General features: G+C 42.6%; 2 protein-coding genes across 2 annotated transcripts; both read left to right on the top strand.

The window, feature by feature from the left end:
* The first annotated feature begins 17,662 nt into the window (after positions 1-17,662).
* Positions 17,663-25,093, top strand: LOC130291978 (olfactory receptor 151-like). Its single transcript, XM_056541411.1, has 2 exons — positions 17,663-17,766; positions 24,100-25,093. Exons 1-2 carry the CDS (start codon positions 17,663-17,665, stop codon positions 25,091-25,093), a joined length of 1,098 nt encoding a protein of 365 aa, XP_056397386.1.
* Positions 25,094-44,228: 19,135 nt separating this feature from the next.
* LOC130291977 (olfactory receptor 5L1-like) lies at positions 44,229-45,191 on the top strand. The gene has a single exon (XM_056541410.1). The coding sequence runs from the start codon at positions 44,229-44,231 to the stop codon at positions 45,189-45,191; it is 963 nt and encodes a 320-aa protein (XP_056397385.1).
* Positions 45,192-72,089: the final 26,898 nt, after the last annotated feature.

Raw genomic sequence — 72,089 nt, 5'->3', positions numbered from 1 at the left:
TTCATACATTTTTTAATTCTTAATACTCTTAATTTTCTTATTTTATTGTAAGATATATACTGTTTATCTCCTCCACAAGGGCCCTCTGTGGGGGAAAATACAATTAGCTATATATATATATATATATATATATATATATATATATATATACATATATATATATATATATATATATATATATATATATATCAGAATTTTTATATAAAATATATTATAGTTAATTATAATTGAAGCACGACCTTTTATTACTGCATTTTAAGGGGTAGTCCAGTGGTGAAAAACTTATCCCCTATCCTAAGGATAGGGGATACGTTTGAGATCACGGGGGGTCCGACCGCTGGGGCCCCCTGCGATCTCTCTGTACGGGGCCCCGGCTCTCCGCCGAGATAGCGGGTGTCGACCCCCGCACGAGGCCGCGGCCGACACGCCCCCTCATACATCTCAATGGCAGAGCCGGAGATTGCCGAAGGCAGCGCTTCGGCTCTGCCATAGAGTTGTATTGAGGAGGCGTGTCGGCCGCCGCCTCGTGCGGAGGTCGACACGCCCCCTTCCCGCGGGCTGTCGGGGCTCCGTACAGGAGATCGCAGGGGGCCCCAGTGGTCGGACCCCCCGCGATCTGCAACTTATCCCCTATCCTTAGGATAGGGGATAAGTTGCTCACCACTGAGGCACCACTGGACTGCTCCTTTAATTATAGCATTTATTCTCCTGGAGGTCTGGACAAAAAAAACTCTTCTTTCTAATTTACAAATCTGTTTAACTTTCTGGCACCAGTTGATTTGAATTGTTTCCCACTGGAGTACCCATTTAACTTGTGACAGTTGTGCCTGATTCTTCTTGTTATTTGTATTCCCAGCAATCCTCTATATTTCTCTTCTATTTGAATGTAAATAAGCGTGTTTTTTAAAAACAATTTTGTGTTTTTTTATTTTTTTGACCTATCAGTACTGGTTCCGGTGAAACAGCTGGAGAGGCGGTTTGATTACGGTGGTCACGTTGAGTATTGCAGAATGTCTTAATTAATGTGACCTTTACAACCACGTACTGAGTGTATTTAAACTGCACTGTGCTATCCTGTCACATATACCTTGCCTGACGAAGGGTCCGGTTCGGACCAGAAACTCGTAGCTTATGTATTCACAATAAAGCCTCTGAAAGGAATGCAGATGTGTTCCTGATTTTCTTAATATCCAGAGTTCCAGCGCAAAAATTCAACCACATTTTCTTCCAAAACCTGCTATTACGTTACACTGGGACAGCGTGCCTGCTACCGGAGGACTGAGGCTGCAGACCTGGGAATTGTTACCATACCACGCTTTTTAGGTGTTGTGCCCTGAGCGCAACGCCCTCCGGTGAGTTTAACCTTGAATATGTGTAAACTCAATTTCTAAACGTTCTTCACTAGGGGTGCAATTTCCCTCTTTCTTTTTTCCTCTCTCTTTATGTTTCAGCAGTACCCTAAGGATATTATATGAAGTCCCTGCCGCACTCTCTTGCACCAGCTTTCATTTGAGACCAAACCAGCCCTCTTTTCTTAGAATCGCAGCACAACAGACACCATTTACTAATACAGTGGTCTCTTAGCTGCGGACCATCAGATGGTGCAAAACGGCAACTCCTAGCTGTTGCAAAACGACAACTCCAAAAATGCTTGGACAGACCTTGGCTCGGAGTTGTTGTTTGGCAACAGTTGGAGGTAAACAGTTTGGAGACCATTGTACTAGTCCTGAGTCCAGAGGCGGCTTTCCCATTAGGCGAGTTAGGCAGCTGCCTAAGGTCTCGTGCTATAGAGGGCCTCACAGATGCTTAACTCACCCCCTACCCCCACCTCTGTGAGTGGCGATGCGTACAATGTACACATGGCCATTCTACGGTGCTGCGTCCTGGCTGCATTTGATTATAGGTGTGTCTTACAAATATGCCTATAGTTAAATTTGGCACTCTGCTGATTGACAAAGTGAAGAGCCATCGCAGACACCCACAAAAGGCAGAGCATCCTTCCTCTGCGCTACGGCCCATGAAGAATGCCATCATGCACCTGAGCTCAGACCAGAAGAAGAAGAGGGAAGAAGAGGCCACGCTGCAGACTATGCAGAAGCCAGGTAAGTATCTTTATTTTTCATTTTTTTTGTTTGTTAAACTACAGGGGGCTGCTGCTGCAGCCCCCTGTAGTTTAACAAAAAAAAAACAAAAAAAAACAAAAACAAAGATACTTACCTGGCTTCTGCATAGTCTGCAGTGTTGCCTCTTCTTCCCTCTTCTTCCTGCGGCTTTTACTATATAGAGGGGCAGCTATTTTTACTATATAAAGGGGTCTGTGTATAGTGGTTTTATTCAGTATCAGTATGGGAGTGTTATCCCATCACTCTATAATGACCATGATAGTGTTCATGTTGTGGGACAATTTTGTTGTCCCTTATATAGCGGTGATATTGGTCTCCGTATAGTGTTTTCTATATAATAACCATATGATAGTATGATAGTATTAGTCACTGCAGTAGTTATATGTCGACCTGGTGTGGAGGTATTATTTTATGTTTCCAAACCCTAATCCTTGAAAATCCCCCCCCCCCCCCCCCCCAGTTAAGCGTTGATGCATACACTGTATACACCACCATTCTCTGAAATTCACAGGCCTGGAGGTGGGGGGCCTCATGGGGGATCAGTTTTGCCTAAGGCCTCACAAAGTCTAATGCCGCCTCTGCTTGAGTCTTTGCACCATGTTCTTTGTAAGCTCCTCCTACAAGCTGGCAGCCAGGAAACTACGTTTTCTAATAGTATCACTAGCGATATCTGGTGGTTTCTCCACATAGAGCCGTCCACTGGCACCTGGCAAAAAAAGGGCTAATAATAGGTGGCAACGGTGCTGACACAAGAACAAGGATACAACAAATTATAGAGAAACACTGATTGACCAGAAGAGGATTGTGAAGATTACCCACTGATAAGAGACAGAACTAGAGCTTTTTATTTATTTATTCATTTTTTTTCAATTTTTTTTTCCATTTGAAGCTAAAATAACACCAGACCCCATGATGTGGATAGACAAAGTAAAGTTTGGAGGAAGTGAGTAATATTTGGTTATATGGTCATATGGTCGTGAATTTTTACTAATGTTTCCCTACCAGGGTGCCTCCAACTGTTGCACAACTACAACTCCCAGCATGCTGGAAGTTCTAATTGTGCAACAGCTGGAGGCACACTGGTTGGGAAACGCCGCTTTATAACAATGTTGTGCAAGATGCTTTCAAATATTGTAAACATAGAGAAAGGTTCAAAGTGGTCGTGGATATTGATCAAATATTCTGTCTAGAGATGAGCGAACTTACAGAAAGTTCGATTCGTCACGAACTTCTCGGCTCGGCAGTTGATCACTTTTCCTGCATAAATGAGTTCAGCTTTCAGGTGCTCCCGTGGGCTGGAAAATGTGGATACAGTCCGAGGAGACTCTTTGCTAGGACTGTAACCACCGTTTCCAGCCCACCGGAGCACCTGAAGGCTGAACTCATTCATGCAGGAAAAGTCCTCAACTGCCGAGCCGAGAAGTTTGTGACAAATCGAATTTACTGTAAGTTCGCTCATCTCTAATTCTGTCCTACATTTTTCAATTTGACTGATTGTAAAACTTTAAATAGACGGAAAAAAATTCTGGGATTTTTCAGGACTTGAAAAAAAAAAACAAAAAAAACATGGCCGCTTTATTTCCAAACACAGTGGCATAGCTGTCTCCTTATGTTGTGTAAAGAGCACAGTTGCAATACAGCACGCAGGAACAAGACTGTTTTGGCAAGACATCAGTCATATTTTTCTAATCCTGGACAAGGCTTTAAGCAGAGGCTCACATTTCCCAGTCACCTTTTTTATGCTGCCCAATCCTAGCAATATAGATCAGGTGCAGGAAGTGGGGTCCTTGAACACTATGATTCACCCTGAAAGGCTCAGGCGTTTAAAAAAAAAATATATATATGTGGTGTCCCGGTACTGCATCCTATACGGTACCTATGTATGTGTGGGTCCCCATAGCCAGAGTCCCTAGGACGTAGGGATCCCTGTCCCTTAATTAACCCCTTGTCGCCTCTATTTCTACTAATAGACCAGGGGTCTATATAAGGTTAATGTAAATATAATGATATATCTGTAAATAAATGGTTAATTACCTGTGCCATAGCGTTGCAGGACCTGCGGGTCATGTGACTAGGTGAACTCTATCGTATTAAGCTTAAGGACCTTTGGAGGCCCTGTGACGTAAGCAATCCCATTACTCTCTGTAATGGTGAATGGCAGATGTTCGGACCAATCGAATTTGGCCCACCCCCTGCCCATATAAGGGAGCGGCGGCCATGTTTCTCTGTCTTACCTCGTGGGCTGTCATGAGAGAAGGATCTGCGCAGCAACTAATGCAGTGAGTTAGGCCCGAGCCTTGCGGCAACGGCTGAATAATTCTAAGTCTAGAGTGTATCAATCCCCAGACACTCTGCAGCATCACCGGACCTAATAATACCCCTAAATCCGGACGGATCTGCAAAAATCTACCCTAAATTCAGAGACTGTATGACTAGCTCAAGGTCCGCAACAACTGCCAGTCACTAAGCAAGATAGGGACTGTTTATATGAGACTGTTACTGTGCCTTGGATACTGCAAGCACTTAAGTAAAGTTGTTCAAGTTCAATCTTCTTGTGGACCTTCAGTCATTTCATGCACCTATCGTTACTGGGAAGGGCGGCGATAGGCCGGGGCATTGACTCAGCATACCAGCCCTCAGCCTCGCATCACGAACTATAGGGTTAACATTAACCCCTCCTATACCGATACCATACCACCACTACCATACACCCCCCAAGGGCTACCACAAAGCCCTTTCGGCGTCACGAACAGGATTCGGGTGTGTGCCTACTATTGCCACTAGTGAAAGTGTACTCCCCCCCAGAAAGCGAACTTTATTCATGTGTTGCTGTGTACAAGAACAGTGCTTGTGATGCACCATACAAGGGGGCCAAGAGAAAAGTAAGGGGGAGGTGAAGATTTGTCTACAGTTGAAATGTGTAAACTGCGCAATGAGTTCATGCTGCGATCCTCTGGTCTGGTCAGCACAGGTGGAGCCGAACTGCTGCTGGAAAAGCACGCGAAGAAGGCCCGCGCTGCGCCACGCCCCGCCCCTGGGCGTGGACGCCAGGTGGCTGTGTCCCAGCCGAAAGGGAACTCAGAGATGCAGGAGCCGTTTCTGGAGGGACCGGAAGTCGGGGCTGCACCGATGGCGTCCTTCCTGCCCAGCGCCATTTTGGAGAAGCCTACTATAGAAGATGCCACTCAGAACAACCTCTTCAGTTTGCAGAGAGAGCCGGAGAGTGCAGACATGCCGGAGAGCAGCATTCCACGTTGTCAAGTTGGCAAAATGGCGCCGGAAACACGGAGAGTTGTGGCAGTCGCAGCCCAATTTTTTCAAGAGCTTGCTGACCGTCTGCAGCGGTTGTCATTAGACGAAGAGGGGGCCTGCAATCTTCCCCCACTGCCTGATGATGACGACGATTGGCCAGAGACACCTCCAGTGAACAGTGCATGGACACCTGGAGATGCGTCACCGGTGAGATTGTCCCCTCACCACAGGACCTGGGGCTCGTGGGCCGAGATCCCATCGGAGGAGTCTGCTGTGAGTACCCTGCCAGAGGCGGCCTATTCTTCCTCCTCCAGCCCTGAGGTGATTCCTCGATCAAGTTTGCCAAGTGCACGACCGTACTCACCAAAATTGGGTGTTCGGAGATGAGCCGGAGCTGATCGAGTACATGCACAGAGTACTTCAACCGTTACCTGGGAAGACACTCCCACCAATCACAACTGCAGAAAGGGAAAGGGCCCGTCAAGAAGCCGAGCTGGCTGAATTGATGGAAAAGCTAAAGGCCCGATACAAAGAACTCTACGCTCCAAAGCACGTACATTTGCCTTATGAAGAAAGAGTGCGGTATCAAGAAAATACCAAAGAAATGGAGGCATTGTACATCCGTAAATGGGATCACCCCCGAGAAGGGGAGGAGCCATTGGAAAGGAGAAGAGCAACTGTGGCCAAGTTCGACAAGGTCAGAGGTTATGGGACACTCCTTGACTGCCATACTGGGCAGACCATCCTCGTAAACCGGCAAGCAGTGCAAAGGCCATATCTCCATAAGAAATTCTATACCTTGGAGGTGGGTGAAATTGTGGAGTACACCCCCGTCCAGAGCCTTCGTGGAGAATGGGCTGCAGTGGTCACCAGATCAACAGCCCCAACACAGCTTCCTCTCAAATATTTCCCGTCAACATGAGGCAGAAAAGGTCTGCTCCTAAAGTCTCCACCAGTGTACCCAAGGAGGAGGAGCCTAAAGAGTCAAGTTCATCACCTTCTGTGTACAGTAACGAATCAAGTTCGTCATCTTCTTTATACCGTCGAGAGTAAAGTTCTGCACAGGTTGAAGAAAACAGGCCAAAGTTGCGGCCACCCAAGTCGGTACCTAGACCCTCTTGGAGCAGTGAGAGTTTGCCAGTTCATGAGGTACCAACGAAAGGGTCATGGGTTGCTCCTAATTTGGAGATGGTGCTCAAGCCCTATTCCCCCACTGTGATCCCGGCTAGTAAGCCTATAACCCCTTCTCAAGCTGCTTTCCACCACTCTATCCTCACCAATGTGGTGTGGCAAAGCTATGTCAAGTCTGATCCTGCCCCTGATGTTGGCAGATATAGAGGAACCAAGAGAGGCACTACAAGAGTAAAGAACATCTTCTAAAGAGACTCTAAAGTAATGTCATATTGTTTATCTGTCTAACCATTTTGTCTTACAGCAACCAAGTTCAAGAATTGTGCCTATCAGGACTGTGCTAAGTTTGTTTCAGTTCAAAGTTCAGCAACGTAACCACCAAGCTTGTGCCTGACTAATAGGAGATTCATTAAGGACTGTACCCGGCTGATTTGTGGTAAGGCCGTGTTTACCTTTCCCTTCCTATGAACTCCTAGTGTAGGTGGACTGCTGATCCTTACACGCCTGCTTCATGTATATACCATCAGCTTCATAAGGACTCTTATGATAAATGTTGCACTTATGGGCTGAATGCACCTGAAACATGTTGGAGTGTTGATAAATGTATATGTGTATATAAATAGTAAGTATGGTTTGTACATAGAAAAGATAGTCTAATGTCTATGTACGTAAAAAGTAAGTTAGAGTTGTACATGGAAAATATCGACGTACTGCACGTGTACACTCAACACTAAAAATATGTATAATTCTTGTGCATACAAATGTGTAATAAACTAAAGGTGTTTTGTAGGTAACTCAGCAGGGGACACCTCGGCTCTAGTGTTGAGCAGCATAGGTCATATTCCAATTCACGATATTTCGCGAATATATGGGCGAATATTCATCATATATTCGCTAAATTCACATATTCGTAATATTCGCGTTATATTTTCGCATATGCAAAAATTCGAGTATGCAAACATTTGCATATGTTAAAATTAGCATAAGCGAAAATTCGCATGTCCAAAAACTAGCATATGCGAAAATATGCATAAGCGAAAATTCGCATATGCAAAAATTTGCATATGCAAATTTTCCCATATGCGAAAATTCGTACGCCAGTCTCACACAGTAGTATTAGAGCCTTCTTTAGACCACACAAGCTGGAAGCAGAGAGGGATGATCACTGTGATGTATACTGTGAAAAAAAAAACAATATTCGTAATTACGAATATATAGTGCTATATATATATTCGCATTGCAAATATTCGCGAGCAACACTACTCGGCTCCTCCGAGGGTAGTATTATTGTTGTCGCCCGTCGCTAGCACCTCTCTCAACCAAAAATAGTAGGGAGAATTCCCCTTAAACTAGTACTTGTACACATAGTACCCTAGATTACTGACTTGAATGGTAATACCTCAAAATTTCTCTAGTACATAAAAAAAAATAAAAATTAAAAAAAATATCTCACTTAAATGGGCACTGTCATGAAGTAAAAAAATGGATATGTCGGGTACCACAACATATCTCTAATATACTCTAATTAAAAAAAGTGATTTTAAACAAGTTTAAAATTACTTTTAAATTCGGACACTAGGGGTCGCCCTCCTAGTGGCCCAATGCATTCGGCAGTGACGTCCCTACTGAATTTCGACTAATTTAATTTTGGCAATGAGTCGAAATTCAGGCACTGCGGTGTTCGCTCCCGCCTGTCAATCAAACAGGCGAGAGCGAGCACGCTGATAGCTGGGGCTGCGCGCATTGGCCAGCTCCACTGGCCTCGCGCACGGCCCCGCCCGCCCCCTTTACCCTGTCCCTGTGCCCACTAGTGTCACATGTGCCCCCCGTGAGCGCGATCGCTACCATCACCGCTAGCGGGGTCCCTGTGCCCACTAGCGGTGTCACAAGAATGCCGAGCGCGGCTCTGTTCCCCGTCCCTGTCAGCTCTCAGGGTACGGGAACAGATTTAAAAGCCTCGCATGCAGCTAACGTAGTACTGTGGATGCGTAGTACTACACAAATGGCGTAGGGCTAACGCCAGGCTCCTAGTGCTGCCTAGGTTAGCCCTACGCTATTTGTGTAGTCCTGCGCAGTACTACGTTAGCCGCGCAAGGCTTTTAAATCTATTCCTGTACCCTGAGACTCTCAGGGTACGGGAATAGATTTAAAAGCCTCGCGCTCGGCTAATGTAGTACTGCGCAGGCGCAGCACTACGCAAATAACGTAGGGCTAACGTAGGCAGCGCTAGGAGCCTGGCGTTAGCCCTATGTTAGCTGCGTGCAAGGCTTTTAAATCTGTTCCCGTACCCTGAGAGCTGACAGGGACGGGGAACAGAGCCACGCTCTGCATTCTTGTGACACCGCTAGTGGGCACAGGGACCCCGCTAGCGGTGATGGTAGCGCTCGCGCTCGCGGGGGGCACATTTGACACCGCTAGTGGGCACAGGGACTCCACTAGCGGTGATGCTAGCGATCGCGCTCACGGGAGGCATTCTTGTGACACTATGACATTAGACAATAGGGTGCCTCCGGCTGTTTCACAACTACAATTCTCAGCATGGCCTGACAGCTAATAGCAATCATGGCATACTGGGAGTTGTAGTTGGGAAACAGCTGGAGGCACCCTATTAGATAAATAAAGCACTCATGCATAGACGATGTGAGGGCGGAAGCAAGCGCCCAGCAAGGCATCAGTGACGTCACGCCTGCTGGGAAGCGCTGCTTCCTGCCCTGCTTTATAGAGCAGATTTAGAAGCACTAAATCTGCTCTATTAAAGTGATTAAAAAAAATTTGGAAGCCAGGTAGGGGGTTAGGGCTAGATTACTACTAGGTAGGGACATATTAGATTATATAGTACTTGGTGGGAGCTACCCTTTAAAGAAAACACTTAGGAATTGTAGCATATTGATGCCCAATTCCTGCCACTGTTAGATACACTTCTTTTCTCCTTTCATTACGTGTGTGAGATGCTCTGCCTGGCCAGTAGGTGCTCTTGCTAATACAGAATTAAACACTTAATTCTAAGAATAACCTGGATAGGTTGTTTTGAAAGTGCTCTAGGGGTAAGTAGCGTGTAGTCGATAGACCCTAGCAGCCACCCTTACTGTGACCTAGCTTCCGGCTAGCCAGTATACCTTTCGTGTACTAACTAACAGGTAACTTATTGTTGGCAAATAGAATGTGTGAGATAATACAAATGCATAGTCAGCTTGAAGCTAACTGTATAGAGAGCTGTACTAATGTCTAGATAGTCTCATGTGTAGAGAGTTATACTAATGTTCAGTTTAGCCTCATAAAAATGTATAGAGAGCTAATAAAAATGTCTTAGGCAGCTTTCTAATTGTCTAGTGAGGCCTAATTGTCTAGTAAGCTTCAAAATGTATAATAAGTTTGATAAAGTTGTATAGGAAGCTAGAAACTAAAGTATAGATAGCTTCTTTAAATGTCTAGATAGAATTAAATGTCTAGATAGCATTAAATGTCTAGATAGCCTTATATGTCTAGATAGATTTCAAATTGCCTAATCCAGATACTAGGAAAGGTATCAAAAGAATGTAAATGTGTTTAGTCTACTTAGGATGTATAGCAAAAGTACAGATCATCCTGTTCTATAGCATCCTGTCCTAGTCCCTCTGTCTCGGGACAGACGTCAAGGCCGACTTATATTTAGTAAGGGGGTTTGTGGTGTCCCGGTACTGCATCCTATATGGTACCTATGTCTGTGTGGGTCCCCATAGCCAGAGTCCCTAGGACGTAGGGATCCCTGTCACTTAATTAACCCCTTGTTGCCTCTATTTCTACTAATAGACCAGTGGTCTATATAAGGTTAATGTAAATATAATGATATATCTGTAAATAAATGGTTAATTACCTGTGCCATAGCACATAGACATTGCAGGATCTGCGGGTCATGTGACTAGGTGAACTCTATGGTATTAAGCTTAAGGACCTTTGGAGGCCCTGTGACATAAGTAATCCCATTACTCTCTTTAATGGTGAATGGCAGATGTTCGGACCAATTGGATTTGCCCCGCCCCCTGCCCATATAAGGGAGCGGCGGCCATGTTTCTCTCTCTTACCTCGTGGGCTGTCATGAGAGAAGGATCTGCGCAGCAACTAACGCAGTGAGTTAGGCCCGAGCCTTGCGGCAACGGCTGAACAATTCTAAGTCTAGAGTGTATCAATCCCCAGACACTCTGCAGCATCAAAGGACCTAATAATACCCCTAAATCCGGACGGATCTGCAAACATCTACCCTAAATTCAGAGACTGTATGACTAGCTCAAGGTCCGCAACAACTGCCAGTCACTAAGCAAGATAAGGACTGTTTATATGAGACTGTTACTGTGCCTTGGATACTGCAAGCATTTAAGTCAAGTTGTTCAAGTTCAAGTTCAATCTTCTTGTGGACATTCAGTCATTTCATGCATCTATCGTTACTGGGAAGGGCGGCGATAGGCCGGGGCATTGACTCAGCATACCAGCCCTCAGCCTGGCGTCACGAACTATAGGGTTAACATTAACCCCTCCTATACCGATACCATACCACCACTACCATACACCCCCCAAGGGCTACCACATATATATAGTTTAAATAGCTGCTGGCACCTGGGTAGTTATAGGGTGGTCCTTGTGGCTGCTCTCCGCCTCATCAGCCCTGAGTGACTCGTCTCTCCTTAATTGTGTATAGGAAGAGACAGGTCACTCAGGGCTGGTGGGGCAGAGAGCAGTCTTGGGGACCCCTCCCCGCCAACCACTAGTTAAAGGGGTTATCTGACAGAAGTTTACTTTTTTAAAGAAAATACTCAGGCCAACTGCAAAAAAAAAACTTAAAGGGGTACTCCGGCGCTAAGACATCTTATCCCCTATCCGAAGGATAGGGGATAAAATGCCTGATCGCGGGGGTCCAGCCGCTGATTGCACGCAGCACCCCTTTACAGTGGAGGATGGGGGAAGGTATGTACAGCTTCATTTTTTTTTTTTTTATTGCTGTCAGCCTGGAAATCTTTCAGAGAAAAAAAAACCTTTTTTCTGATAACCCCTCTTACTGGGTCCTGGCGACTATTATTTCTCTGAAATGCCCAAGTGCTTCAGAGTAAGCTATTATGTTCCAGGACTCTGTAACAGTTTAATCCTGCTGATGGTTTGAGCAGCATAAAACAGGTGACCAGATCCACCTACTTGTTTGCGTTAGTTGACTCAACTCTTGTTAGGTGACTCAGGAGGAACCAGCATGCTTATGCATTACAAGGCTAGCCCATTGACTTTAGCAGAAACGAAACTGAAATTGCGGCACTGCAGATGGATTAAACACCAACTGACAGGTTTTCCCTCTTGTTAGGCTTAGTTCACACTGTCGTTGTGCTCTGACACGTTATGTGTTCGTTTTTTGTGTGCCATACAGACTCAGAATGGGTCAAGCACATTTGACACGACTATGTCCCGCTGGATTCCATGGACTTGAATGGGGTCCCTTGGTGATCTGGTATTTTACAGAGGTTGAGCGGAGAAAAAAAATCATAGAACATGGAATTTTTTTTTCTCTGCTCAACTCCTGTCCTTCCAATGGACTGACTTACGGAGCTTCTTTTACTGCAGCACAATGGTGATGTGAATGAGCCTTAGATATAACTGCAAAGGCTATTCACAGGGGCAATGTCCGCACAGAAAATTTCCCTGCAGACATTGCCCCAACAGCAGAGTGCCGGCAGAAAATGCCGGCACTAGGACCGCTTGGAAATGCCCCGTCTCATAGACGGCAATGCATTTTTTTGCAGACTCTGCAGAAAGAATACACATCTATTCTTTCTGTGGACTCCAGAATCATAATTTCAGCAGCAGAATCATCTGCTACATAAATTCCGCCTTGTGCACAGCCCAGCAGAATCCCATTGATGTCAATGGTACTCTGCTGCTGCGGAATTGCCATGCAGAATTCTAATGTAAACATACCCTAAGGGTTTGGGATTGTTAAAAGCTGCAAACTGGATAGGTGTTTATAGGTGTTTATAGGTGTTTTGTGAACCAAGAACATATTACCTCATGCTTTGCATTGGTCATCTGAACAGGTGGTGAAATCCAGAATATAAACCAGTATACAGAACTAATCATTGCACATTCTGGAGACAGTGTGAACATGAACTGCACCATGAATTTTCCCATCACTCCCTTCTCCGTGTTGTGGACCTTAGAATGTGACGATCAAACGCTTCTCCATAACCATCAGGTGTACAAGGGCAGAGTGCTTTTCTATCAGCAAAATCATCGAATTACCATAGTTAATGTGACGGAAAATGATTCGGGTATGTACTGCTGCCACGTGGAGATGGCTGACGGTAGAAGAAAAGCTGGAAACGGGACCAGGCTGAAAGTAATAAAGAAGCCAGAAGGTGGGTCTAGATCTGCTTGGCCAACACTTTCCGTTGACAATGTGTGATATTGTTCTCATTAAAATACAGCAAAGTCACCTTGTATGGTGGTGCTTACACATCTTATCCCCTATCCAAAGGATAGGGGATAAGATGCCTGATCGTGGGAGTCATGCACGCGGCACCTCGTTTGTAATCAGTCCCTGGAGCGTGTTCGCTCCGGGTCTGATTACGGGCGACCACCGGGCCGGCAGCGTGTGACCTCATGCCTCCGCCCCCGTGTGACATCACATGCCGCCGGCCCGGTGGTAACCCGTAATCAGACCCGGAGCGAACACGCTTCGGGGACTGATTACAAACGGCATGCCGCGTGCATGATCACGGGCGTCCCCAGCGACGGGACTCCCGCGATCAGGCATCTTATCCCCTATCCTTTGGATAGGGGATAAGATGTGTAAGCACTGGAGAACCCCTTTAAGAGTTCTTCTTGAAAGTAATATAGCAATAATATTGTCACAATTACTGCTTGTGGGCACAGATGCTTGACAATCACATCATACCTTTTGTGGCTTGAAACACCTGAACACCCTGGAATGTATCTAGAACAGTGCTGCAGTTTTAATTGTAAAGGAAATCTGTCATCAGTGTCACCTGCACTAACTTGTCATACAGAGAGGTAGTGCAGGTGACACTGATGACAACCATACTTACCTGGTCCCGTTCCGTACTCCAGTTCTCCCTCTATCTTCCTTGGTATCTTTCATTCTGGGGTTGACCTGGAGCATGGGCGGAGCTTCGTGACGTCACCGCTCCTGTTTCTCTGCTGGGTGTCGCTGCTAGCAAACAGCAGCAGTGTTGTCAGGAAGCTCCTCCCATGCTCCAAGTCAGCCCCAGAATAGAAGATACCAAAGAAGATATCGGGAGAACCTGGCACGGAATGGGGCCAGGTAAGTATGGTTGTCATCAGTGTCACCTTCACTACCTGTCTGTACTAACAGGTTAGTGCAGGTGACACTGATGATAGATTTCCTTTGACTTCAGTCAGGTCAATGTTGTCCTCGTGCAGATGTGTTGGTTTCACTTAGTGTCTATCTCCTGCTCCAGGAGCCATCTGACATAAGCTGTATCCCTTACTACTCATACTTCCCTCAACTCAAAAGGGCAACTTTATTACTGCTTTCTGTTTGACACTCATGAAGACCTCATGGTATTCTGTTCTCTTATATTTTCCCAGGTCACACCTTATGTATCAGAGTCACAAACAGCAGGTTGGCTTCCTTTGCCAGTCTTCCCTTCTACCTATAGCCACACAGTGCACAATGGCAGCCTTCCCTGCCTCCGTGATCCCAAAATACCTTTGTTCCACACAGTAATAATAGGGAAATATTCAACATTGTCAGGCTGGATCACTTGGACCATCTTTATGCTGAAAAAGAAAAATGATGCCAAGTGTAGTAAATGTGATATGTTTGTTATGCCACGCTGCCTCTAAATAACCATGTCTATTTTTCCCATCACTCTTCGAAGTATACAGTTGAAACTCCTAATGCAAATATGGCATGCACAATCATTTTTTACATTGAAAAACATGAATAGTAATAGTATTTTTGTCCCAATGTTTTTTTATTTTTTTATTTACAGAATGCAGCTGCAAGAAAGAATCCAATGCCGTAGTAGTTGTCATGGAGATTATACGGATCATCTTCCTCACCATATTGATCGTCCTTCTCGTCATAGTGATCATGAAATCGTAAAATTCTAGCGCCAAATTCAGTAGTTGCTCACTTACCTTCCACCTTAATACTGGACTGGAGCATTTCTGGTTTATTTTTCAAGAATAACATTTTTTATTCAAACTCTCTGAATAGAGTGTCAGTACAATAACTCTTTACAATGTGAATTGGTCAGATATTCTATATTTTTGTAATTTTAAAGAAAAAAATATATATATATATAATTTTAAATTTTTTAGGTTGTTACTTTGCTAATCCCCCATGTAAAGTTGGTTGTTGGGAGGTCTCACTTCTAAGTTGTACATACTTGTTTTTCCACCATTATTGTGTTGACTGAATTCTTGTTTTAAACAATTGTGTTTATTAAAGATGTTTAGAACAATAAGCAAATACAAAAATAAAATTAATTCTACAGACATATGTTGTTCTCCCTGCAGCCTATTGAGTGTGAAACTGTAGAACAGTGTATCCCACATAATAGGACGCAGAGAGCATCACACACATATAAAAGGGGTATTTAATGTTTTTTCTATTTTATTTGACTATGCAACAGAGGCTGTAAAGTTATTGTAGTTCATAAAATAGTGTCTGTACCTGTGTTTGATGGCTGGTCTTGCAATTCTAATGTGATTTTTGCCCCAATGTTTATTTTTAACAGCATACAAAATGAGTGTCGGTTTTCCAGGTTGCAGTGCAGCCCAAGACATTACCTCACTAGTCAGGTGATGAAAGGAAGTATGTCTGCTTCAATGTGTAAAGCGACCGCTGGGTGGGAGTAAGAACATTCTACAAGGAATTTTTAGTAGTTTGGCAACAGCTGGAGGCACCATGGTTAGAAAACACTGGTCTATTGCATGGAATGGGGCACAGGTGTGTTTCAATGGGTGAGGGGGCTGATAAGTGGGAAGGAGAAAAGTAATTGCACACTTACAAACAAGGAATTATGGGACATGTAGTTTAAGGCAGGAGACTCCAACAGGAAATAGCCATTTCACTAAAAGATAGCCACAGTGTTAAGGTTGAACATTTAGCTCCAAGATAAGCACGGATTCTTTCTAAGCATGTCCATTACTGCCTGTCCGGTAAGTATTAAAATCCCCTTATGTTGGATAACCCCTTTAAGCATGGATACACAGAGCTGACAGCTGTGTATTCATGCTCCTTTAGCTGCTGGTCCCAGCTACCGGGAGAGCTGAAAAAGTGACATGATTAGGAAAGCAATAAATATAGATGAGGGAGGTATGTGCAGCGTTAGCCCATCAGGGACCATCAAACACCTAAGACCTTGGAGACATGCAGAGAGCTTCGGGGAGAAGCAGAGGGAAAGAGCAGATGCAAAGTTTCATGGGGCACATCGATCTTTAGAACCTTGGCCGGAGTGAGAGGCCTCAATAAAATACGAAGCATAACGAGCAAATGGCGCTACGGATCGGTTGGAATTATTATCATTTAATCAGTGTCACCCACACAACAAGCAAACCGGTGAAACTGAGAATAGATTCCCTTTAAGGGGTTAATGGAAAATGGTCATCTGTTCAGCCACACTAAACCCAATACACTAGTAATAGTGTGGGTGAACAGGAGTCCGATCAGGGATTAATGGGTTAAATATATATATCTGCACCCAAGATCTTTCCCTCCGAAGATCGGCATCCAACTTCAGTGAATTGCGCGCTGGAGGCAGGCCAGCCAGCTGAATATGAATATTCATTGTCGCAGGTCATGTGAGCGTTGCGCCGACTGTGCACTTATGTGACCCGCGACAATTAATATTCATATTGAGCTGGCGTGCGCGTCTCCAGCGTGCAATTCACTGAAGATGGATGCCGATCTTCGGATTGACAGATCTCCGGAATGTAGGCATGTATTAACCCCTCATCGGTCTCCTGTTCATTCAAACTAACCCAGTGCATTGGGTTTAGTGTGGGTGAACACTGTAATTTAAAAAAAAAACTTTTAAAATGCAAGGCAGACATGTCAAAAGTTTAGAACGGCCGAGGTCTCAGTCCTATGATATAGCCGGAGGAAGAGTATAGTTGTACATTTCACTCGCTGGCTGGACCAAGCTTATTGCAGGAGACAGGCTCAGAGGACTTACAATGGAGCCCTTCTCCTGCAATGAGTTGGATTGAGCAGATAGGGGATAAAATGTCCAGCAGCAGAGTACCCTTTAAAGGGGTATTCCGGTGGAAAACTTTTTTTTTTTAATCAACTGGTGCCAGAAAGTTAAACAGATTTGTAAAAATCTTAATCCTTCCAGTACTTATTAGCTGCTGAATACTACAGAGGAAATTCTTTTTTTTTGGAACAGAGCTCTCTGCTTACATCATGACCACAATGCTCTCTGCTGACACCTCTGTCCATTTTAAGAACTGTGGTCATGATGTCAGCAGAGAGCTCTGTGTTCCAAAAAGAAGAGAATTTCCTCTGTAGTATTCAGAAGCTAATAAGTACTGGAAGGATTAAACATTTTTAATAGAAGTAATTTACAAATCTGTTTAACTTTCTGGCACCAGTTGATAAAAAAAAAGTTTTCGACCGGAGTACCCCTTTAAAGTATACCTGTAATGTAGAGACATGTCAAAAGTTTTGATCAGTTGGGGTCTCAGTGCTGAAACCCCCACTGATCAGGAGAACAAGGGGGAAGGAGTGGGTGGCTGCTTGCTTCACTCCCCGGCTTGCAGTGGTCATCGTCCAGCTTCTCTGGACGCCATAGACTTATAATAGGGCTGCCTGAGATCCCTGTGAGCAGGGGTGTGAAGCCCGCTACCACACACTTGTCCCTACTTGTTTTCCTGATCAGTGGGAATTTCAGCACTGAGTTCCCAACCTATCAAACGTTCTGATATGTGACATGCCAAAAGTTTCTTTAAATGATAGGGAAATGTTAACAGCAAATACAGATAACATATTTCATGTTGTTTCATGCTAATGTCTGTGTATGGAAACATCTGCTCAGTACAACATCTGGCATATTGTCATATATAGAATCATTAAATGTTAAAAACAACTCAGTCCAGGCTTCTCTAGGGACATCATTAACTTTACCAAGCAAGACCCTGTACATATAAAGATGACAGACATCACAAACATCATTGACTCTTCTCGTTCCTGGATCTATGAAGGCGTCTATATGAAGATCATTTTGAGGAGAACAAACATGAGCCATTTGAGCAGGTAAAAGTTGTCCTTCTAGTAAGGTTACAATAGTATGCTTTGTAAAAAAAAAAAAAAAGCCATAGACATGAAACTTTTGACATAAGATTGACAACATTTATTTTTGACTGTCCCACTAGAGTTTCAGAGGATTTTCTTGTGACTTGAGCACTGACATTAGACAACCCTATTAGGAGCTGACTTTGGAGACATTCTCTTAGTACAAGTGATTTACGAGTAAGCTATTAGACCGTATTAAGGATAAATGTAGACATGCACTGTATAAATGGAAGACCCTAAAAATCATCTTCTCTGGTTTTCTAATGGAACCCAAATTTATGCACTGGCCAACCATAAAGCTTGTGTCAGGAGGCCATTTTACTCTTTGGGAGCCAATGTACAGTGTACGGAAAATATCTTAGTCCAATACTTTTAATGGTATCTCCCACCCCCAACATTCCCTATTTGCCATCCAGCTCTTGAGCCCAGTATGTCAATAAGTCAAGGTAAGGAGGGGGGAGGAGTCATGCATGCTGCAGCTCAGCAACACCTCCTTGACACTTGATCTTTGGACACGATACAGAGCTGGCAGATTCCCTTTAAGTGTCCCACTACAGGATGTCAATGGTTCAAATGCACAGACCACTGTGATTCTACACAGTCTAAACTGGGCATGCCATGGATATATCAATATGTCTTTGCCCTTAATAGAGATAAATGCTAACAAAAGGCCTCTTAGTCTGTCATTGTCCACCATTGCCTAAAAAATTACACTTGGCAAAGCTTAATTAATTTTTTTAGTGATTATAGGACCAGAATGTTCCACATGGCTGTACAAAGAGTAATATCCCTCAAACCGATCCTTGTCCCCATTGGGGTTAGCAATCTAATTTCCTTATTACACACAAATACCAGGGCCGATTTCAAGTGAAGTCGATTTATCTATAAGCATTGTGAGGGAGATTAATCCTTATGTGTCTATTGTAGACACAGATCTACCCTTTTACACTACCACTCTAATGTGCACTGCTGCGTAAAATTCATTAACATTGCGCACGTCAGTTGATAAATCTTGCACAACGATAGATGCGCCACTCAGTACTGAGGAGTGAAGATGAGGGTCCAGTGCTGCAGTATTTTGGATGAGCTTGGTTAATTCTGGGGGTCTTGCTGCAGTGATGATGAGGTGGTCATCTCTGTGCTTAATTTGGTACATTGGAGCACATCGCTGGGCTCTACCATTATTGATGTTTTTTTGGGGAAAATTTGAATAGACCCAATAGAGGACTACAACGTACAATCAGCAGCTTGTATACAATGATTAATGCTATGCCATAGCATCGCATTGATTATTATTATCAGCGCTGTACTGCTCCTGCCTGGATCTCAGGCATGGAGCAGTAGATCACCGATCGGACATCGAGGAGCAAGGTAGGGAACCTCTTCGCGTCCTCTTAGCTGATCAGGACACTGCGGTTTTACCACAGTGGTCCCGATCAGCTCCGCTGAGCTGACTGGAAGTTTTTCTGGATATTTTAGAAACGGTGATCAGATTTCATTGCCGTATCTAAGGGGTTAATACTGGGCATCACCGCAAACAGTGATGTCTGGTATTAGCCACGGGTCACGGCTTCACCAAAAGTGCCGGGACATACCAGCTATTACGGGGAGTGACCCCGCATTATAAGACTGGAAGGGGGAGCAGAATGCCCGTATGACTAGGAGCAAGAATTCATTTATGAGTGAGAAGATATGAGAAGCTTGGACATCGGGAATAATTTCTATATTAAAAATAAAAGGAGCTTGATTAGATACAAATGTTTAGGCACTTATTAGGGTGGTTAAAATTGTCTAGCCTATTATAAATTACCGTATATACTCGAGTATAGGCCGAGTTTTTCAGCACGATTTTTCGTGCTGAAAACACCCCCCTCGGCTTATACTCGAGTGAACTCCCCCACCCGCAGTGGTCTTCAACCTGCGGACCTCCAGAGGTTTCAAAACTACAACTCCCAGCAAGCCCGGGCAGCCATCGGCTGTCCGGGCTTGCTGGGAGTTGTAGTTTTGAAACCTCCGGAGGTCCGCAGGTTGAAGACCACTGCGGCCTTCAACATCATCCAGCCCCCTCTCACCCCCTTTAGTTCTGAATACTCACCTCCGCTCGGCGCTGGTCCGGTCCTGCAGGACTGTCCGGTGAGGAGGTGGTCCGGTGGGATAGTGTTCCGGGCTGCTATCTTCACCGGGGAGGCCTCTTCTAAGCGCTTCGGGCCCGGCCTCAGAATAGTCACGTTGCCGTGACAACGACGCAGAGGTGCGTTCATTGCCAACGTAATTCTGCGTCATTGTCAAGGCAACGCCTCTATTCCGGGCCGGAAGCGCGGAGAAGAGGCGCCCCCGGTGAAGATAGCAGCCCGGACCACCTCCTCACCGGACCACCTCCTCACCGGACAGCCCTGCAGGACCGGACCAGCGCCGAGCGGAGGTGAGTACTCAGAACTAAAGGGGGTGAGAGGGGGCTGGATGATGTTGAAGGCCGCAGTGGTCTTCAACCTGCGGACCTCCGGAGGTTTCAAAACTACAACTCCCAGCAAGCCCGGACAGCCGATGGCTGCCCGGGCTTGCTGGGAGTTGTAGTTTTGAAACCTCTGGAGGTCCGCAGGTTGAAGACCACTGAGGGCGAATGATGAGAAGAGGATGATGAAGGGGAGGTGTGGGGATGATGAAGGGGGGTGGGGATGATGAAGGGGGGGGTGTGGGATGATAAGGGGATGATGAAGGGGGGATGTGTGGGATGATGACAAGGGGATGATGAAGGGGGGATGTGTGGGATGATAAGGGGATGATGAAGGGGGGATGTGCGGGATGATAAGGGGATGATGAAGGGGGGATGTGTGGGATGATGACAAGGGGATGATGAAGGGGGGATGTGTGGGATGATAAGGGGATGATGAAGGGGGGATGTGTCGGATGATAAGAGGATGATGAAGGGGGGATGTGTGGGATGATGACAAGGGGATGATGATGAGGATGTTAATGACGGGTCTGGATGATGACAGGGGGGGATGAGGTATTTCCCACCCTAGGCTTATACTCGAGTCAATAACTTTTCCTGGGATTTTGGGTTGAAATTAGGGGTCTCGGCTTATACTCGGGTCGGCTTATACTCGAGTATATACGGTAGTAGGCTGATTGAAAAATCTATATAAGATAGATGGATGATTTAGAGCAAAGTTTTACATGTCCTCCGTGCTGGTTTATTTTTGGCTTAATTATTTTGCTACTTGTGCAAAGTTTGAGCGTCTATACTAAAAGTACGCAGTTGATAAATTGGGGTACACTGCATAATTAGCTCTACTGTAGACCGTAACTAAGAATTCCATATGTGATCTTCTTTCAAAAATTACGCAAATATACCTCGCAAAATACGCAATTGTGCAATTTTTTTTACACAATATAGAGCCTGAAAACAGTGTATACATAATGATAAATCTCCCCCTGTATGTCTATGGAGCTGGTGGGAGGAGAGACTCATGTAAACAAAGGACGAACCTGTAAAGTCCATGGAGATGTTGCCCTGTATTTTAACCCAATACCTCAGCTTTGCTAGGAAACACTGCCAACCAATGAGCCACCAACCTGCCCCCTAATATGACTACTTAAAAAATGTTAATTTAAAAGATACAGATATTTTTCATAAATATCTATCTGTTCAACATTGAAATAGAACATATTGGCCGCAGACGTTCCATACTGTGGCTTTGGTTTGGTTGTGGTATTTCCAAAGAAACCCATGGTGAAACCAATGGACTTCCTTAAAGAAAGTATTGCTTTTATTTTCTTATACTGTAGATATTAATTTAGGGATTAACTTGGGTTGTTGCATTGATGTTTCAACAATATTATATACAACCTTTATATGGAAGGGAAAATTAGCACTGACAATATAAGAAGATCTCTAAAACTATCTTTTATTAGATATCATTAAAAAGTGAAATCATAATGAAATTTTAACATTTCATTTTTTTTAACTTTTTTTTTTAACTGTATTTAATAAAATATTTTTTTTCTTAGAGATCCTCTAATATCGTCAGTACGATAAACTTTGGTTATTGATTCACCATGAAGGTCATCTACAATCTGTCTGCTTTTAAACTTCATCCCTGTAAAGTTAAGAAATACCAGAAAAAGGACTAGAGTAAGGTGGTGTGGACCTCCCCATTGGTGGACCTCCTGACCATGGAACTGCTGTAAGTACTTCTCTTCTAAACTACAATGCATTTTTGAAGACTGGTTTCAAATCAACTGGTGGCAGAAAGTTAAACAGATTTGTAAATTACTTCTATTTAAAAATCAGGGCCGGCTCTGCCTATAGGAAAACTGGCAGCCGCCTAGAGCCGCCTCTTGCTGGGAACGCTGCTCTGCCTACTGCAATAAATTTAGCCAGCATCCAAAGCACCCGCCCTTCCAAAGCACCTGCCCATCAATCCAAACCCTGCCAGGCCAGCCCCCACCTCACCTGTACTATCATAATCAGCATTTTCAGCCTGCTGCAGGAACGCAGCGCTACCTCCGAGGCAGACAGGGGCGATCACTAAGGTCAGGTCCATCCAACAGCTTGACATCGCACACGCTTCCATACACTGGGAGAAGCCAAGGGCGAGGTCAAAGAGCGGCAAAATTAGGTTTCACCTAGGGTGGCAAAAGACCTTGCATCTGATCTGATCTCATCTGGCAGCCACAGGGAGTTAGACAGACTGTGGTATAGTACGTGGTGAGATGTATCACTTTGTGATGGCAGGGCACCGTTAACCTAAACGGTCTGAGAATAGGACAGCTTCTCCTGGGCCAGGCACGGGATAATAAATACACCGATGCCAGGTTAAGAATAACTGTCTTTACTGAAGCAGGAGTAGATTTTAGAATCCTCACAGAGCAGATAAGAGTAGAGGAGATGCAGAGTAACCTGGGTGGGGAACACTTGCAGAATGGTGTGGTCGCTTACTTGAATATTTTCGTAAGGCTTCCCTTGAATCACCTCAAACTCCTGCTGTCTCTTCTCCACACTGCAGCTCACACTGAGCTCTGCATTCCACACACACTCTAGACTCCTAAACTGGATAACTCCTCCCCTCTACACTATATATGGCCTAGTTAGGGGCACCTCCCATTGGGCAATCAGAGTCACAAGGGTACTCTGCATCATGCCTCCTTACAGATATCCTGGCATAGGAGCTGGGACCGGTGCTGTCTTCCTGTCTGGATTTGTTACTATAGCTGTTAGAGCAAGAAGACACGTGGTAACATCATATAGCTGCCTGTGCTGCGATATTATAGAAAAATGCTTTTATTCTCTGATGCCAAATGTCAAAGAGATATTCCACTAAAGCAATAAAAAAATTATAATAATAAATAAGAAGGACAGATATAACAACTATTCTTTATTTTCCATTTTCCTTCTACTGTAACAATAAAATATAACTTTTTATTATGTTTCAGAACAGAACAATAGAGCCTCTAAAAAATGATATTATTTTTACAGTAGGAGGAAGCCGGATAATATTATCATGCCACTGTGAAAGGATTTGGGTGTATAAAAATAGCTATTCCAAGCCCCTGAAGTGCTGCAATGCCTCCTTGATCCCCTCCCCATTCATATCTCTGTTTGATTGACAATCAGGGCTCAGCTTCCAGCTAAATGTCAATCAAGCAGGGATAGGATGGGGGTAAGGAGGCGTGGGACAAAAAGTCCTCCAAAGAGAAAAATACTTTTTGTAGCTTTGCAACTTTCTTGGGCAGAATTACCTAACCAGGTATTGAAAAAAGGTTTTCTAAACTGGGCATCTTCTTTAAAGGGGTACTCTGGCCCTAGATATCTTTTCCTCTATCGGCAGGACCCCACGATCTCTCCTGTGGCACTCTAGACATCCGATGCAAGGAGCGAACGTTGTCCCGTGCCGGATGACTGGCGATGCGAGGCAGAGGGTTGTGACGTCACTAGTCACGCCCCGCTCGTGATGTCACAGCCGCTCCCCCTCAATGCAAGTCTATGGGAGGGGGCGTGATGTCCATCACGCATCCTCCCATAGACTTGCATTGAGGAGGCGGGGCTTTGAGATCATGCTGGGGGGCGTTACCGGGATGTCACAAGCCTCTGGCACTGCATCCGATGCTCTAAATGAATGCCAGGTGCAGCAGGGAGATTGCGGGGGTCCCCGGCGGCGGAACCCCCCCGCGCTTAGACATCTTATCCCTTATCCTTTAAATAGGGGATTAGATGTCTAGGGGCAGAGTACCCCTTTAAGGTAAATGACCACATTGACCCATTGAACAGCTTTTGTATGGTCTCTCTTGCAGGTTGGTTAATAAGGCCGGACAAGTGAACTCAAGTCATACGACTGTCACATATTTCATTATTAAAGGTATATCGGATGTGCCAGAGATACAGGTTCCAATCTTCCTATTGGTATTAGTCATATATGTCATCACTCTTGGCGGTAACTTGACCATACTCCTATTGATCTGCCTGGACCATCACCTCCATTCTCCTATGTACTTCTTTCTGAGCAATCTATCAATAGCGGACATCTCCTGCTCCACTGTCACCCTACATAGAATTCTTCTCAGCTTCCTAACGGGAGACAAAACCATCTCTGTGACCGAGTGTATGATACAGACATATATGTTCGGTTCGTTGGCAGGTCATGAGTTATTTATATTAACAGTCATGAGCTATGACCGCTATGTAGCAGTCTGTAACCCTCTGAAGTACCACAATGTCATGAACCGCAGGACGTGTGGTCTTTTAGTCTCTTTTTGTTGGGTGTTGGGTTTCGTACAAACTATTTCGCTTGTATGTATGCTCTCTAGTTACGTATGCTACATTTCCATTGAAATCGACCATTTCTTCTGTGACATCATACCTATGATGAAAATAACATGCAGTGACACCTCTTTTTTGGAAAGGTTGTTCTTCTTTCAAGGTCTCTTCCTTCTAACCATTATTCCATTTGTCCTCACCTTCCTGCCTTATGTCTTCATCATTATTGCCATAGCAAAGATTCATACCAACACGGGCCGACGTAAAGCCTTCTACACCTGTTCTTCACATCTGACGGTGGTCGTTCTTATGTACACTACACTGGCAAGTCAATATCTTGCCCCGGACTCCATCAGCAGCTTGAGCTCCAAGAAGCTTTTTTCATTGTTTAACACAGCTATTGTCCCTATGCTCAATCCATTGATCTACAGCCTAAAGAACAAGGATGTCAAAGACGCCATGAGAAGGAAGTTTGGCTTTGGCTATCTATCCAGAGAATTACTAACCTTTAAAGTGAATGTCCACCCTTAAAGGGGTACTCCACCCTTAGACATCTTATCCCCTATCCCGCTGCTGGGGACCCCCGCGATCTCCAAGCTGCACCCGAAGTTTGTTTAGAGCGTTGAGTGCAGTACCTGAGGCTCGTGACATCACAGCCATGCCCCATTTGTGACGTCATGACCACGCTCCCTCAATGCAAGCCTATGGGTGGGGGCGTGACGGCTGTCACACCCTCTCCCGTAGACTTGCATTGAGGGGGCATGGCCATCACGAGCGGGGTGCAGCCGTGACATCACAAGCCTGCGCCCCACATTGCCAGTCATTCGGCACGGAGCAAGTTCATGCACCAGATGTCTGGGGTTCCACAGCCGAGATTTATCTGTATGGGGATTTTGAGAATAGAATGGGTGAAATGGAATGCCGACCAGTATGAAGGTGAATAAAGCAAAGGACTTATTGCTTTTTTCCTCACATGTATGAATGGGGTTCCGCATGTCTGGAAACTTTGGCCCATTGGCAAGGCACCAAAGTTTGAAACCTTTTTGTTAAAAGGGAAAAGTGAAAGCAGGAAAAATCACCAAAAACAGGGTGAAAATCCTCATAAATGACTCGGATTGTGAGAAACATTTATCTGATAGATTCATCTGAAAAGGACCAAGCCCATTTTGACCTTTTATTTTTGCATTTTCGTTTTTTCCTCCTCGCCTTCTAAAATCCATAAGTCTTTTATATTTCAATCTAAAGACCCATATAAGGGTTTGTTTTTTGCGTGACCAATTGTACTTTGTAAGGAAACCTCTCATTTTACCCAAAAATGTACGGCGAACGCAAAGAATTATATTTTTAGGCAGAAAATTTTAATGAAAACCAAAATTTTGCACATTTTGGAGGGTTTTGTTTTCACACTGTACACTTTACAGTAGAAATGACATGTGTTCTTTATTCTGTGGGTCAATATGATTAAAATGATACCCATGACTAGATACTTTTCTATTTTTGTACCACTTAAAAAAAATCTAAAACTTTTTGTACAAAATCAGTACAATAAAATCGCCCTATTTTGACCACCTATAACTTTTTCATTTTTACGTATATGGGGTGGTATGAGGGAATAAAATGTGACAAAAAAGCTGCATTTTTGGACCTTTTTAATTTTTTTTCATTTAAGCCATTCACCGTACAGGATCATTAACATTATATTTTGATAGCTTGGACACATGCGGTGATACCAAATTTGTTTAAAAAAAAAAATGTTTTAATGCTTTTTGGGGGTAAAATGGGAAAAACTAACAATTTTCGTTTTTATTGGGGGGAGGGGATTTTTCATTTTTCAACTTTTTTTTAAACACTTTTATGACCCCATAGGGGACTATCAATGGCAATCAGCTGATTGCTAATACTGTTCAGTGCTATGCATAGGACATAGCACTGATCAGTATTATGGGCTATCTTCTGCTCTGGTCTGCTCGATCTCAGACCAGAGCAAAAGACCTCAGGAGATGGCCGGAAGCAGGTGAGGGGACCTCTGGCCGCCATTACACATGATCGGATCTCCCTGGCAGCGCTGTGGGCGATCCAATCATCTATTTTAACATGTGCATTGCTGCAGATGCCGTGATCTGTATTGATCATGGCATCTGAGGGGTTAATGACGGACATCCGCGTGATCGCGGATGTCAGCCAATTAACCGCGGGTCCCCGGACCTGCAGTGTATGACGTGAACATCCTGGTGCGCTAAGTACCTCCACACCAGGACGTACACGTTCGTGGTCATTAACCTCTTAATGACAATGGACGTAAATGTATGTCATGGTGACGTGGTACTTAACGCACCAGGATGTACATTTATGCGCCGCCTTGATCGCAAGCACCAGAGCGGTGCTTGTGTCATGCCCGGCAGGTCCCGGCTGCGATCGCGCGGATGTCCGCCATTAACCCCTCTGATGCCGTGATCAAGAAGGTACTTTGAATGGATGATCGGATCGCCCGCAGCGCTGCCGCGGGGATCCGATCATCCAGCATGGCAGCCGGAGGTCCCCTCACCTTGCTCCGGCCATCTCCCGGGGTTTTCTGCTCTGGTCTGAGATCGAGCAGACCAGAGCAGAAGATCACTGATAAAACTGATCAGTGCTGTGTCCTATACATAGCACTGAACAGTATTAGCAATCAACTAATTGCTATGAATTGTCTCCTATGGGGACATAAAAAGTGTAAAAAAAAACAGTTACAAAATTTAAAATAAAAAAGTAGAAAAATTGGAAAAATCCCCTCCCCCAATAAAAATTAAAAGTCAGTTTTTCCCATTTTACCCCCCAAAAAGTGTAAAAACAAAAAAAATTATATTGTTTTCGCTGCGTGCATAAAAGTCTGAACTATTAAAATATTTTGTTAATTATCCCGTACGGTGAACGGCGTAAACATAAAAAAAATACAAAAAAGTCCAAAATTGCTGCTTTTTGTCACATTTTATTCCAAAAAATAATAATAAAAAATTCATAAAAAGTAAAACCTAAGCAAAAGTGGTACTGATAAAAACTACAGATCATGGCGCAAAAAATGAGCCCTCATATCGCGCCATATACGGAAAAATTTTAAAGTTATAGGTGGTCAAAATAGGGCAATTTCAAACACTCATTTTGTTAAAATGGTTTGAGTTTGTTTAAGCGGTACAATTATAGAAAAGCATATAACATGGGTATCATTTTAATTGTATTGACCCACAGAATAAAGAAAACATGTCATTTTTACCGGAAAATGTATCATAAGAGAGTTATGATTTTTAGAAGGCGAGGAGGAAAAAACAAAAATGCAAAAACAAAATTGGTCTGGTCCTTAAGGCCAAAATGGGCCTGGTCCTTAAAGGGGTACTCCAGTGAAAACCTTTTTTCTTTTAAATCAACTAATGGCAGAAAGTTAAACATATTTGTAAATTACTTCTATTAAAAATCTTAATCCTTCCAGTACTTATTAGCTGCTGAATGCTAAAGAGGAAATTCCTTTCTTTTTGGAACACTGATGACATCACGAACACAGTGCTCTCTGCTGACATCTCTGTCCATTTTAACAACCATGCATAGCAGATGTATGCTAAGGGCAGCATGGTGGCTCAGTGGTTAGCACTGCTGCCTTGCAGTGCTGGGGACTTGGGTTCAAATCCTTCTAAGGACAACAATAAATAAAGTGTTATTTTTGTTATTATAATAACGTCAGCAGAGAGAACTGTGCTCGTGATGTCATCAGAGAGCATTCCACAAAAGAAAATAATTTCCTCTCTAGTATTCAGCAGTTAATAAGTACAGGAAGGATTAAGATTTTTTAATATAAGTAATTTACAAATATGTTTAACTTTCTGCCACCAGTTGATTTAAAAGAAAAAAGGTTTTCACCGGAGTACCCCTTTAAGGGGTTAAGGGTTTAAAGGAAATTTCTTATGGTTAAAGGGGTAACTCTTGTAGAAAACAAATTTTTGTTCAAATCATCTGGTGCCAGAAAGGTAAACAGATTTGTAAATTACTTCTATTTAAAAATCTTAATCCTTCCAGTACTTATCAGCTGCTGTATTCTCCAGAGGAAGTTGTATTTCTTTCTGGAGTTCTTTTCAGTCTGACCACTGCGCTCTGTACGTGTCAGGAACTGTCTGGAGCAAAAAAGGTTTTCTATGGGGATTTGCTCCTGCTCTGGACAGTTCCTGACATGCACAGAGGTGTCAGCAGAGAGCACTGTGGTCAGACTAAAAACAACTCCAGAAAGAAATGCAACTTCCTCTGGAGCATACAGCAACTAATAAGTATTGGAAGGATTAAGATTTTTAAATAGAAGTAATTTACAAATCTGTTTAACTTTTTAGCACCAGTTCAAGCATTTCCTGGTATGGACTTTATACAGTTGTTCCCAATCAGTCAATTGTAAGATTCACTTTGGTACCTGAGAGATGTATATATGTAATAGTTATAAACAGGTGAAAGTCTTGGTATCAGTGATTTATAAAACAACAAGACTCACAAACAAAATTTAAGACTCATATGAAATGATGCCCTAGAAAAAATGTGGTATGTAGAAGAAAGAAGACCATATAGAAAAAAATAAAATGGCCTCTGTGGAGGTGGGGTTTGTCGCAAAGGAGAAAAGGGCCAAGTTATTTTTTCCATGACTCTTAGGGTAATTTCTTCCCCTTAGTTTGCTATCAATGCAGCTCCTAAGACATAAACTCCAGGGCTCAGTGCATGATTTAACATGAAATAAAAAACAAAGACTCAGCACTGCCATAATGAACCAGGATTAGCAGATTTTTTTGATCTTCTAGTCTGGCTCAACGATGGTCTATAGTTACATTGCACATGTACCATCCTAAAATATCAAAAGTTGCAGCCTACCAGGTAAGTGCATGAGTGATATGTATATAAAAAATTTAAAACACACAGCCCCCCCCCCCCAACATGTTTTACCTTGTATGGCTTCATCAGAGGTCTAAAGCTACAACTAATGCTAGAATAGTTGATCAAAGGTACTGTAATTTCTTCACTATGTTATTTTGGTGTGTGCTTCTATGTGTGTGTGTGTGTGTGTGTATATATATATATATATATATATATATCTAGATAAACACCCAAAAATAAATAAAGAGGAGACGAGTCGACAATCCAGTGCCAACCAAATGAACCAAGGTTTGGTCCCCTCATTTCAATGGCCTCATAGCAACTGCTTTGGCCTCTTCTACGTTACTTACACTGTTACATACACTGGAACTGTGTCAGCGTTTCAAATGTTTTGCGGTAAAACTTTTTACTGATGTGGGATGACAACTTTGGTGAACCCTTGTGGTCTGAAATGTCAATTGCTTCCTAAAATAAAGGGGCCATTACTTAGACCTAAGCATTAGGGTTAGGCTTGTCACAACATAAGCCTATCAAAGGAACATAATCACATTTTACATAAATCGGCAATGCATAAAAAAAACGATGTAAACACTTGCCTAAGAAATTTAGCAGTATTCAGTAAAAGTATCAGGTCATTACGAATATTTAACCCAATTGAAGGTTTCGTACCCAGCACCAGAATCCAATAGGTTTTGCTGTTACGAAAGGACAAACTGAGAGGGAGCTCTGCCCTGGTTGTTTCCATTTCTTTTTTTATTGATATGAAACTGTGCACAACTCCTTTCTCCAGGGAAATCAGCAATTTGAATGGCCACTGTTAAAATAAAAAACTTTTTATATTTTGTACATCTTGACAAAACATTAACCCTTCTAATATACTTCATACATTTGTTATCTCCTTTTTATGGAAATCATGGCTTATAAAAAATACCACTAGGGGTCCCCATACCATCCAGAATATAATCCATCCATCCAGAATATAATCAGGTCTAGACCTCCTCTGTGCTCACTCTTGTTCTATCAGACTGCAGCATTAAAACAGAGAGGAGGGGGTTACAGAACAGTCTTCAGTGATTGGATGAAGAGACACAGCACAGCAGACTCAGGGAGGAAGTGAATGCATGCTGAGTGAGGGCGGGCTCAGTGCTTGCCATGCCCCTTTCTGAGCAGTGGATGTCAGAATGAGTGAGCAGAAGAACAGAGGGATTTGAGAGCCAAATACAGAAGCAAGACACATAAAAAAGACAAGTAAAGAATCTGCATAACCTAGCAAGTAACATGTTGAGGCATAATTTTTTCTGTGATACGACAGGTACGTTTTAATAGAGAGCGGCATTGACCAATGGGTCATGAAAAGAAAAGGGTAATAAACACATTCATTTTACAAGTTTTGTACCTATGTCTGAGATAAGTTCTGATATACAAGTTTTGAGTTTTCTTTCAGTACATCTCACATAGGATAAATTACAATGACAGCCTCTATGTGATATGACTCGCAGTTCATGAACTGTTTCATTTAACACCTTTGGCGTATGTTTACACCTCGTTCCCAAATCCTTGAGATCTGTATGCCCAGGTCCTGCTAACGGGGTTTAAACCATTCTCACCATGGGAGAACGGGTTAGTGGGTCCCGGTTGCTACGGACAGCCAGGACCCATGGCTAATGCCGGGCATGGCCGATCGGGCCGATGCCTGGCATTAACCCTTTAGACGCTGCGATGAAAGTTGATCGCGGTGTCTAAAATTAAACCAGAAGTATCCCTGTAGCTCAGCGGAGCTGATCGGGACTATCGTGACATAAGGGTCCTCACTAGTGATGAGCGGCATTGGCCATATTCGAATTTGCGATATTTTGCGAATATATAGACGAATATTCATCCTATATTCGTGAATTTCGCGTATTCGTTATATTCGCATATGTGAATATTCGCATATTCCTTCTTTTCAATTGTTGGCCAATTAGAATCATGAAAATACACTTGTCAGAGGTTATCAATGATAACCTCTGCCAAGTGTATTTGCATCATTATAATTGGCCCACAATTGAAAAGAAGGAATATGCTAATATTCACATATGCGAATATTCGTATATGCGAATATACGCATATGCGAATATGCGCATTTGCGAATATGCGCATATACAGAAAAAAGTGAATATTTATCATTTCGAATATATAGCTAATATATTCGCAATATTCGTGAATTCGCGAATTTGCGATATTCGCGATAAAAAATGTAAATGCGAATATTCGCGCCCAACACTAGTCCTCACCTGCCTCCTTGTTGTCTGATTGGCCATCTGCTGCTCCAAGCCTATGGCAAAGCATTGATCTGTATATGGAATCAGAAGATTGCATGTTGTAGTCCACTATGGGGCTACAAAAAAAAAAGTGTAAAAAAAAGTGAATAAAAGTGAATTAACCCCTTCCCTATAAAAAGTTTAAATAACTCCGCTTTTCCAATTTTTTAAGTAAAATAATGTAATAAAAAATTAAAATAATTATATGTGGTATAATCGCGTGTGTAAATGTCAGAACTATTAAAATATAAAGTTAGCTAAACTGCACGGTCAATGGTGTACACGTAACAAAATACCAAAGTCCAAAATTGTTCATTTTTGGTCACTTCATATGCCCAAAAAATATTAATAAAAAGGAAAGGAAATTTTGATTAAAACGTTTTTTTAATGAAAATATCCTTGGAAAGATGAGGGTGCGTGTGTGTGCAGGTGTACCTCAATAAACTGTTTCTAGCGGCTTCTGCAGTTCAATGGTTTAAAGCAAGTGCTTTAAATCATTGACGTGCAGTGGCTTCTGTGGGGCCAGAGTGCCGCTGCTCTATTCCCTCCCCATCCCCGATTTTATAGTTAAATATCCTGCCGCCGCCGCTGCCTGATTCCCTCACCTTCCCTGGTTTTAGGTTTTATAGTTACATGCGCCCTGGGGACTGCGGTCCTTCATGCTCTGGCGGCGTCCTGAGCTCTCACTGTGCGCCGCGCACTGACTGACGAGTGACATCATGTTGAGGACGTCACTCGTCATTGCGCAGCGCACAGTGACAGCTCAGGAAGCCGAGCATGAAAGAGCGCGGTCCCCACAACACATGTAACTACAAAACTGGGGACGGTGAGGGAATTGGGCAGTGGCGGCGGGACATATAACTATAAAACCGGGGAAGGGGATGGAATCTGGCAGCAGTGGCGGGAAATGCAACTGTAAAACCGGGGACGGGGAGGGAATCTGGCCCCGCAAAAGCTGCTGCAGTTCAATGATTTAAAGTGCCCGCTTTAAATCATTGAACTGCAGCGGCCTTTGCGGGGTCACAAACAGTCTATCGGTGTATAACACGCAGATAGACTTTAGTTTAAAAATTTTAGCATAAAAAAATGCGTGTTATATGCCGATAAATACGGTAGTTAAATAAAATAAAATCTACATGTATTAGGTATCCTTGTAACCATATGGACCTACAGAATAAAGATAAGGTGTCATTTTTAACTAAAAGTGCACTGCGTAGAAACGGAAGCCCCCAAAATTTGCAAAATGGCTTTTTTTTTTTCATCCCACAAATAATTTTTTTTGTGTTTTGCCGCAGATTATGTTATAAAATAAGTGATGTCATAACAAAGTACAATTGGTGACACAAAAAAAACCAAGCCCTTATATGGGTCTGTAGATTTTTAGGAGGGGAGGAGAAAAAAGCGAAAGTGCAAAAACCAAAATTGTTTTGAGTCCTTAAGGTGAAAATGGACTGAGTCTTTAAGGGGTTAAATAGCCTTCCTGCCTTTATGTGTACTAAAATGACACATTTAACAAGAATATTTGCATACAGATATTGATCATTTACTGACAAAAAATTCTGTTTGAATATTTAAATAGCCTGGGAATTGTAAAGGTACTTGGAGAGAGAAGCTGTCCAAATATTTTGCATTCTCTAGGAACACATTAAAGGGGTACTCTGCCGCTAGACATCTTATCCCCGATCCAAAGGATATGGGATAAGATGTCTGACAATGGAGGTCCCTCTAACAGTGATCATCTTATCCTCTATCCTTTAGATAGGGGATAAGATGCCTAGTGGCGGAGTAGCCCTTTAAGCATACACACTGAGGATATGATACAGGGTTTCATCTCTGTATAGTAGTGGTAGATTTTTTAAAATAAATAAATCCCATATCTGTATGAAATTATTGCTTTCAAACAGATATCTGAACTTTGTCTGATAATAGCATTGTGTGTTTGTTGTGAAATGAGATCTGTAGTACAAATTTTTCAGAATCCCCTGTGCCCGGGCTTCAAAAAGTAATAAAACCAACTAACTTTCCCACGTTCCCCTGTTGCGCCTATATCGATGTCCCGGGCCTCAGGTGCCGGTCTTCTTTCTGGGGACCATGAGTCAGACTGCGCTCAGTGTATATGCGGCCACAGTGATGTGCCGCCTCGGCCGGTGATAGGCTGGTCGCAGTGTCATGTAAGTAGCCTGGGCCCCACCTTCTCCCTGCTGCCTGGGCGCCTAACATGATACTGTGCTCAGTCTATCACTATCCGATCCCTGGATCAACCTTCTATCCCTCTAAATCTAATATACATAACCTGTAATTTTATTACTCTCCAAAAAATGCATCCAGACCCCTTTTGAATTCTTTTACAGAGTTCACCATGACCACCTCCTCCGGGAGAGAATTCCACAGTCTCACTGCTCTTACAGTAAAGAATCCCCGTCTGTGCTGGTATAGGAACCTTCTTTCCTCTAGACATAGAGGATGCCCCCTTGTTATAGATACAGTCCTGGGTATAAATAGGTTATGGGAGAGATCTCTGTACTGTCCCCTGATATATTTATACATAGTTATTAGGTCTCCCCTAAGCCTTCTTTTTTCTAAACTAAATAACCCCAATTCTGATAATCTTTCTGGGTACTGTAGTCCTCCCATTCCCCGTATTACCCTGGTTGCCCAGGGGTTACTTTAGGGGGTAGTGGTCACTTGATGTTCCTTGATATTACCTGTCTGTAACATGTCCAGAAAATGTACTTCAAATGATACTTCTCCACATTTGAACCTGATAATGAGTTGGTTATTAATAATGTAGCTTAGGAACTTTTCTACAGGGGTAGAAAAGTAGTTAAATTATAAATTAACTGTATTGTTTGAGGTGAATTGCTTTAATGCCCTCCTGTAGATATGTAGGCCCACCTAGTAAGTAGGTAAGTCCCCCAGTATTTCTGTAAGTCCTTATAGTAAATAACTATGTGCCCCAATTCAGTAGACACCCTTTTCATAAATAATGACCTCTTCTAAGCCAAAATAAAATAAAATAAAATAAAACTCAGCTTCTTTCTACCCCTTTCTCCTCCTCTGGAATGAGGTGTTGCAATGAGTGACATTACTGTGCCCTGTGTCCATCCTGGCCTCTAGTAGGCTGCAGGCCTAAAGCAGCCTTTAGCCTATGAGATTGAAAAAGAGCCAAAGGCTTGGCAAAGTGATGGGGCAAAGAGCCAATGGCCAGGCAAAATGACGGAGCAATAAGCTAATGGCTCTTTAGTCTGTCACAACTTTTTACTGCATGTGTGTCTTAATGATGTGCACACAGTTCGGAATGGAGCTCGAGAGTCTGAGGACTCAGGGCTGGAGCCCTGAAATCCCCAGTCTGCATCACCCCAGTCCTAATTCACGGCACCCTCACTATCAGCCCTGGCTTTAACAGCATCAACTTTGCAGGTTATCCATTGTTACGCCGAGCGCTCCGGGTCCCCGCTCCTCCCCGGAGCGCTCGCTTCACTCTCCCCGCGGCAGCGCTCCGGTCACGTCCTCTGACCCGGGGCGCTGCGATTCCGCTGCCAGCCGGGATGCGATTCGCGATGCGGGTAGCGCCCGCTCGCGATGCGCACCCCGGCTCCCCTACCTGACTCGCTCTCCGTCTGTTCTGTCCCGGCGCGCGCGGCCCCGCTCCCTAGGGCGCGCGCGCGCCGGGTCTCTGCGATTTAAAGGGCCACTGCGCCGCTGATTGGCGCAGTGGTTCCAATCAGTGTGTTCACCTGTGCACTTCCCTATATCACCTCACTTCCCCTGCACTCCCTTGCCGGATCTTGTTGCCTTAGTGCCAGTGAAAGCGTTCCTTGTGTGTTCCTTGCCTGTGTTTCCAGACCTTCTGCCGTTGCCCCTGACTACGATCCTTGCTGCCTGCCCCGACCTTCTGCTACGTCCGACCTTGCTTTTGCCTACTCCCTTGTACCGCGCCTATCTTCAGCAGCCAGAGAGGTGAGCCGTTGCTAGTGGATACGACCTGGTCACTACCGCCGCAGCAAGACCATCCCGCTTTGCGGCGGGCTCTGGTGAAAACCAGTAGTGGCTTAGAACCGGTCCACTAGCACGGTCCACGCCAATCCCTCTCTGGCACAGAGGATCCACTACCTGCCAGCCGGCATCGTGACAGTAGATCCGGCCATGGATCCCGCTGAAGTTCCTCTGCCAGTTGTCGCTGACCTCACCACGGTGGTCGCCCAGCAGTCACAACAGATAGCGCAACAAGGCCAACAGCTGTCTCAACTGACCGTTATGCTACAACAGTTACTACCACAGCTTCAGCAGTCATCTCCTCCGCCAGCTCCTGCACCTCCTCCGCAGCGAGTGGCCGCTCCTGGGATACGCTTATCCTTGCCGGATAAATTTGATGGGGACTCTAAGTTTTGCCGTGGCTTTCTTTCCCAATGTTCCCTGCATCTGGAGATGATGTCGGACCTGTTTCCCACCGAAAGGTCTAAGGTGGCTTTCGTAGTCAGCCTTCTGTCCGGAAAAGCCCTGTCATGGGCCACACCGCTCTGGGACCGCAATGACCCCGTCACTGCCTCTGTACACTCCTTCTTCTCGGAAATCCGAAGTGTCTTTGAGGAACCTGCCCGAGCCTCTTCTGCTGAGACTGCCCTGTTGAACCTGGTCCAGGGTAATTCTTCCGTTGGCGAGTATGCCGTACAATTCCGTACTCTTGCTTCAGAATTGTCCTGGAATAATGAGGCCCTCTGCGCGACCTTCAAAAAAGGCCTATCCAGCAACATTAAAGATGTTCTGGCCGCACGAGAAATTCCTGCTAATCTACATGAACTTATTCACCTAGCCACTCGCATTGACATGCGTTTTTCCGAAAGGCGTCAGGAACTCCGCCAAGATATGGACTCTGTTCGCACGAGGCGTTTCTTCTCCTCGGCTCCTCTCTCCTCTGGTCCCCTGCAATCTGTTCCTGTGCCTCCCGCCGTGGAGGCTATGCAGGTCGACCGGTCTCGCCTGACACCTCAAGAGAGGACACGACGCCGTATGGAGAACCTCTGCCTGTACTGTGCTAGTACCGAACACTTCCTGAGAGATTGTCCTATCCGTCCTCCCCGCCTGGAAAGACGTACGCTGACTCCGCACAAAGATGAGACAGTCCTTGATGTCTACTCTGCTTCTCCACGTCTTACTGTGCCTGTGCGGATGTCTGCCTCTGCCTTCTCCTTCTCTACAGTGGCCTTCTTGGACACTGGATCTGCAGGAAATTTTATTTTGGCCTCTCTCGTCAACAGGTTCAACATCCCGGTGACCAGTCTCGCCAGACCCCTCTACATCAATTGTGTAAATAATGAAAGATTGGACTGTACCATACGTTTCCGCACGGAGCCCCTTCTCATGAGCATCGGATCTCATCATGAGAGGATTGAACTTTTGGTCCTCCCCAATTGCACCTCGGAAATTCTCCTTGGACTTCCCTGGCTTCAACTTCATTCCCCTACCCTGGATTGGTCCACTGGGGAGATCAAGAGTTGGGGGTCCTCTTGTTCCAAGAACTGTCTAAAACCGGTTCCCAGTAACCCTTGCCGTAACTCTGTGGTTCCTCCAGTAACCGGTCTCCCTAAGGCCTATATGGACTTCGCGGATGTTTTCTGCAAAAAACAAGCTGAGACTCTACCTCCTCACAGGCCTTATGATTGCCCTATCGACCTCCTCCCGGGCACTACTCCACCCCGGGGCAGAATTTATCCTCTCTCTGCCCCAGAGACTCTTGCCATGTCCGAATATGTCCAGGAGAATCTAAAAAAGGGCTTTATCCGTAAATCCTCCTCTCCTGCCGGAGCCGGATTTTTCTTTGTGTCCAAAAAAGATGGCTCCCTACGTCCATGCATCGACTACCGCGGTCTTAATAAAATCACGGTTAAGAACCGCTACCCCTTACCCCTCATCTCTGAACTCTTTGATCGCCTCCAAGGTGCCCACATCTTCACTAAATTGGACTTAAGAGGCGCCTATAACCTCATCCGCATCAGAGAGGGGGACGAGTGGAAAACGGCATTTAACACCAGAGATGGACACTTTGAGTATCTGGTCATGCCCTTTGGACTGTGCAACGCCCCTGCCGTCTTCCAAGACTTTGTCAATGAAATTTTTCGTGATCTGTTATACTCCTGTGTTGTTGTATATCTGGACGATATCCTAATTTTTTCTGCCAATCTAGAAGAACACCGCCAGCATGTCCGTATGGTTCTTCAGAGACTTCGTGACAACCAACTCTATGCCAAAATTGAGAAATGTCTGTTTGAATGCCAATCTCTTCCTTTTCTAGGATATTTGGTCTCTGGCCAGGGACTACAGATGGATCCAGACAAACTCTCTGCCGTCTTAGATTGGCCACGCCCCTCCGGACTCCGTGCTATCCAACGCTTTTTGGGGTTCGCCAATTATTACAGGCAATTTATTCCACATTTTTCTACCATTGTGGCTCCTATCGTGGCTTTAACCAAAAAAAATGCTGATCCCAAGTCCTGGCCCCCTCAAGCAGAAGACGCCTTTAAACGACTCAAGTCTGCCTTTTCTTCGGCTCCCGTCCTCTCCAGACCTGACCCTTCCAAACCCTTCCTATTGGAGGTTGATGCCTCCTCAGTGGGAGCTGGAGCTGTTCTTCTACAAAAAAATTCTTCCGGGCATGCTGTCACTTGTGGTTTTTTCTCTAGGACCTTCTCTCCAGCGGAGAGGAACTACTCCATCGGGGATCGAGAGCTTCTAGCCATTAAATTAGCACTTGAGGAATGGAGGCATCTGCTGGAGGGATCAAGTTCTCCTGTTATTATCTACACTGACCACAAGAACCTCTCCTACCTCCAGTCTGCCCAACGGCTGAATCCTCGCCAGGCCCGGTGGTCTCTGTTCTTTGCCCGATTTAATTTTGAGATTCACTTTCGTCCTGCCGATAAGAACATTAGGGCCGATGCTCTCTCTCGTTCCTCGGATGCCTCAGAAGTTGAACTCTCTCCGCAACACATCATTCCACCTGACTGCCTGATCTCCACTTCTCCTGCCTCCATCAGGCAGACTCCTCCAGGAAAGACCTTTGTTTCTCCTCGCCAACGCCTCGGAATCCTCAAATGGGGTCACTCCTCCCATCTCGCAGGTCATGCGGGTATCAAGAAATCTGTGCAACTCATCTCCCGCTTCTATTGGTGGCCGACTCTGGAGACGGATGTTGTGGACTTTGTGCGAGCCTGCACTATCTGTGCCCGGGATAAGACTCCTCGCCAGAAGCCCGCTGGTTTTCTTCATCCTCTGCCTGTCCCCGAACAGCCTTGGTCTCTGATTGGTATGGATTTTATTACTGACTTACCCCCATCCCATGGCAACACTGTTATTTGGGTGGTCGTTGATCGATTCTCCAAAATGGCACATTTCATCCCTCTTCCTGGTCTTCCTTCTGCGCCTCAGTTGGCTAAACAATTTTTTGTACACATTTTTCGTCTTCACGGGTTGCCTACGCAGATTGTCTCGGATAGAGGCGTCCAATTCGTGTCTAAATTCTGGAGGGCTCTCTGTAAACAACTCAAGATTAAATTAAATTTTTCTTCTGCATATCATCCCCAGTCCAATGGACAAGTAGAAAGGATTAACCAGATCTTGGGTGATTATTTGCGACATTTTGTTTCCTCCCGCCAGGATGACTGGGCAGATCTCCTCCCATGGGCCGAATTCTCGTATAACTTCAGGGTCTCTGAGTCTTCCTCCAAATCCCCATTTTTCGTGGTGTACGGCCGTCACCCTCTTCCCCCCCTCCCTACTCCCTTGCCCTCTGGTCTGCCCGCTGTGGATGAAATTTCTCGTGACCTTTCCATCATATGGAGAGAGACCCAAAATTCTCTCTTACAGGCTTCATCACGCATGAAGAAGTTCGCGGATAAGAAAAGAAGAGCTCCCCCCGTTTTTTCCCCTGGAGACAAGGTATGGCTCTCCGCTAAATATGTCCGCTTCCGTGTCCCTAGCTACAAGTTGGGACCACGCTATCTTGGTCCTTTCAAAATTTTGTGTCAAATTAATCCTGTCTCTTATAAACTTCTTCTTCCTCCCTCTCTTCGTATCCCTAATGCCTTTCACGTCTCTCTTCTCAAACCACTCATCCTCAACCGTTTTTCTCCCAAATCTGTTCCTCCCACTCCTGTTTCCGGCTCCTCGGACATCTTCTCGGTCAAAGAAATTTTAGCTGCCAAAAAGGTCAGAGGGAAAAATTTTTTTTTTAGTGGACTGGGAGGGTTGTGGTCCTGAAGAGAGATCCTGGGAACCTGAGGACAACATCCTAGACAAAAGTCTGCTCCTCAGGTTCTCAGGCTCTAAGAAGAGGGGGAGACCCAAGGGGGGGGGTACTGTTACGCCGAGCGCTCCGGGTCCCCGCTCCTCCCCGGAGCGCTCGCTTCACTCTCCCCGCGGCAGCGCTCCGGTCACGTCCTCTGACCCGGGGCGCTGCGATTCCGCTGCCAGCCGGGATGCGATTCGCGATGCGGGTAGCGCCCGCTCGCGATGCGCACCCCGGCTCCCCTACCTGACTCGCTCTCCGTCTGTTCTGTCCCGGCGCGCGCGGCCCCGCTCCCTAGGGCGCGCGCGCGCCGGGTCTCTGCGATTTAAAGGGCCACTGCGCCGCTGATTGGCGCAGTGGTTCCAATCAGTGTGTTCACCTGTGCACTTCCCTATATCACCTCACTTCCCCTGCACTCCCTTGCCGGATCTTGTTGCCTTAGTGCCAGTGAAAGCGTTCCTTGTGTGTTCCTTGCCTGTGTTTCCAGACCTTCTGCCGTTGCCCCTGACTACGATCCTTGCTGCCTGCCCCGACCTTCTGCTACGTCCGACCTTGCTTTTGCCTACTCCCTTGTACCGCGCCTATCTTCAGCAGCCAGAGAGGTGAGCCGTTGCTAGTGGATACGACCTGGTCACTACCGCCGCAGCAAGACCATCCCGCTTTGCGGCGGGCTCTGGTGAAAACCAGTAGTGGCTTAGAACCGGTCCACTAGCACGGTCCACGCCAATCCCTCTCTGGCACAGAGGATCCACTACCTGCCAGCCGGCATCGTGACATCCATAGTCCCAAATTGAATATTTCCTAGTTACATGATATGTCCTAGTTGTCACATATAATATTGTAGGGTGACCTTCATGTGGGTAACAGTTATAAGTGTTTGGTGGAAACATATGGTAGCTGGCTTTTTATTGTCTTTAAGCAGTTATAGGAAAAATAGTAATTTCCATTAAAAGAACGTGGAATACATTAACCCTTTTGCTGCCAGGGTTTTTTGGACATTTGTATCCCCTTTAGCCTGGGGAATGGCCCATATTCCAAATTTTTTTAGGGCCTAAAAAACAAGACCCCTCTACAGGCACAAGCTAAGAGAGGAGTGGGCATACATTCTGCTCCACTATCGCCTGTGTAGCCATTAGATTACAGTCAAACCGCTTTCTGGGTCTCCTCTATATGACAGTATTTTGTGAGCCCTATATGTATCTGAGATTTAGGTATTGTATGGTGGTATCAAATAACTGGAGATTCATGTCTTGCAGCATAAAACATAATATGACCACAATGATTTACAGGATAAGCTTGATGAATGACCATGAGGCCTAATGCACATATGTCCATTGCACTATTTCTTATATCTTATTAAATACAGGTGACACACACAAAGCTCAAACAAAATAAACAAACAATTTATAGAAATGTATCAAGAATAATGAGTCACAAGGGAGACGGGAAGAGCAATGAGATCAATTAGTGGAAAAGTGAAGAAGTATAAAGCAGCAGCAATCCCAGGCCTGACTCTAATATCTCATATAATGGGCCGAGTCACATGGTCTTTACATGGAATCTCATGGTAATTGATTTAATGTTGTCTCCCAATATGGAACTATGATCAAGAGCCTGCGTACACTAATACATAATTAGATCCGGAATAATTAGTAAGGAAACGAAAACTTTTCAGCCGTGTGTCCACTTATTCCAGACTTTGGATATATTAAGTGTACATCTCAGCAATGGAATCTCCTAGCAATCAGGTAAATGCCATTGTTAGTAAAAAAAATTGTCAAATTACCATATATTTGCAAATTATGACCTATTGAGGTTACTTTTTGACTGGCGTTTCAAAAACTGTATTTTAAATTTAGGTTTCATGGGGCCAAATTCAGACTGGGGTTCATTCAATAGAAAATGATTTATTTAGTTCATTTAATAAAAAATGACTCTTAAATCCACCCTACATCTTTGTTGTGCATGCAGGAAATATCATCTATATACAATCAAAGGTTATATTGTGGCAGAGACTGGTCTAGAGATATAATATTTCTGGAAAAGCCATTTAAGCCATGAAAAACTGTTTTTCTTTAAAGCAATTGAAATTTTCAAAAGAATTGAAAAAAATGCGGAGTGGAGTAGTTTTATACATTTCAAATCATTTCAACACTCGGTGTTGGTTTTGACATTTACTAAGAGGAGGAAAATAAAACCAATTTACTAGTCAGCAAGACTCAGAAAATAGACAATCATTATCTGTGATGGGGAGAACATTATCTGTGATGGGGAGAACGTTATCTGTGACGAAGAGAACATTATCTGTGATGGGGAGAGAACATTATCTGTGATGGGGAAAGAACATTTTCTGTTATGGGGAGAACATTATATGTGATGGGGAGAGAACATTATCTGTGATGGGGAAAGAACATTTTCTGTTATGGGGAGAGAACATTATATGTGATGGGGAGAAAACATTATCTGTGATAGGGAAGAGAACATTATCTGAAATGGGGGAGAGAACATTACCTGTGATGGGGGAAAGAACATTATCTGTGATGGGGAGAGAACATATCCTGTGATGGGGAGAGAACATTATCTGTGACGGGGGAAGAACATTATCTGTGATGAACAGAACATTTTCTGTGATGGGGGAGAGAACATTATCTGTGATGGAGAGAGAACATTATCTGAAATGGGGGAGAGAACATTACCTGTGATGGGGGGAAAGAACATTATCTGTGATGGGGAGAGAATATATCCTGTGATGGGGAGAGAACATATCCTGTGATGGGGAGAGAACATTATCTGTGATGGGGAGAGAACATTATCTGTGATGGGGAGAGAACATTATCTGTGATGGGGGGAGAACATTATCTGTGATTGGAAGATAACATTATCTGTGATGGGGAGAGAACATTATCTGTGATGGGGAGAATATTATCTGTTATGGGGAAGAATATTATTATTTGAGTCCTGCATCTGAAGAAGTCTACTTGAGGGATCTGGGACAGCAATGGTGAAAGCTGATGACTAGTAAGAAACAAAAATGGTTTTCCATTTGATTAAGGCTAATTAAAATGTGAATGGAATTATAACATTTAGGCTGGTGAATGTTTTCTGTTAATCTCAGAATAGAGAATGTATTTTTGGATATACAGAAGAATCAAGACTCTTTATTAAAGCACTTAGTTATTGCTAATAGATCACAGACTTTCATCTTTCACCAAACTAACTGGTATTAACAATATTCCCACAAGGTGAGCTTCTGAGATTTCCCTCCAACACATATCCCTTTCATATAATACATCCTTAGATGGAGTGTGCCCATTCTTAGTATCATATGATGTGTAGTTAGTTAGAAGTGGGTGGAGTGTATTTATCATTCCATTTTGATATACAGTATCTAAGATTAGATGTGCCCATTTTAGATATCATAAGAATTAACTCTTTATGTTTATAACCTATAACCAATAAAATCTATACATCATTATCAATACCTGTGTATTTTATTTTGCAAAACTCCTTAGTGTGAACGTCATCTCATATCATTAAAAAGAACTTAACATATCTGAGGAATTAGTCTCACATGGGAATTGTATTTATACTTGTCTGTAACTCACCTGGTCATAATTTTTGAAAATTTTCATAATTGTAAATTTTTCATATTTATATGACCATATTTCATCATTCATACCTGATTTATGACGCCAAGTAAAATTACCGACATAATGCAACTCTGAGCTTGTGCACATGGCTTCATACAAGCTTTGAGCTGTACGGGGCTGTAAAGCCACATTCATATTGAACAGGTGAGGACTTCCAAGGGGCGGTGAGGGATATCCCTCACCGCCCCTTGGAAGTCCTCACCTGTTGAATATTGCCTAGGTTGGGGAGGCTGCAAACCAGACTTGTTCTCTCATTCACGCAGACCATTGTTGTGTGTGAGTTCACACAACCGCTTCGGTAAGGGTTTTTTACTATTACTAATTGGACCCTGGAGTGGCGTTTTTTTTACGCTATGGAGCGCTCTTCCTTCTTGTTTTACATTCATATTGAAAGCCTGCAGTTTTATACAGTGACAAAGAGACCTGACATGTTAATCGAGTATTATTGACTTAATATCTTTATTTTATCCAATGTATTAAATAAATCATATCAAATTATTATTGTGTTATTTCAGGTATGTTAAATGGATGCAAAAATGAAACAAAATACAACAATGATCCCCTATTTCATTATAAAGGGAATCTCTGATGTTCCTGAGCTCCAGGCTCCTATATTTGTTCTGGTTTTACTCATTTATCTCGTTGTTCTTGTCGGGAATATGAGTCTTCTCCTCCTGGTCTGCCTGGACTCTCATCTTCACACTCCCATGTATTTCTTCCTTGCTAATTTGTCTATAGTGGACATGATGTCTCCTATTGTCACCCTACATAAGACCCTTCTAACCTTCATCACTGGAGATAAGAAAGTGCCCTACCTGGCCTGTTTGGTACAATTCTATATGTTTGTATCTTTATCAGGACAAGGATTTTTCATATTGACGGCCATGAGCTATGATCGATATGTAGCTATTTGTAAACCCTTGACTTATAAAATTATTATGAACTTCAAGATATGTCTTCTATTGGCATCATGTTGTGGGATATTTGGCTTTTTACAAGCCATTTCTTATGTTTGCCTACTTGCCCAAATCTCTTGTTATTCATCCAATGTGATTGGACACTTCTTCTGTGATCTTCTCCCTTTCATAGATATAGCCTGCAGTGACGTGACAACGCTGGTAACACTTTCCCGTATACAAGGGATGATTATTTTTGCCATTACCCCTCTTGTTCTCATTTCAACATCTTATATCTTTATAATAAGATCCATAATGAAGATAAGTTCCAACATTGGTAGAAGAAAAGCCTTCTACACGTGTTCCTCACACCTCACAGTCATTGTGCTGCTTTACACATTGCTGTTCTTGCAATACCTCATACCAAGTAATAACTTAAGCTCCAAAAAATTATATTCATTGTTTAACACGGCCATTGTCCCCATGCTCAACCCGCTGATTTACAGCCTTAAGAACACAGACGTCAAAACTGCTTTTAGAAGGAGGATCAGGAAGTGTAAAGCGAACACATTCTGCTGTATAACAGAGGGCAATGTCATTGGAACAAAGAAAGAAAATTGACATGCCAATAAAGTATCCCATTGTTTTTGCAAAATGAATAGCCTGAAAGGGGTAGTCTGCCTTTCGACATCTTATAAGTCTAATATATGTCTGATCGTGGAGGTCCAGCAGCTGGGACCCCCGTGATCTCTGTGCAGCACCTGGCGTTAGTTTAGAACGCTGGGTGCAGCACGGGGGCTTGTGCTGTCCCCCGCGATCAGACATCTTATCCTCTATCCTTTGGATAGGGGACAAGATGTCTAGAGGTGGAGTACCCCCTTAAAGGTCATGTAAAATTGCAGACAATGAGCAGTACCACTTTTGTTTTATTTTAATGAAATTATTATTAAAATTATTACTATTATTATAAAATTACTATAATGGTCAGGATAAACTATGGGGTAGATTTATCATTGCATTTGGAACTTTTTTTGCAACTTTTTTGGGGTACAAATAATGTGGCAAACAGCCTTACCTAAGCAACTTTCAGTTTTCCCTTTGCAGCTGTTGTGAATTTATGAAGTGCAAATGTTGCACATAGGTGTAAAAAAGTAGCAAAATGTCACAAGTCAGAGCCAGGTAAGATCTGGCTTACAAAGATGCCTTTGGAGAGCACAAAAAGTTGCACCTGCAACTTTTTGTGCGGAAAAGTCACAAAGGAGAGGAGGAAACATACAAAATCGTAAAATGGTGTTCTGCTGATTTTTTTTTTTTTTTTTTTTACTTATGTGCACCAAACTTATCAACTATTCTTGACACTATGATAAATATGTCACACATAAGCAGTCAGCCACCAATTTTGCAAGTTCTCCACTTAAAAAGATGAGAGAGGGCTGTAATTGTCATCATATGTATACCTGAAATTTGAGAGACATAATGAGAAAAAGAAATCCCATAAAATCACATTGTCTGATTTTTAAAGAATTCATTTGCTAATTATGGTGGAAAATAAGAATTTGGTCACCTACAAACAAGCAAGATTTCTGGCTCTCACAGACCTGTAACTTCTTCTTCAAGAGTCTCCTCTGTCCTCTACTCGTTACCTGTATTAATGGCACCTATTTGAACTTGTTATCAGTATAAAAGACACCTGTCCACAACCTCAAATAGTCACACTCCAAACACCAGTATGGCAAAGACCAAAGAGCTGTTGAAGGACACCAGAAACAAAATTGTAAATCTGCACCAGGCTGGGAAGACTGAATCTGCAATAGGCAAGCAGCTTGGTGTGAAGAAATCAACTGTGGGAGCAATTATTAGAAAATGGAAGACATACAAGACCACTGATAATCTCCCTCGATCTGGGGCTCCACGCAAGATCTCAACCCGTGGTGTCAAAATGATCACAAGAACAGTGAGCAAAAATCCCAGAACCACACGGGGGACCTAATGAATGACCTGCAGAGAGCTGGGACCAAAGTAACAAAGGCTACCATCAGTAACACACTACGCCACCAGGGACTCAAATCTTGCAGTGCCAGACATGTCCCCCTGCTTAAGCCAGTACATTTCCAGCCCGTCTGAAGTTTGCTAGAGAGAATTTGGATGATCCAGAAGAGGATTGGGAGAATATCCAATGGTCAGATGAAACCAAAGTAGAACTTTTTGGTAAAAACTCAACTCGTCGTGTTTGGTGGAAAAAGAATACTGACACAATAAATGTGGAGAATTCACATTAAGATAGGGAATAAATTGTCCAGCTATAGGAACCTAGACTACATAGATAAAGATAAGAAAATGGGGGGGGGGGGCTGTATGTAGTCAATGTTGCTATAGCTGGACAATTTATGGCCTATCTTAGTGTGAATTCTCTACATCTATTGTCTTAACCCCTGCATTTTTGTGAGATTGTAACCTGTGTCTTCTGCTTGTGAGCTTAGATTTGCTTTTGACTTGATAAAGGGACAAATCCCAAAAGCTTCTCTGCAAAATTCTGTATTCTGTAAGGTATTACAAGATGTATTTATATATTTATTTATATTTATTTATCTATCTAACTACATTTGTATTTCTATGTTCTTTTCTTTTTATGATTTTTTTTAAACATCTGAAATGTATTTTTTTTCTTTTTGAAGTGTACATATAGCTTCCTGTGAATTTTTTAGAATCATTTCTCATGTTACTGTCATATCTGTATATGAGTGTAATTGTAGTCAGCATATTATGATAAATTATTAGATTTAAAATAATTGAAAAAGCTTGAAGCACAAGTGCTTAACTAGAATTTCATGGTTTGTTCTAAAATGTCAGAGTAGCAGTTATGGCTTTATAAGCTCATTGTATCTCCAGTGGGCATGTTCAATAATTACTCTGGTAACATGCTTCTGGCATATTGGCATAGATTGTGGCATCTAAAACGGGAAAAAACCCATGCCGTAGCTCAGTGGAGCTGATCAGAACACCTGCAGCAAAATAGCGGGGTTCCTATCAGCTGAAAGGACGGCGGGTGGTCCCTTACCTTCCTCCGGGCTCCTTTAGTCCAGGAAGCCATGGCGGGCTATACAAATGAAGTGCTGACAACACTAATCTATGGCATAGCATTAAACAGTGTATGCAATCTTAAGATTGCATGTAATGGTCCCCTATAAGAACTTAAAAATAAGAGAATAAAATGTAAAGAAAAAGTCTAATAAATGTAAATAAGCCCCTTCCCTAATAAAAGTTAAATCACCCCCCTTTTCTCCTTTTCAAAATAAAATAATGTAAACAAAAATAAATAAAAACATATGTGGTATCACCTCATGCATAAATTTTCGAAATATGAATAAAGGTAAGTGTTATGGCAATTAGAAGGCAAGGAGGAAAAAACAAAAATAGAAAAAAGAAAAATCCCTGTGTTCTTAAGGGGATAAACTTTCTCTTTGTCCTCTTGCTGCACTCAAGGCCAGTGCCTCACTCGTAACACCCTAGAAACAGCCCTACCATGACCACTTACAGTACATGGATGCCCTTATGCACTCACCACCTACCTAGACAACACCATGACCACTCACATAGACATACATATGCATGTTTATGACACATAGCCACACATATGAACACAATCACCACATAGCCACACACATACAGCACACAATCACCACATAGTAACATACCACACACCATCACCACTTAGTCACACATTCAACACACAATCACAGCATAGTCACATAAATAACACACAATCTAGATAGCTGTAACATGTACATAAAGTCACATATAGTATATACACATTCCTACAGAACTGAACTGCCTCTTATCATGAAGCGACATGACAAGAAGCAGCTATGGAGATCACTTCATCTTCATGTCAGGGCCTGTCCCTGTCTAAATCATGGCACCGTAGGGGGTAGCAGGACAATAATGGGTTAACCATTGCCTGCCCCCCCCCTCCATGTTTCTTACATATAGTTTCTGCTGCAGTTGGGACTTACAGGAGGGGCTGTGCAGAGCTGGGGTTTTGTCACTATGTAAGGCTGCTCGTTCTTATGTCCCTGCACTTTCTCTGTGCGCCCCTGCCCCTCCTGAGCTGTGCAGGTCAAACAAAGCACAAGTCAAGGGAATTAGGAGCATTTAACCCATAACTGCGTACAGACCTCTGTGGTGCTACACAGGACAGGTGAGGACATTGCAGAGTATGAGTAAAGAGCATTTAATTTCCACCAGTCTGAGGAGGGGGATGCTCACTCCAATACAGATGGCAGCTTCAATGGGAGAAACATTTGGTGCTTTCTCTTGCTGCTGTATCCCTTGCACAGACCCCAGATCTTCTTGCCTCTGCCCCTGAGTAGGGATGTACATTGCACAGACCCCAGATCTTCCTGCCCCTGAGTAGGGATGTACATTGCACAGACCCCAGATCTTCCTGCCCCTGCCCCTGAGTAGGGATGTGCATTGCATGCATAACTACCCATTTTACTTCCTGTCAGGGAAAAAGTACACCTTTAGGAGAAACATCAAAAGGGCAGGAGCTCAAGCCACCTTTCTAGTCAACATCTGAGCGTCCATTATGTGCTTTTTTTCTTTTTGCAAAATTCAGGCAGGCTTTTGTATGTTTAGAACTGAGGAGAGGCTTATCTCTGCCATGAAGCTCAGATTGGTGAAGGTTGCAGTGATATTGACCTTCTGGAAGTTTATCACATCTGCTCAAAGGGTTTTTGGAACTCAGGCAAAGTGACCATTAGGTTATTTGGTCATCTCTCTTACCAAGGCTCTTCTCCCCTACATAGTCTGGTAGGGTAGCCAGTTCTTGTCAGAGTCCTTTTCCCCCCATACTTTTTCTCTTGTGTGGGGCACTTGATACTGATTTATTGCATATGTTATGGTCGTGTGGAACGATTAATGCTCATTGGAAGGAAATTCAGGTGCAAATTGAAAGTAGGACAGGAATAAAAATGTTTTGAACCATTTTTGTTGTGAATTCTGCCTAATATGGAGAGGCATTGGAAAAATTTGATCATTAGAATATTATTTTTGAGTAGACTTGAGATTATGAGAAAATGGATAACCTCTGATATCCCAAAGATTTTGAGTTGGTTAGAAGAGATCGATAAGGTAAAAAGCTATGAAAAGATCAAAAGTAAAATTGAAAACAACATAGGAAAATGGGATAAAACTTGGTGTATATGGAACGATTGGGTTTTTCAGTTTTCCTTTTTATATCTTTTATTTTTTTAATTATTTATTTATTTTTACCTCTGTCGTGGAGGGAGGAGGGTGGGAAATGGGAGGAAAATAAAAGAATGGATTTGTATAAATTTAATAATGAATCTTTTTGTAATATGTGTAAAATAAAAATGAAGTTAAAAAAATAAAAGTACATGAAAGTCCTCCAGAGCTAAATTTTTATTGTCATGGCAAGGGGTCTGAATACATACTGTATGTCCATGCAAACATTTAGTTTTTCCTTTTTAATAAATGTAAAAAAATTACTATATTCATGTTTTCACATTAAAACTTTACACTGCCTCCATATAGGACTTGGTCCCCCATACTGCCGCCATATAGTAGATAGGCCCTTACACTGCTCTAAAGTATCATTAGGCCCCACACACTGCTCCCATATAGTAGTAAGCCACCCAGCACTTTCCTCATACAGTAGCTGGACATCTCACACGGCCCCAATGTAGTATTAGGCCCACACTGTGGCCCTATATAGTCTCCATGCTTACCCTACATGTGGCAGTATGAGAAAAAACAAAACACCATACTCACCTGTCACATTGCTCACACCACTAATACCAACATATCCCTAGCTGGGACCTTAAAGGGGTACTTCGCCCCTAGATATCTTATCCTACTACCCAAAGGATAGGGGATGAGATGTCTGATCGCTGGGGTCTCGCCGCTAGGGACCCCCGAGATCTCGGCTGCGGCACCCTGCTGCCACGACTGCACAGAGAAAACTCACTCTGTGCGTAATGACAGGCGATACAGGGGCCGAAGCATCGTGACATCACAGCTCCGCCCACTCATGATGTCACAGTCCGCCATCTTAATGCAAGTCTATAGGACCTGTAGACCTGTATTGAGGGGGCGGTCCGTGATGTCATGAGGGGGCAGAGCCGTGATGTCACAATGCTCCGGCCCCTGTATCGCCCATCATTACGCACAGAGTGAGTTTTCTCTGTGCAGTCATGACAGCGGGGGGCTGCAGCCGAGATCGCGGGGATCCCCAGCGGTGGGACCCCCACGATCAGACATCTTAGCCCCTATCCTTTGAATAGGGGATAAGATGTCTAAGGGCGGAGTACCCTTTTAATCCATGAAAATCGTTTCCTGCAAAGAGTTCCGAGGCAGGGAGTGAAGCGTGCTGCTGCATTTTTTACTTTCTAGACACCCATAGGGAACTATAAATGACAATCATTAGATTGCTATATCCTGTAACATAGTACTGATCAGTACTAAGGGCAATCTTCTTGTACAGCCTGGCTCTGCAGGCTGAACAGAATGATTGGCCTTCCAGCATGAAGGAGGCTGGTAAGAGACCTCATTTGTGCTATTTGTGCTCATCAGACCCCTGCCATTGCATGGCAGGGTCCTCAGAGACTGGTAAGAGACCTTGCTTGTGCCATTTGTGCTCATCAGACCCCTGCCATTGAATGACAGGGTCCTTGGTAGGCCCTTTGGCATTGTGAACGGCATTGATCACGGTATCTATAGGATTAATGATGGATATAAGCATGATAACTGATATCAGCCATAAGCTGATAGCAGCCGGGACCCGTCATGGTGCACTTAGTCCCAGAGCACCATAGCATCCATTTACGTCATGTGTCCTCTAGGGGTTAGGAAGCATTTTAGGAAGAAATATTTTAAAAAGTTGACCTGTTTCCCTAGATATAGTGAACTGTCTACAGAAATAAAGTATTTGGATGCCATAGGATGGGTTCACACATATCCATTAACATTTCCAGACCACCATGGTTATTGATAATAAACCTTAAACTGTTCTAGACCACCAAGGATGTTGATAATAACCCATTTCCTGTTTCAGACTGTCAGGGATGTTAATAATACTCATTGATTGTTCTAGACCACCAGGGATGATGACATAAGTGCCTTTATAGTCCTAGGTCACTAGAGCTGCTAGTATTTACTCTTTTGTTTCAGTGGAGGTCTGACTGCTGGGACCCCTGCTGATCCTGAGAAGGGGGACCTATTTGCTCACAGAATGAATGGAGTACACCACACCTGTTTGGCCACAGTTCTATTTATTCTCTGTGAGGTCACCAAATGTACCTGATTGCTGAATGCCTAGTGGCCTTATAGAGAATGAATGGAGCAGTGGCCTACCATCTAGCCTGTTATCCCTATCCTTTGGATTTTAAAGTCCCCCTTAACCCTACTGAGCAGGAATTCTCTGGGCTGCTTTTATTTTATCTGGGAACAATATTTATCTTGACACTGAATAACTCTTATCTGGGAGCTTTATCTGGTTCCTGTATGGGTAATTATTTAGGAGCTATATGACAATACTTATCTCTTGGTGTTTTAGATCGTAAATTACTAAGGACAATGTCCAAGTCTCTAACTATCTCATTAGACGCTCATGTAGAAAACAACAATAATACAGTAAATATTAGAATTAATTAAGAAAAACAGAAACAGAAAGCATAATGAGTCCCAATGGATCTTGAAAGAGCAAAGGGATTAATTATAGTCATTAAACATATTCTATATAAAGCTTCTGTGTTTCCAATTCATACCAGGATATCACTTCTATGTACAGAATTTAACCACAATTTTATGGTAAATGACTTTTCGATATGTTATTAATTTCCTATTAATATGTGATTCTACTACTATGTCTCTGTCTTAGTGAGAATATATCTGTGTGTGTATATGCTGGGATTCTAGATGTTTTTGTAGGGTTCTGCAGATTTTACTGAAAATGTTACTGCAGAGTGTCAAGTCCATCATCAATGGCCATGATGGGTAGTGGTGTACATATAAGATCCTGCAGAATCTGTAACAGGGTCCATCAGTATTTAAAGTAAATCTCTGACAAGTATCAGGGCACAGATGTAACAAATTAACCACTGCACCCCTTATTCTACAATTACTGCCTGGCTCTCCTCAGTTATTGTCATATTTGGTTTATCTGGCTTATGAACTTATCTGTATATATCAGTAGCATAGATAGTGGGGGGCAGAGGTAGTATAACCTCGGGCCCACTTAACCCCTTAAGGACCAAGCTAATTTTAAACTTAACCCCTTAAGGACGCAGCTCATTTTCACCTTAACCCCTTAAGGACTCAGGGTTTTTCCGTTTTTGCACTTTCGTTTTTTCCTCCTTACCTTTTAAAAATCATAACCCTTTCAATTTTCCACCTAAAAATCCATATTATGGCTTATTTTTTGCGTCACCAATTCTACTTTGCAGTGACATCAGTCATTTTACCCAAAAATTCACAACGAAACAGAAAAAAAAAATCATTGTGCGACAAAATCGAAGAAAAAACGCCATTTTGTAAATTTTGGGGGCTTTCGTTTCTACGCAGTGCATATTTCGGTAAAAATGACACCTTATCATTATTCTGTAGGTCCATATGGTTAAAATGATGCCCTACTTATATAGGTTTGATTTTGTCGTACTTCTGGAAAAAATCATAACTACATGCATGAAAATTTATACGTTTAAAAATGTCCTCTTCTGACCCCTATAACTTTTTATTTTTCCACGTACAGGGCGGTATGAGGACTAATTTTTTGCGCCGTGATCTGAAGTTTTTATCGGTACGATTTTTGTTTTGATCGGACTTCTTGATCACTTTTTATTCATTTTTTAATGGTATTAAAAGTGACCAAAATACGCTTTTTTGGACTTTGGAATTTTTTTGCGCGTACGCCATTGACCGTGCGGTTTAATTAATGATATATTTTTTATAGTTTGGACATTTACGCACGCGGTGATACCACATATGTTTATTTTTATTTTTATTTACACTGTTTTATTTTTTTTATGGGAAAAGGGGGGTGATTCAAACTTTTATTAGGGAAGGGGTTAAATGACCTTTATTAACACATTTTTTTTGCAGTGTTATAGCTCCCATAGGGACCTATAACACTGCACACACTGATCTCTCATCCTGATCACAGGCGTGTATTAACACGCCTGTGATCAGTGTTATCGGCGCTTGACTGCTCCTGCCTGGTTCTCAGGCACGGAGCAGTCATTCGTCAATCGGACACCGAGGAGGAAGGTAAGGGCCTCCCGGTGTCCTGCAAGCTGTTCGGGATGCCGTGATTTCACCGCGGCAGTCCCGAACAGCCCGACTGAGCAGCCGGGATACTTTCACTTTCGCTTTAGAAGCGGCGGTCAGCTTTGAACGCCGCTTCTAAAGGGTTAATACCGCACATCGCCGCAATCGGCGATGTGTGGTATTAGCCGCGGGTCCCGGCCGTTGATGAGCGCCGGGACCGACGCGATGTGATGCGGGGTCGCAGCGCGACCCCGCTTCATATCGCGCGAGCCGGCGCAGGACGTAAATATACGTCCTACGTCATTAAAGGGTTAAAGGGGTACTCCGGTGAAAACCTTTTTTCTTTTAAATCAACTGGTGGCAGAAAGTTAAACATATTTGTAAATTATATGGCAAATAAGAAAGAGATTTCCGGCACTGCTACCTAGTAGCTGATTAGCTGAATGGATCGGTATAAACTGAGGTCTGACGAAGCTGGCTGAGACCCGTGAAACAGCTGTCACACCTGATGGAACACTCCCGAGAGTCCTAGCCGACCTGTAACCACTGTGTTCCATGGATTTTCCTGCCACATTGTTGAAATAAATTGTATCCTGCATGAAGATATACGGGTGAGTGCGGTTTTTCTTATACCCCTATATTTGTAAATTACTTCTATTAAAAAATCTTAATCCTTCCTGTACTTATTAGCTGCTGAATACTACAGAGGAAATTCTTTTCTTTTTGGAATGCTCTCTGATGACATCACGACCACAGTTCTCTCTGCTGACGTTATTATAATAATGCTTTATTTATTGTTGTCCTTAGTGGGATTTGAACCCAAGTCCCCAGCACTGCAAGGCAGCAGTGCTAACCACTGAGCCACCATGCTGCCCTTAGCATACATCTGCTATGCATGGTTGCTAAAATGGACAGAGATGTCAGCAGAGAGCACTGTGTTTGTGATGTCATCAGTGTTCCAAAAAGAAAGGAATTTCCTCTGTAGCATTCAGCAGCTAATAAGTACTGGAAGGATTAAGATTTTTTAATAGAAGTGATTTACAAATATGTTTAACTTTCTGCCACCAGTTGATTTAAAAGAAAAAAGGTTTTCACTGGAGTACCCCTTTAAGGACTGAGCCCTTTTTTGTAATTCTGACCACCGTCAATTTAAACTGCAAAATTATATCTTTATTGAAACAAATGAATTATATCCTGGGGACCAGGAAAATGGAGAAATGAGACAGTACAATACTGGAACAAAAGCAAGGACTCACATAGCATAATAGACAAGGTGTTAGCTTAATAGCAGCAGTGCAAGTGCACATATATGATAATAACAGCACATTACATAGTGACATACATAATAAAACAAAGTAAATACCAAGTGAATAAAGAAGTAGTGGAGCATGGGCCCTTGCCACCCAACGTTTCACCAAAAGATTGGCTTCTTCCGGGGCGTGGGATTAGTATTAGGGGCAAGTAGCAGGATGGTACTGGTAAAAGGGGCAGTTGGAAGGGAGGTTTGTGTAGAGGAAAAGGAATAAGTAGGAATGGGTGCTGAAAAAGCCAGATATCTCTGTGGCAAAGTCTACAGAGGTAAGTCGTTGCTGTAAGAAGCATCATGGTGGTCTGGACTGGAAGGAGAAAAAAAAAGGAAATCGGCCACCTCCGGTCAGAGAAGACGTTGTCTCTTAGTCACAGGATGTAACTGCACTGTAATTACTTATATGGTCTATAGAACTGAATGTTGAACAATGAGGGTAACATTTTAAAATTTTAAACATACTGATTGTTACAGGGGATGGGGCCTGAAGCTTTAACAATGCCTTTGGTATATACTGTATATTTTGATATGATTTGTAGCTCTACATACTTTTTCTTCATCTCAAAAAAAAACTAAAGGGTATGTATAGCTTTGCAAAATATTTTTTTTTGCTTCAGTGCACCTAAAAAAGAAAACAAATTGACTAGCCTTGATTGAAGGTATCCTACTGTTTGTTGTTTACAGCTCTTATACAAATCTTACACATAATGTTATACAAATATTATGCCTTTAACAAACCTGTGTATAGTTTGATGCAAAAAATATTAAAATATAAAATATTTAGATATTCTTCTTTGCATGAAGTAAGTAAAATGGAATAAATTTAATACATTTTCAGGCTCTCTCCCAACACATTCACCAGGTAAAATACATTGTGAGGATTCTATTTTTAAGACCATAAACACTACAGCAAATCTGCTTAAAATTTTGGGCCTATTTCCAATGGATGCCAGGCTAACTAGAGTTCTAGATCATCAGGTAAATACTGTTCATTAAATAATGATGGCAATTTGTTACACAAAGGGGATAATGTGAATGCACCATAAAACTAATGTAAAATAGTTTGGTCTTAAAACTACAGGGTGGGCCATTTATATGGATACACCTTAATAAAAGGGGAATGGTTGGTGATATTCTCTTCCTGTTTGTGGCACATTAGTATATGTGAGGGGGAAAACTCTTCAAGATGGGTGGTGGTGACCATGGCTGCCATTTTGAAGTTGGCCATTTTGAGTCCATTTTTCAATAGGAAGAGGGTCATCTAGGAAACTGTTCATCTAGGAATGCTCGGACCTGACACCCATAATGTGGTGGTGCACCATCTTGCTGGAAAAACTCAGGGAACGTGCCAGCTTCAGTGCATAAAGAGGGAAACACATCATCATGTAGCAATTTCGCATATCCAGTGGCCTACATGATGATGTGTTTCCCTCTTTATGCACTGAAGCCGGCACGTTCCCTGAGTTTTTCCAGCAAGATGGTGCACCACCACATTATGGGTGTCAGGTCCGAGCATTCCTAGATGAACTGTTTCCTGGAAAGTGGATTGGTCATCGTGGGCCAGTTGAATGGCCCCCAAGGTCTCCCGATCTGACCCCCTTAGACTTTTATCTTTGGGGTCATCTGAAGGCAATTGTCTATGCTGTGAAGATACGAGATGTGCAGCACCTGAAACTACGGATACTGGAAGCCTGTGCTAGCATTTCTCCTGCGGTGTATATAGTAGTATATAGCAGTATATACGGATACGGGAAGCCTGTGCTAGCATTTCTCCTCTGGTGTTGCTATCAGTGTGTGAAGAGTGGGAGAAGAGGGTTGCATTGACAATCCAACACAATGGGCAGCACATTGAACACATTTTATAAGTGGTCAGAAACTTGTAAATAACTCATGAAAGAATAAAGTTATGTTAAAACCAAGCACATCATTGTTTTTCTTGTGAAATTCCCAATAAGTTGGATTGTCACATGACCCTCTTCCTATTGAAAAAACAAAAGTTGGATTCAAAATGGCCGACTTAAAAATGACCGCCATGGTCACCACCCATCTTGAAAAGTTTCCCCCCTCACATATACTTATGTGCCACAAACAGGAAGTTAATATCACCAACCATTCCCATTTTATTAAGGTGTATACATATAAATGGCCCACCCTGTATTTTCAGGCATGCTTGAAGTTGTAGTTTTGAAATATCTGGAGGGCAACAGTTTGGAGACCACTGGATATACCTTCTTGCCCCCTTAGATGGCCTTACATGGAGGTTGCTACTGTCGCTACTGACTTAGATTATAGATTATAGATTGTATTATTATAGATTGAGAAACAAGAGAATGGATACACCAAGGCTGTGACTTTAAAACCTTTAAATGGGCACTCTCATTAAAACTATTGTACTATTTATGGAAAATAAAACATCTTTCTAATGTACTTTGTTTAAAAAAAAAAAAAAGAAGTTTTCTATGTTTTATTTGTGTTTAAAAAAGATGCCATTAGGTGTCTCCCTACTTGTCCAGAGCCCATTTCCCCCCATCTCTTGCACAGACGTTGGACTCCTACTGACCTGGAAAAAGTCCAAAATCAGGAGCCTTATCAGCAACCTTATCCAGTCATAGCTCATCTCACAATGAACTTCTCTGGGCTGTGCGTAGCAGAGTGAGGGAGGAAGTTCTACCCTGTATGGCTTCAGATGATGTCACGCCTGCTGGGTAATGCCCCATTTCAGCCTGTTAAACTGACTGAGCAGAAAATACGGAGCAATATCAATGTAGAAAACTAAAAAATAAAACAAATAAAGGCAGGGGGTGGTTTATCATGATGGGGGCAGTGAACTGGGAGGATTATAAAATTTCACAAGATCATGAGAGGAACCCTATCACATTGACCTCATGTAGTGGCCTGGCTACAGAAACTTTATCCTGCTTCGTATTTTATTTTGATTTGTTTACAAGGCCTGATAAAACACATGGAGGCACCGGAACAAATCATGGGGTCATGCTCTTCCCTTGCAAGAAGGGGAAAGAGGTACTATACTTTCATGATAGTGGCCAAAATTAGCACCATAAATAGCACCAGTGCCTAAATAATACTACTGTACAGTGATAATGACAAGCCACAAGGGATAAAGTTTATAAGGTGAGATGATATGTTAGAGAGTAGACCTCATTATGGTGAAGAGTAGACCTCATTTTGGTGGGAAGTAGTTCTCATTATGGTGGAGAGTAGACCTCATTATGGTGAAGAGCAGACCTCATTATGGTAAAGAGGAGACCTCATTATGATGAAGAATAGACCTCATTATGGAGAGTAGACCTCATTATGATGAAGAGTAGACCTCACTATGGTGGAGAGTAGACCTCATTATGTTGGAGAGTAGAACTCATTATGGTGAAAAGTAGACCTCATTTTGGTGGAGAGTAGACCTCTTTATGGTGAAGAGTAGACCTCCTTATGGTGAAGAGTAGACCTCATTTTGGTGGAGAGTAGACCTTATTATGGTGGAGAGTAGACTTCATTATGGTGGAGAGTAGTGTTGCTCGCGAATATTCGCAATGCAAATTTTATTCGCGAATATCGCATATTCGTGAATTCGCGAATATTCGCGAATATAGCACTAAATAATCATAATTACGAATATTCGTTTTTATTTTTTATTTTTTCCACAGTACACATCACAGTGATCATCCCTCTCTGCTTCCAGCTTGTGTGGTGTAGAGAAGGCTCTAATACTACTGTGTGAGACTGTCGCGCAAATTTTCGCATATGCGAATTTCCGTTTATGTTAATTTTGAACATGCTAATTTTCGCATACGTGAATATTCGCATATGCGAAAATAAAACGAGAATATTACGAATATGTGAATATTCGCGAATATATGCCGAATATTCGCCCATATATTCGCGAATATTCGCGAATTCAAATATGGCCTATGCCGCTCAACACTAGTGGAGAGTAGACCTCATGGTGGAAAGTAGACATCATTATGGCTGAGAGTAGACCTCATGGCGAAAAGTAGACCTCATTATGGCAGAGAGTAGACCTCATTTTGATGGAGAGTAGACCTCATTATGGCGGAGAGTAGATCTCATTATGGCGGAGAGTAGACCTCATTATGGTGGAGAGTAGATCTCATTATGGCGGAGAGTAGACCTTAGGGTGGAGAGTAGACCTCTTTATGCTGAAGAGTTAATCTCATTATGGTTGAGAGCAGGCCTCATAATTATCTAGTTTTTTTTCTCTAGGTAACATTATAGAACTTTACTCAAACCAACGAGAGCCATGAAGCCCAATCAAACAATGATATATTTCATCATAAAGGGGATATCTGATGATCCTGAGCTCCAGGCTCCTATATTTGTTCTGGTTTTACTCATTTATCTCATCTCTCTTGTTGGGAATATGAGTCTTCTCCTCCTGGTCTGCTTGGACTCTCATCTTCACACTCCCATGTATTTCTTCCTTGCCAATTTGTCTATAGTGGACATGATGTCTCCCACTGTCACCCTACATAAGATCCTTCTAGCGTTCATCACTGGAGATAACACAATGCTCTACATACCCTGTATGATACAATTCTACATGTCTGCATCCTTATCAACACATGGCCTTTTCATATTGACAACCATGAGCTATGATCGATATGTAGCTATTTGTAGGCCCTTAAATTATAAAATTATTATGAACTTTAAGATTTGTCTTCTGTTGGCCTCATTTTGTTGGATATTTGGTTTTATACAAGTCATTCCTTTCATCTGGTTTGTATCCAAGATCTTTTGTTTTTCCACCAATGTCATTGACCACTTCTGCTGTGACCTTGTCCCCTTCATGACAATTGCCTGCAGTGACATCTCAACACTGATAGGAATTTCCAGTATACAAGGACTGATTGTATATACCATTATCCCACTCCTTTGCATTTTAACATCTTATATCTTTATAATTACCACTATACTAAAGATCCGTTCCAGTATTGGTAGAAAAAAAGCTTTCTACACGTGTTCCTCACACCTCACAGTCATCATGTTGCTTTATATAATGTTGATCTTTCAATATAGTATACCAAATTATAACTTAGGCTCCAAAAAAATGTTTTCTTTGTTTAATATGGCTCTTATCCCAGTGCTCAACCCATTAATATATAGTCTTAAAAATGAAGATGTCAAAAGAGCTTTTGGAAGGAGGGTTGGGAAGTGTAAAGCGAACACGCTCTGCTGTGTAATTGCTATATGTTAAACCTTTTCAGGGCTTTTTTTTCCAATTGATTCCAGAAAGTTAAGTAGATTTGTAAATGACTCCTATTAAAATTCCGTACTTATGAGCTGCTGAAGTTGAGTTGTTCTTTTCTGTCTAAGTGTCCTCTAAAGACACCTGTCTCGGGAACTGTCCAGAGTAGAAGCAAATCCCCATAGCAAACCTGTTCTACTCTGTGTGGTTCTCGAGACAAGCAGAGATGTCAGCAGAGAGCATTACGTTTTTTTTAATAGAAGTAATTTAAAATCTACTTAACTTTCTGGAGCCAGTTGATATATATAAATAAAAAGTTTTTTCCTGGAATACACCTTTAACCCCTAAAGGACAATTTTATTTGTAAGTTTTCGTTTTTTCCACCTTGCCTTCAAAAAATCATAACTCTTTTATATTTTCATCAACAGGCTTGTTTTTTGCACGACCAGTTGTCCGTTGTAATGCCTTCACTCACATAAAATGTATGGCGCAACAAAAAAAATACTATTTGTGTGGGGAAATTAAAAAGAAAACCGCAATTTTGCTAATTTTGGAAGGTTTTGTTTTCACGCCGTACAATTAACAGTAAAAATGACATGTGTTTTTTATTCTCTGGGTCAATATGATTAAAATGATACCCATGATAACATACTTTTCTATTACTGTTGTGCTTAAAAAAAAATCTCAAACTGTTTAACCAAATTAGTACGTTTAAAATCCACCTAATTTGAAGACCTATAACTTTTTCATTTTTCCGTATAAGCGGCGGTATGAGGGCTCATTTTTTTGCTCCGTGATCTGTACTTTTTATTGATACTTTATTTGCTTATATAAAACTTTTAATACTTTTTTTATTAATTTTTTGGGGAATAAAATTTTATAAGAAAGCAGCTATTTTGGACTTTTTTTTTATGTTCACGCCGTTCACCGTATGGTATCAGAAACATTTTATTTTAATAGTTGGGATATTTACACACAGGGCGATACCAAATATGTATATAAAATATTTTTTTTTACACTTTTTGGGGGTGAAATATGGAAAATGTGACAATTTACGTTTTTATTGGGGAGGGTTTTTTTCAAATTTTTTTTACTTTTATTTTTTACTTTTTTTACTTTTTATTTTTACACTTTAATAGTCCCCATAGGGGACTATTTATAGCAATCAGTTGATTGCTAATACTGTTCAGTGCTATGCATAGGACATAGCACTGATCAGTATTATTGCTCATCTTCTGCTCTGGTCTGCTCGATCTCAGACCAGAGCAGAAGACTCGTGGAAGGCAGCGGAGGGGTTAATGGCGGACATCTGCACGATCGCGGATGTCCGCAATTACGGGTAGGTCCCTGGCTGCTATCAGCAGCCGGGACCTGCCGCGCATGAAGCGAGCATCGCTCCGATGCTCGCAGTTATGCATAGGACATAAATGTACATCCTGGTTCGTTAAGTACCAGCTCACCAGGACATACATTTACGTCCTGCGTCGATAAGGGGTTAAAGGGGTACTCCACCCCTAGACTTCTTTTGCCCTATCCAAAGGGTAGGGTATAATGTGTCTGATCACGGGGTCCCTGCAATCTCTGTGCAGCACCCGGCATTCATTTAGAATGCTGGGTGCGGGTGGCAGGGTCGCAACATCACAGCCAAGCACCTTGTGACATCATACCCTGCCCCCTCAATGCAAGTCTAAGGGAGGCCACCACGCCACCTCCCATAGACTTGCATTGAGGGGGTGTGGTATGTCACGAGGGGTCGTTACCGTGACATCACGACCCCGCCACCCGTTGTTTAACTTTCTGGCACCAGTTGATTTAGAAATTTTTTTTTCCAGTGGAGTACCACTTTAAGGCTTTGTTTTTGCTGTATGAGTTGCTCTGAAGAACAACAATTTCGCTGCTTTCTTACCACTTTTACCACTCGTCATGAATAAATCTTAATAATTTATAGAACAAATTGTTATGGTAATGGAAACACAAAATTGTTGTACATTATTTTATTTCTTTGGACTTAATAAACTTTATTGTAAAAAAATATTTTTAAGCAAATGCTTTTTTTTTTGTATAGTTAATTTTTTTTTTTTATGGAACTGCAATTTCAGGTGAATTTTCCGAATTAATTTATTGTACATGTACTCACCTATTTCTGGCCTTACTGCAACTTGTGCAAATTTCAGCAGGTTTCTTGCAGTTTTTCTCTGCAGACTCTATTCCTGGTTTTCATTTTTTTCCCTGATTTCAACTAAAGAGTAGAAGGGAAAGAGCTGCTACAATAATTTCTGTTCAAAACACACAGATAAAGGAGGAGATCCCACTTTCCTGCATCTCTATAGCGCACCCTCAAAAGCAGCAGCAGCATGGAGAACATTATACAGCAATACTAAACGGATTTGCTATAAATCCAGCAGTTAGTTGAGGCAGTAGCCTTTCCGTATGTCTGTGACTCTCTCTTTCTCTCTGATGCTGACCTCTCCTCCTCCCCTTCCCTCTTTATAGACTTTGATCAGCAAGAGCTGTAAAGGGATCTCTCAGTGAAGTTGAAGGGGTTATCTGGAAACCATACATTTAATACATATGCTCATGGTGAGGGTAATTGAAAAAAACTCACACACATTAACATTCTTTCTCCCGCTAGTATAAAAGAGCTTTGGTCCTTGTTATGTGGTGCTCCTGGGTAAGGGGAAATTATGTCATAGATTGATCAGTTAGGACGCATCAGGAGGGTCCCTTACCTGCCTCCTGCGCGTCTGCTCAGCGATTGATTGCTTTAAGCCTGTGATCCAGGCTTGAGCAAATGACCGCAGATAACATTGATCAATGCAATGCTATGGCATAGCATTGATCAGTGCTGGCAATCAATGTACTGAAAGTTAATAAATGTGATTTAACCCCTTTTTTTTTAATCACCCCCCTTTTCCCATAAAAAAACTACATAAATAAAAATAAATACAAACATGTGGTATTGTTGTCTGCGTAAATGTCCGGAATATAAAAATAGATTATTAATTAAACTGCACGGTCAATGGCGTACATGTAAAAAAAAATTCAAAGTCCAAAATAGCATATTTTGGTCACTTTTTATACCATCAAAAATTAATAAAAAGCGATCAAAAAGTCCGATCAAAATAAAAATGGTAGATACAGAGATGGGAGCTCTACATAAAATACTTAAACAAGGACCCAGGCCGAGGATACTGCGTTGCACACACCCGATGTGCCTATAGATACTAATATTTAACAATAAACGGAGCAATCCTACTAGGCTAGGGGAAAAAAGGTTATAGAAATCAGAAGAATTGAAATAATAGGAGAAAAAAAATAAAAAAGGTTTGTGTCAAATATTGGACATTTATTTAAAATAACAATGATACTCTTGATGACTTAATGGTGATGTCCTTGGCAGGGCCCTTGCTTTGGACAACACACAATATAATACAAATGATATATAAAATGTAAAATAAATAAAAACACAATTGCTAGCTAAAATTGCACTAATGAGGTGGCTGGGACACAGGGTCTGTGCTATAGTAAGCACAGTGGAACAGTCTGGAAATTGCATATGTCCTATTTGTTATAGATGATGATTGGTGTGAATTGTAGTCTCAGTGAGGGTATTTAGCGCAAATAGCGCTGAAAGATTAAATCCACAGCGTTGGCCGCAGTTGCAGCGCTCGACAGCGCTGGAGACTCCCAGTGCTGAGCCCACTCTCCCTGTCTGCGCAGGGCTGTCTGTAGAATAGGCCGATGCGCGTGATAGCGCTGAAGCTTCACCAAGTTTCACACAGTATCACGAAGTTACTCCTTCTATACCCCGACGGCAAAGGGACAAGTTAAAGAAGGTGATAAAGGATAGGCACTATGTGCCTCTTACCGGCTCTTCAAATGCTCAGTGTTCTGCGCATATCTGCATTGAAAGTCCTGCGGGCTCTGCCTTCTATGGCACGGGGAGGATAAGCAAGAAGGACAGAGGTCCAAGGCTGAATGCCGATGCTAGCTGCGGCTATTTAGTAATGCAAGTCTCGGACTCTGCTGGGGTAGCCGAGTGTCAGGCTCTGCTGGGGTAGCGGAGCGTCCCTGTTGAGTCCCAATCTCTGTGCAGCAAAACGTCCCCTTTTCAATGATGAGGGTAAGAAGACTGAGTGACACACACTCAGTCTTCTTACCCTCACCATTGAAAAAGGGGACGCGTCTGGTCATAGACTGTTTCGCTGCACAGAGATTGGGACTTAACAGGGACGCTCCGCTACCCCAGCAGAGCCTGACACTCGGCTACCCCAGCAGAGTCCGAGACTTGCATTACTGAATAGCCGCAGCTAGCACCGGCATTCAGCCTTCGACCTCTGTACTTCTTGCTTATCCTCCCCGTGCCGCCAGGGTATAGAAGGCAGAGCCTGGAGGACTTCCAATGCAGATACACACAGAACACCGAGCATTTGAAGAGCCGGTAAGAGGCACATAGTGCCTATCCTTTATCACCTTCTTTAACTTGTCCCCGTGCCATCGTGGTATAGAAGGAGTAACTTCGTGATACTGTATGAAACTTGGTGAAGCTTCAGCGCTACCACGCGCATCTGCCTATTCTACAGACAGCCCTGCGCAGACAGGGAGAGTGGGCTCAGCACTGGGAGTCTCCAGCGCTGTTGAGCGATGCAACTACGGCCAACGCTGTGGATTTAATTCACACCAATCATCATCTATAACAAATAGGACATTTGCAATTTCCAGACTGTCCCACTGTGCTTACTATAGCACAGACCCTGTGTCCCAGCCACCTCATTAGTGCAATTTTAGCTAGCAATTGTGTTTTTATGTATTTTACATTTTATATATCATTTGTATTATATTGTGTGTTGTCCAAAGCAAGGGCCCTGCCAAGGAAATCACCATTAAGTCATCAAGAGTATCATTGTTATTTTAAATAAATGTCCAATATTTGACACAAACCTTTTTTTCTCTCCTATTATTTCAATTCTTCTGATTTCTATAACCTTTTTCCCCTAGCCTAGTAGGACTGCTCCATTTATTGTTAATCAAAACAAAAATGGTACCGAAAAAAACTTCAGATCACAGCTCAAAAAATACATCCCTATATGTGGAAAGATAAAAAAAGTTATAGGGGGTCAGAAGATGAAATTTTTCAAAAAATTAATTTTCCTGCATGTATTTATGATTTTTCCAGAAGTAAGACAAAATCAAACCTATATAAGTAGGGTATTATTTTAATTGTATGGACCTACAGAATAAGGAGAAGGTGTCTTTTTTACCTAAAATATACTGCCTAGAAACGGACGCCCCAAAAATTTACAAAATCGCGTTTTTGCTTAAATTTTGTCGCACAATGATTTATTTTTTTTTGGTTTTGCCGTAGATTTTTGGGTAAAATGACTGATGTCATTACAAAGTAGAATTGGTGGTGCAAAAAATAAGCCATCATATGGATTTTTAGGTGGAAAATTTAAAGGGATATGATTTTTAAAAGGTAAGGAGAAAAAAACAAAAATGCAAAAACTGAAAAGTCCTTAATGGGGTTAAAAAGGGCATGCAAAATAATAAAATAATGTTTTTAACCTCTTTAACCTCTTAAGGATGCACCTGCTCCCGTGCTGTGACGCGGAGTCATGCGCTGACCCCACGTCATAGCGGGTCGGTCCTGGCACCTAGCAATGGCCGGGATCCGTGGCTAATACTGGACATCCCGAATCACGGTGATGCCCGGTATTAACCCCTTATATGCGGCGATCAAAGTTGATCGCCACGTCTAATATAAAAATAAAAAATGCAGCCCGGCAGCTCAGTCGGGATGATCGGAATCCCCGTGGTAAAACTGCAGTGTCCTGATCAGCTGAGGAAACGCAAGGAGGGTCCCTACCCTCGCTCGATTGCTCAATGCTTAGATCCAGGCTGGAGCAATGGAGTGCCAATAACACTGATCAATGCTATGCTATGGCATAGCATTGATCCGTGTATATAATCAAGGGGGGCTATAAATATGTTAAAAAAAAGTGGAAAAGGAAAAGTTAATAAATGGGATTTTACCCTTCCCTAATAAAAGTTTGAATCACCCCCTTTTTCCCATTTAAAAAAAACATGTAAACAAAAATAAATATAAACATATGTGGAATCGCTGCATTTCCAAATTATAAAAATATAATGTTCATTAAACCACACGGTCAATGATGTTCTCGTAAAAAAAATTCCAAAGTCCAAAATTGCGCATTTTTGGTCATAATTTTTTTTTCGAAAAAAGCGATCAAGAAGTTCCCTCAAAACAAAAATTGTACTGATAAAAACTGATCCCTCATACCTCCCTGTATGTGGAAAAATAAAAAAAATTATAGAAGAGATATTTTTAAACATACAAATCTTCGTGCAAATAGTAGTTTTAATTTTCACCAGAATTAAACTGAAATCAAACCTATATAAGGTGGATATCATTTTAATTGTATGGACCTACAGAATAAAGATAAGGTGTCATTTTTACCAAAAAGTGCACTGCTTAAAAACGGAATCCCCCAAAAGTTACAAAATGGCGTAAGTTTTTTTTTTTCAATTTTGTCCCACAAATATATATTTTTTATTTCATCATAGATTCTTTGGTAAAATGATTGATGTACAATTGGTAGCACATGAAACAAGCCATCACATGGGTCTGTTGGTGCAAAAGTTGAAAGGGTTATCATTTTTAAAAGGTGAGGTGGAAAAAACGAAAGTGCAAAAATGGAAAAACCCTGAGTCCTTAAGGGGCTAAAAAAGCTCATCTCCTAATAAAAATTTTGATCCCCTCCATTTCCCATAAGAAAAAAAAAAAAAAAAAAAAATTATAATTTTAAAATGGTATCTCCGTGTTTGGAATTGTCTGAACTATTCAAATATAACAGTATTAATCCAGTATGGTACAATAGTAGTACAATATTACAAAATCAATGTAAATGTTAGTATTCCTGTAATAGTGTTAACTTCCAGAATAAATTTGACACTTTCCTCCCAAAAAATGTTTTGGTGTACCTTTTATGGTAAAATAAAAGGTGTCATTGTAAAGTAAAATTGGTCACGCAAGAAAAAAAAAAAAAAAAAAACCCTCATATCTGCTGTGTCCTTAAATGGATACTAGACATCTTATCCCCTATCCAAAGTTTACACCTGTATATTATAAGAAGTTGTAGATCTTGGCAGAACATTAAAGGGGAACTCCGGTGAAAACTTTTTTTCTTTTAAATCAACTGGTGGCAGAAAGTTAAACATATTTGTAAATTACTTCTATTAAAAAAATCTTATTCCTTCCTGTACTTATTAGCTGCTGAATACTACAGAGGCAATTCTTTTCTTTTTGGAATGCTCTCTGATGACATCACGAGCACAGTTCTCTCTGCTGACGTTATTATAATAATAATAACGCTTTATTTATTGTTGTCCTTAGTGGGATTTGAACCCAAGTCCCAGCACTGCAAGGCAGAAGTGCTAACCACTGAGCCACCATGCTGCCCTTAGCATACATCTGCTATGCACGGTTGCTAAAATGGACAGAGATGTCAGCAGAGAGCACTGTGCTCGTGATGTCATCAGTGTTCCAAAAAGAAAGGAATTTCCTCTATAACATTCAGCAGCTAATAAGTACTGGAAGGATTAAGATTTTTTAATAGAAGTAATTTACAAATATGTTTAACTTTCTGCCACCAGTTGATTTAAAAGAAAATAGGTTTTCACCGGAGTACCCCTTTAAACTTTCTAACACACTTTATAAAACATTTTTTAATCTCCTTTTTTAAAGAAATTGTGGCTTCAAAAAAAAGACCACTAGGGGTCCTCATACCATCCGGAACATATTCCTGTCTAGCTACAGCATCATTTTTGTCCCAGCTGAAGCACAGGCTGGGACGAAGGCTGGACACTCCTCTGTGCTCACTCCTGTCCTATCAGACAGCAACATTAAAACAGAGAGAAAGGGGTTACAGAGCAGCCTGCAGTGATTGGATGAAGACACCCAGCACGGCAGACTCAGGGAGGAAGTGACTATAGGGTGAGTCAAGGCGAGCTCAGTGCTTGCCTTGGACACGCCCTCTTTATGTGCAGCGGATGTCAGAATAAGTGAGCAGCAGAACAGAGGGATTTTGTGAGCCAAATAAAGAAGCTAGACACATAAAAAAGACATGTAAAGAATCAAGTGAGTAACATATAGAAGTATTTTTTATTTTTTTGGTGATATGACAGACACACTTTAATTGCCCCTACTTCCTAAGACCACAAAAAGAGGGAACATTGGGCATCACCGGGTGCTTATGCAGATAATATTAGTAAAACAGTAAATATGAATATTAGGATCAATTCATAAAAATTGTAACAACCATAAACGAATCCCAAAAGGGCCTGAAAGAACAAAGGGATCAATTATAGTCATAACAAATATTATATAAGGCCTCAGTGCTTCAATGCTAACCACTAAACACGTCTATGGACAGAACTGCACCACAATCGTACGGTAACTGACTCTATCAATGTTCATGATTTATTATTATTTACGGCTGTACAAATTCTATCAATGTGCGTGTTTGAGGTAAATATATAAATGAGCATAAGAATGGTTTTTTTTTGTTTTTTTTATATTTATTGTATATTATTACAGTGGTCCCTCAACATACGATGGTAATCCGTTCCAAATGGACCATCGTTTGTCGAAACCATTGTATGTTGAGGGATCCGTGCAATGTAAAGTATAGGACAGTGGTCCACAACCTGCGGACCTCCAGATGTTGCAAAACTACAACACCCAGCATGCCCGGACAGCCAACGGCTGTCCGGGCATGCTGGGTGTTGTAATTTTGCAACATCTGGAGGTCTGCAGGTTGTAGACCACTGTTAGAGGAAGTTGTACTCACCTGTCGCCACCGCTCCGGACCGTCACCGCTCGTCACCGCTGCCCAGGATGTCGCCTTCCATCGCTGTCGCTGCGTCCTCGAGGTGTCCCCGACGCTCCGGTAAGGCCTCTGCTTCCCCGGCATCCGCGCTCTCTGTCGCCGCCATCACGTCGCTACACACGCCGCTCCTATTGGATGACGGGACGGCGAGCACAGTGACGTGATGACGACGATGGAGAGCGCCGACGATGCAGGGGATCCCGAAGAGGACGCGCCGGAGCCCCGATGACAGGTAAGTGATCGTCAGCGGACTACACGGGGCACCTTAAAGGGTTATCCGGTGGCAGCTGAAGCAGTCTGCGCTGCCAGATAGCCGTTTATGCGATGGCCCCGACATACAAAAGCATCGTATGTTGAAATTATCGTATGTCGGGGTCGAGGGGTCACTGTATGTATTAAAATAACAATTTGATGAACTGTACAGCATCAAGTACTCCTCTTCCCATTATCGGCTGTTGGCTGTCAGGGCATGCTGGGAGTTGTAGTTTTGCAAAAGCTGGAGGTTCACAGTTTGGAGACCACTGCTCTTCTGCTTTTCTATCCTTCTCAATTTTTTTTGTATGATTTATAGCTCTGCAGGTTTTATCTGTTTTTCATCTTAGCCCCTTCAGGACGCAGCCTGCCATAACTTTTTTTTATTTTTCGTCTGACCCCATTATGTCAGTTCTTATTTTTTTTTTTTTTTGGGGACAATCTGTACATTTTATTGCTACTGTGTTTGGGATACATCATTTTATTCCCTTTTTTTTGGCCCAAAGCTAGCAATTCTTGAGGTTTTTTTTTTTGTGTTTTTTTTTTTACAGTGTTCATTATGCACAGTAAATTAGATTGTTTTAGATTTTTTATACGTTATTTATTTATTAAAAAAAACATTTTATTTTTGTACCGCAGCATAGTATAACTGTCAGTATTACACTGAAACTCCTGGGGGAAGATTTATCAAAACCTGTGCAAAGGAAAAGTTGCCCAGTTGCCCATAGCAACCAATCAGATCGCTGCTTTCATTTTGCAGAGGCCTTGTTAAAAATGAAAGAAGCGATCTGATTGGTTGCTATGGGCAACTGGGCAACTTTTCCTCTGGACAGGTCTTTGATAAATCTCCCCCAGGATGTCTATGCTTATGTCTGGACCTTACAGGCTTCTGTTCTTGGCAGACAGGAGGCCATCAGTTGGTTTTATGTTGCCATGGCAACCTTTGTAACCCCACAATGCGAGAGTCGCCGATAGGGAACAGAGTAAGCCCCTTCCCCTGTCAATCCTATAGATCAGAGGTCATAAACCTGCGGACCTCCAGATGTTGCAAAACTACAACTCCCAGCATGCCCGGACAGCCGTTGGCTGTCCGGGCATGCTGGGAGTTGTAGTCTTGCAACATCTGGAGGTCCGCAGGTTGAAGACCACTGCTATAGATGCCATGGTCAGTACTCACCATGGCATCTACAGGGTTAATACTGCCGAGACCAGTGCGGTCTCGATAGTTGCCCCGGGATCGCAGCTCTGATTGACAGTCAGGTTCCGCCACAATCTCCTGCGCTGTGTCTAGCAGATAAGGGAATGCATAGGTATGTCCTGTTTTGGGAATGTACTGGCTAGAGATGAGCGAACTTACAGTAAATTCGATTCGTCACGAACTTCTCGGCTCGGCAGTTGATGTGACTTATCCTGCATAAATTAGTTCAGCTTTCAGGTGCTCCCGTGGGCTGGAAAAGGTGGATACAGTCCTAGGAGACTCTTTCCTAGAAATGTATCCACCTTTTCCAGCCCACGGGAGCACCGGAAAGCTGAACTAATTTACGCAGGATAAGTCATCAACTGCCGAGCCGAGAAGTTCGTGACGAATCGAATTTACTGTAAGTTCGCTCATCTCTAGTACTGGCTGAAAGGACGCACTCATATGTCCTATAGTGGGACAGGGTTAAAAACAAATGAAAGAATATGTATAGTTTTGGAACTCTGTTCTATTGCTCCATTTCATTAAAATATACTAAAATCAACTAGAATAAAATAAAAGTTTCGACTGCACTGTGTCTCAGTCCTGAGACCGGCTGAGATCGTGAGTAATAGCCGGGTGAAGTACGAGATAGCATGGGCTTCGCTACCCCACTGTCAATCTAATTCAACTGTTTTACTGGCATTAGTCTAGGTCAGTGTTTCCAAGCCAGGGTGCCTCCAGCTGTTGTAAAACTACAACTCCCAGCAGGCCTGGACCACCAAAGACTGATTGGGAAATACTGATCTATGGAATGAAAGAGTTGTATCTGGTGGCTGGCAAGGGAGTAAATGTGCTGCAGCAGACCTCAGATCTGAGACCCCGTACAATCTAAACCTTTCACATGTGTGGACAGCTTTTCACAATTTTATTTTAATCAACCTAACACGTTAAAGGGGTATTCAGGAAAGGAAAGAAAGGTTTTCACATCAACCAGTGACAGAAAGTTCTATAGGTTGGTAAAATACTTCTATTTAAAAATCTTAATCTTTCTAGTACTTATCAGCTGCTGTATGCTGCACAGAAAGTTTTGTAGTTTTTTCCAGGAACTGTCCGGAGTAGGAGAAAATCCCCATAGCAAACCTCTCCTGCTCCGGACAGATCCTGACATGGACAGAGGTGGCAGCAGAGAGCACTGTGGTCAGACTGGAAAAAACTACACAACTTCCTCCTTTAAAAAAATATATGTGGTACCGTACTTTTTTTGGGAAAAAGTCGGTGCGTCTTATATGGCGAATACACCCCTATCGCGGGGGTCCCTGCAGCCATCAACAGCCGGGACCAGCGGCTAATACAGGACATCACTGAT

This window comes from Hyla sarda, chromosome 9 (assembly GCF_029499605.1).
Source record: "Hyla sarda isolate aHylSar1 chromosome 9, aHylSar1.hap1, whole genome shotgun sequence".
NCBI classification, from domain to species: domain Eukaryota; kingdom Metazoa; phylum Chordata; class Amphibia; order Anura; family Hylidae; genus Hyla; species Hyla sarda.
This window is presented reverse-complemented; position numbering and strand designations above follow the sequence as displayed.

Excerpts from the sequence above, each read along its gene's own strand:
- LOC130291978 (XM_056541411.1), top strand. The coding sequence starts at position 17,663 with ATGACAGACATCACAAACATCATTGACTCTTCTCGTTCCTGGATCTAT. Across the intron at positions 17,767-24,099 it reads AACATGAGCCATTTGAGCAG|GTTGGTTAATAAGGCCGGAC; the intron begins GTAAAAGTTGTC and ends TCTCTCTTGCAG.
- LOC130291977 (XM_056541410.1), top strand. The coding sequence starts at position 44,229 with ATGATCCCCTATTTCATTATAAAGGGAATCTCTGATGTTCCTGAGCTC.